Source organism: Rhinichthys klamathensis, unplaced genomic scaffold (assembly GCF_029890125.1).
Source record: "Rhinichthys klamathensis goyatoka isolate OS25496 unplaced genomic scaffold, OSU_Roscu_1.1 h1tg000695l_1, whole genome shotgun sequence".
Taxonomy (NCBI): domain Eukaryota; kingdom Metazoa; phylum Chordata; class Actinopteri; order Cypriniformes; family Leuciscidae; genus Rhinichthys; species Rhinichthys klamathensis.
The window spans coordinates 579,693-640,344 of record NW_026607121.1 but is presented as its reverse complement, the minus strand read 5'-3'; the positions used below and the strand labels follow the sequence as shown (position 1 = coordinate 640,344).

The following is a 60,652-nucleotide window of genomic DNA, read 5'->3' as shown; positions in this document are numbered from 1 at the left end:
AAAATTACCTAATAAGTTTGTTGTCTTACACACAATGTAATATTAATTTAAATGGTGACAACTGTTATGGGTGTACCTTGATGCAGCGCAGGAGATGCAGATAACTTAGTAAAAAACGCTGTCTGCTCAGCAGTAATTTTATAATTAATGCTGTCACGTAAAACAATTCAGCTTCACAGGTTAAATTAGATGAATTGCTCATTACAACATTGAAATAAAAATGTAAAGCCTACAAATACTAGAAATTGTTAAATAATGGAAATAATTTAATCATATAACTAACAGTACACATTTCATTTATCAATTATAACTTATGTCGTTTTGGTTGCTTGGCTGTTTCTTATAAAGGTCCAAAAATTCTTCAAGTTTTTCGTCAGGTGTGTGATATTCTTTTTTAATATGAGCTGCATCCCAATTCAGAGGCTGCATCCTTCGAAGGTTCCTTGCCACCGTCGCCTCTGTCGCCTTTTGATTTTGGCTTGCTTAGTTGGGGACACTTAATATTTAACAATATTATTGAACTGCCTGCATTGACAACATACATGAGATTACGTACTGTTTTCTCCAGAGCGGCTATATAAATGAACTAAATTAAGAACCTTTTTATAACAAAAATTAACCAGCACTAAACTTACTTAAGCTGGACTATGACATTATTTTCTTCTAGATCTGCTGTACAGCAGAAACAAACTTTATTGCATTATTTTCCCGTTATCACTGTAAAGCTGCTTTGAAACAATCTGTATTGTAAAAAGTGCTATATAAGTAAAGGTGACTTGACTTGACTTTGACACCGCAGGTTCATTAATTAACATTAGTTAACGTCAGTAGTAAACATAAACTAATAATGAACAATACTTCTACAATATTTATTCATCTTAAAGTTCATATTAATTTCAACATTTACCAATACATTATTAAAATCAAATGTAGCCTATTTGTTCACATTAGTTAATGCACTGTGAACTAACATGAACAAACAATGAATGACTGTATTTTTATTAACTAACATTAACAAAGATTAATAAATACTGTAACAAATGTTTTGTTTATTGTTAGTTCATGTTAGTTAATACAGTAACTAATGTTAACTAATGAACTTAATAGTAAAGTGTTACCGACACACCTTCGAAGGCCACGTGTCGGATAACAAGCGCTGTTAAATGGAACGGTCTAGCCTATGGATGATTGTTCTTGTCGCCAAGCAACTGTGACACGTTTGTACTGGACTTTTTTGAAAGTTATATTAAACTGTCTGAAAACAAAACAGGGTTCACAACCTGTGTAAATAGTTCACCACGATCCATTTCTGTATATAATAAAGAGCATATAATCACATCTTAGTAAGATATATAAGTCAACATTTGAACCGCTTTAAAGTTTTTATTTTATTTTTACATTTCATAACAAAGGACGCATTTGGAGACCACATTTTTGAAGGAGCCTTCAAATTAGGACAGCTGTCGCTCAGCGGTGACGCAATCGGCCTTTGAAAGCAGCCTTTGAAGGATGCAGCCTCTGAATTCGGACGCAGCAGTAATGTCATTAAGTTGCTGTATTGCCGCCAGCCAATAGCTGCATTGCTGATTATGGTTTCTAGTATCGATATATCTGCCCTTTCCAATGATCACAAGAACACGTAGGAATCTCAGACAACTAAATCCTAATACAAAGCACATGAAAGAAATATGATTCCTAATCTTTTTATTTGTACATCTGTTAATTACATTTTGTATACATAACCCCCCCAAAAAATATAAAATAAAATAAAGAATGAAAGGTCATCTACAATCTCTTATTTGTTTAAGGATGCTACCATTTTTTCATTTATTTACAGTATACACCACCTAATATTCTGAAATAAAATCTAAAATGCAGTAAAATGAAGAAAAAAAGAGTAGGCTAATATCAAATAAAATACTACATACACATTTTCTACTAATGAAATTATTTTAAACCGTGTACGATATGATACACACTGCTCTCTAAAGATAGTTGAAGTAAATATACGATAAACCATAAGTTTTTTCCGAATGAGCACACTTTTGGACTAAAAGCCCAGAGGGATGTAAATATAATAAAACACAGAAAGACGCCTGCAGTTACAGGACAATGTAACATTTCCCGTTTCAGGACTACCAAAATAATTGCGACTTTGTACAGTTGCCAAATCTTCAAGATAACAGAGGCGGAGGTGGGTTAACAGGTTGGTGGTATTGCCTTTGCGCTCACTGTTGATCGGCAAGTCCTGCAGACTGGTGATTAAAGAGTCATTTTCGCGGAATCCCAAAAACTTCCACACTGGGAGTTAGTTTAGTTGGGATATTGAGCTACACTGGTGAGCTAAGCGGCAGTAACAGATGCGCGCTGTGTCTGCTTGTGTTTTATGACAGGTGGCAATCAGTGTTATCCCATAATTTACTCACCCTCAAGCCATCCTAGGTGTATTTGACTTTCTGCTTTCAGCCAAACATAATCTGAGTTATATTAAAAAATATCCTGGCTCTTCCAAGCTTTATAATGGGAGTGAATGGTACGCTAGAATTTGAAGGCAAAAAAGCGCATCCATCCATCATAAAAGTAATACATATGGCTCCAGGGGGTTTATAGGTTTTTGTCCATACATCCATATTTATAATCTATAATCACTGGCTTCCGGTAGCGGTCATACGCGAGTCTAGTTCCAGCGGAAGAGTGAACTCTGACCCGACGCATGACATATTGACGAACATGGAAGCGCAGAGGATAGAGCAAAACAAAACCCTGTCACAAATTAAAAGTCTAAAATGAGAGTTTTTAAAGAGAAATGTTGGAGGATTTCGATATAAGAGAAGAGGAGTTTGAGTTTGTTGCCCAGCCCTATTTGTTTAAACCGTGAGAGGCGTCTACTCTCACCTAAGCTTACACTACTATTACACATTCACAGAAACTAATACTCATTTAATGAGATATATTTAATAATGAGTACCACTGTGCATGGAAAATATGTGGAAACATCCAATCAAAAACATAATTTAAATGTCATATGTGGTCTACTTTTTGCACGGGATCTGCATTAGCAGACCCTGTGTCTGTCTTTAAGGGATCTGGTTTCTCTGGGTTCAGTGAGAAAGGCACACATGACTCTGGCTGGGGCCCTTCAGCTGACAGGTATCAGATTCAACCGCTCTTTCTTCGGCAGGAATATCAGAGGATCAAGGAGAGAGGGTGTTCGATGGGAGCAAGACGAAAGAGAGAGAGAGAAAGTGCAGGCATGAGTTTGGTGGGTGGTAATAAGGGCTCTTAAATTGAGTGAACGCATCAGACATTTTTCCATTACGTCGCTTACTCATTTGGTGTCAGACTCTAACCCCCAGCCACACAAATCTCTGCTTAAATAAAAAACCACCTCAAGATATAAGTGGTATAGTCCACAACTTAGGAGCACCTGTTGCCTGGGGAGGATTCTTTTCATGTGACATGGGAATGAGTTGGTGGGGAGGGGCTTATAGGCAGAGTTTGTGACCCCTTAGGCATGTGTTCCAAAATAGTAAGGGATCTATGAGCTAAGAAAAGCTGAACAATAGAGAGTCAGCCCAGTTAACCATTCTTGGCCAATATTGTTGGGGTTTAAACCATCAAGGTGGGCATCTGGACTCTCTTGACCCATATAATCATGTGGTGGAAACTGACCTAAAGAAGTGAATCTTTGAAATTCTCAAACCAAATGCTCAAATTAATACTTGAATTACCCATAAGCAAGGATACATGGAATGTCCTACAGTTTATCCATGATTAAACTTTACAGTGATTAGTCTCAATTCTGCACAAAATGTAGTGATCTACATCTCTCTCTCTCTCAAATTTCATGTGGGACATGCTAATGTAGCCTACACCTTGCTCTTTTTTTCCAATGACACATAAGGTCAAGACAATTTGTACAGTGACAAACCAACCTTGTAGGACTGAAGCTAATGGAAACAGCCTAGTCAGTGTAGCTACTCTTCACATAGATCTAAACCCCTCCCCTCTGGCCCAAACTTCTAAAAACATGGGGGTGGAGAGTGTGTGAGCATGTATTCTGTGCCCTCTTCTTCAAATCTCACAGAGGAAATTATAGACACTGGAGAAACACACAAGCCTTGATCCAAATTTAGGACTTTTTTTGTATAGTTCTTGTCTCTCTGTGTGTGTGTGTGTGTGTGTGTGTGTGTGTGTTTTAAAGGACAAATTAAATTTACAGATCAGTTCTTTGGAATAATACTGCTTGGAAAGGACTGTGAGACAGGACCAAAACTTTGAGTCTCGCACACTCAGAGTCATGCCGGCTGGGTTTCAACAGTTGGGAGGGGAGGTAATGACAATTACGATTATGCATATAAGATAATGTGAGCTACCATACAGTGCGATAATGATTAGTTTGGATCTTTAAAATATAAACATTTTAAACAATTTTATATTTAATTTTTATTTGATTTAAATACCTAAAATAATACATTATGAGAATGTGCCCATGTACTGATTTAATATTACACTCACACTCAGACATGAAGCCTTCCGTTGGTTTTGATAAGATTGTCATTGGATATTGCGATCCAGTGAGAGTGTGAGATAGTAATAAAGTCAACATTGCAGTTAGATGTAGTGTGTAAATGGTCACATGTTTCAAGGTCAAATCTGTGTTTTAAAATGGCTCAGAGATACTCAGTTAAAGCATTTCTGTCTCACAGTGGACCTTAAATGATAAAGTGTAACTAACACTTTAATACTTCTTTATCTTAGTGCTTGTTGATGCCATGCTTTGTGATATGCTGACAGTAATCACAACACTCTAATGCCACTATTGCCAACCTATTATGCCAGCATCTCTGATTTTAATGTTTTGTTAAAGAAGTATTCTCCTAAACTGAAAATGAAATGCTTCTGTCCAAGCGTTCAGACATACTGCCTCTCTTGACATTTGACGTTTCCGTGTATCATTACAAAACACAACATAGCCAAACCTCAACACAGATTGGTCATGCCAGGGAGAAAACACACAAAACAAGTTAGTGCAAAAATGTTAATATTATATCATATAGTTTAATTTAAACATTTTTTACATACACTCACCGGCCACTTTATTAGGTACCCCATGCTAGTAACGGGTTGGACCCCCTTTTGCCTTCAGAACTGCCTCAATTCTTCGTGGCATAGATTCAACAAGGTGCTGGAAGCATTCCTCAGGGAGTTTGGTCCATATTGACATGATGGCATCACACAGTTGCCGCAGATTTGTCGGCTGCACATCCATGATGCGAATCTCCCGTTCCACCACATCCCAAAGATGCTCTATTGGGTTGAGATCTGGTGACTGTGGAGGCCATTTTAGTACAGTGAACTCATTGTCATGTTCAAGAAACCAATTTGAAATGATTAGAGCTTTGTGACATGGTGGAAGTAGCCATCAGAGGATGGGTACATGGTGGCCATAAAGGGATGGACATGGTCAGAAACAATGCTCAGGTAGGCCGTGGCATTTAAACGATGCCCAATTGGCACTAAGGGGCCTAAAGTGTGCCAGGAAAACATCCCCCACACCATTACACCACCACCACCAGCCTGCACAGTGGTAACAAGGCATGATGGTTCCATGTTCTCATTCTGTTTACGCCAAATTCTGACTCTAACATCTGAATGTCTCAACAGAAATCGAGACTCATCAGACCAGGCAACATTTTTTCAGTCTTCAACTGTTCAATTTTGGTGAGCTCTTGCAAATTGTAGCCTCTTTTTCCTATTTGTAGTGGAGATGAGTGGTACCCGGTGGAGTCTTCTGCTGTTGTAGCCCATCCGCCTCAAGGTTGTGCGTGTTGTGGCTTCACAAATGCTTTGCTGCATACCTCGGTTGTAACGAGTGGTTATTTCAGTCACTGTTGCCCTTCTATCAGCTCGAACCAGTCTGGCCATTCTCCTCTGACCTCTAGCATCAACAAGGCATTTCCGCCCACAGAACTGCCGCTCACTGGATGTTTTTTCTTTTTCGGACCATTCTCTGTAAACCCTAGAGATGGTTGTGCGTGAAAATCCCAGTAGATTAGCAGTTTCTGAAATACTCAGACCAGCCCTTCTGGCACCAACAATCATGCCACGTTCAAAGTCACTCAAATCACCTTTCTTCCCCATACTGATGCTCGGTTTGAACTGCAGGAGATTGTCTTGACCATGTCTACATGCCTAAATGCACTGAGTTGCCGCCATGTGATTGGCTGCTTAGAAATTAAGTGTTAACGAGCAGTTGGACAGGTGTACCTAATAAAGTGGCCGGTGAGTGTAATTGTGTCATATACCATGAAAATGAATATTTGAGCAACAAATGTTTTTAATTTAAAGGTTCTCTAAGCGATCCTGGGTGACGTCACTTCTTGTTGACGTTCGAACTATTTTCAAACAAAACGGAGGCTAGCTAGACCCTCCCTCCTCCTCATCTGCACACTAACCCCCCAAACCACACCCCCAAACCCTTCTTGTCGGTCATTGGCTGGAACAGTTTGTTATGTTTCGTGGAGCGGGTCGCCGCAGTTTGTTTTTGTTGCTGTTTGTGGAGCCTGGGCTGTCTACAGAGACCGCGTTTCTTTACAGTGTGTTCAGGGGACAGGCAGCCAGCGAATAGAGAGGAGATGTTTGCTGTATGTGACAAAAAATGTTTTGGCCTAAAAAACGCGTGACATCGCTTAGAGCACCTTTAATTTATATTGAATATAATTTATTTACATTTGTATATGGTATGACGAGTTATCAGAATGCAACTAAATTAAAGTAATTAAAGTTCCCATTCAGTCAGTCACGTTCGACATTACGTCGGACTGACGTCATTTCTTGCCTGGAAGCCCAATCACCTCCAAGTGGTAACAAAACAAGCCAATGAGATTTGCATGCCAAGTCAGACCTACTCGGACATACGGGTATAAATAGGACCGGCATTACTCACTTCATTCATATTTTGCTTCGGAGCCGAGCGGCTGTGAAACAACGATCGCTCTTTCCATTCACCTGACAGCTCACGTTCCCGGGAGAATGGAAACTCCAGGCGGTCCAGTTGATTTGGAGCCAATTCGGGGATGCACAGGTAGACCTGTTTGCCTCCCAGGAGTCCACCCACTGCCAGTTGTTCTATTCCCTGAATGACGGGAACCTTAGGCACTGAGGCACTGATATGTGTTGACCCCAGTGAGCCTTCTCGGACAGACACTGTGCATGGTCAGGGTGGACGAGGAGCAGGTCTTGTTAGTTGCGCCGTACTGGCCCAACCAGACCTGGTTCCCAGAATTGATGCTCCTCGCGACAGCCCCTCCCTCCATGTGTGGTCTCTGGACGAGGCGTGGAGGACTTAAGTGTCCTACCGCCAGCGGTAGTTGACACTATCACTTCAGCTAAAACCCCCTCTACGAGGCGTGCTTATGCTTTAAAGTTGAGTTTGTTCGGCTCTGTGCTTTCCTTCCTTCAAGATGGTTTGGAGCGGAGGCTTTCCCCCTATACCTTGAAGGTGTTGCTATTGCAGCACATCATGAGCTCCTACTTGCTCTTCAGGTGAGTTCCCCACTCGGCAAACCCAGAATCGAGTTCCTACAGCATCTTTCGGCAGTCACACAGGTGTCTTACGCCAGGCCCAATACTGTGCATGGCCGGCCGGTCAGCCCTTGTACTGGGCTAGATGCCCATATGACGTGATTCCCTGTTCGGTAATCCCATATGTGGATTGTCCATGATACGGTTTTCCCCTCTGCTCTGCCCTGTCCCTAGATAGGTAGGACCTACTTCACAGATCTTCCATATGAAGTACTGCCCCACAGGTCAGTCCATATGTGAAACCTCCACACGTTACTTTCCTTCAGGCAGGGTATGGTCCCTGTAGCATTCCCCTTCTTTGGGACTGGGCACGCTTCCTCAGGTATGGAGGACTTCCCTTGGGCTTACTTGGGGCGCTGGGTAGGTTACGACATTTGTGAGAGCAGTTGCCAATAGGGGCACGTGGCAGCTTGCCAGCATCTTGTAACACAGTTCAGTGCCTATGGCGCTTTCCATAGGGACCCCATGACGTCAGTCCGACGTAACATCGAACATGACTGACTGAATGGAATCGTCTAGGTTACTGATGTAACCCCTGTTCCCTGAAGGAGGGTACGGAGACGTTACGCAAACGGAGACGTTTGGTATGTCATACCAAATCTAATGAGACCTAAAGAGCATCCAATATTTTGTGATTTTGGGGCAAACCGATCAGAAGCTATAAGCAAAAATAGTGAATGATGAAAATCATATCTCCGGACCAGTAGGTGGCGGTGTGCTGAAACGCTGCACGTTGCCTCAGGTCATGCTTGCGATGACATGTACCAAAATTTGCCTCATGCTAAAGCATTGCATTTTGATGTGCTCTTTGTTGAATTTCTTTGTGTGTTATTCTAGAACAGTTTGGTTTATCAAAAAGCTTTTGATAACTTTTTGCCAGCACGGTCTGCAGATGATCTGAGCCAACTTTGCTAGGTTGAATCGTCTTGAGCAAAGGAATCATAGAAAAAAAAATATTTTCTGTTTAGGCCTTATGATTCAAAAGTTATTAGCATAAACATGGTAACAAATTTGGACAGTTGGTGACACTATAGGTAAATGACTCCAAATTTGCTGTGCTTAAAGTTCAGACTGTCCTCTATCTGTGTGCCAAATTTCATAACATTCTTGCAAGCGGTTCTATGGGCTGCCATAGACTAAAGAGCAGAAGAAGAAAAATATTAACAGAGACAATAGGTGCCTACGCACATTCAGTGATTGGCCACTAATAATGCATATTAATGCCAGTAAGTGTTACACAATGAATACAGCATTTGTTTAGGGAAATGTGTTATACACTCCTGTACACTTATGTCAGCAGATATAAACAAGAGAGGAGTCAGCCAGACTTCTGTCAGTCAGTGAAAAGACAGGTGTGTGGCCCATTCTGCTAATGCCAGATGAACCACAAAGACATGGGAACAGACTGAACCATTTTACCTAAAACACGTGACAGACAGAACAGATCAAATCAGTATAGGGCTTAATTTTAAAGCAGTAATCCTTAATTAAATATGAAGGTATTTGTGTAATCAGATAGATATCTGGTTTTCCACCTCTCCAATGTTGAACATATTGCTGTGAAGACATTCTATGACATAATGGTTTCGTTATGTACAGGTTGAGGCAATCATACCATGTCCTTGATAGCCATGCAGGCAATAAGATATAAATTTATATCTCTCACGTAGTTATCTATAATATTTTTTAAATATGAATTTAGATTTTATCCCAATATATTAATATAGAATTGCAATATTTAACAATATAGAAAACAAATATTTAAATTTAGAGTGAAGATGACAGTAATGCTGTAATACCTTCCTTTGATGTTTGTAAATTTACTGTGATTATAAACATTGTGTGTTTTGGTTTCCTGCAGAGAATAACTGGAACCCTCGCACTGTCAGTGTTCACCGCTGTACTGGGCTCCTTTCAGTTTGGCTATAACATTGGAGTCATCAACGCTCCACAGAAGGTAATATTGCATCCATTTGAAAATCAGTTACTCATACATAGTTTATACATATTAACGCCGTATTGTTAAAACTTAAACTTGAAACGGCAGGATAATAATGATGTCCAAAGAATTACATTCATAAAGAGTGACTAATGCCGCGTTCCAGGCAACCTGTAACCCGTGTTTTTCCAACCTTATACCCGTGAAAGTGCACTGGAACGGCAGTCAAACCCGTGACTTCCCACCCGTGAACTCGTACTAGATCGCTGTACTCCCAGTAACCAGCTCTGACGTCACATAGCCCGCGAAACCATACAAAACAGCAATGGTTTGATTACATCTAGCTACCACAATTCCTTGCGCTCAGGTAGTTTGGCGTGACTGGCTTGGAACGCGAAAGTAGTGAGTCGTAGTTTGAAGTCGTGATTTACATGCTCAAAAAACTGCCTGGAACGCAGCATTAGTACAGTCCACAGCTATATCTTAGCTATATTAGGGTAGAGTGGGGGAAAATGCCCCCCTGGGGTAAAATGCCCCCCACCCGTTTTCCCCAAAATAACCACTAGAATGAATCAAGATACATTTTTACTATTGCTATGCACTACGTTGACAACGGGGATATACAAATCTCCATGGAGAAGCTGACACCAGCGACGTATTTGAAGAGAAGGGGATTACATGGAAAATGCTATAATGTTCAGATATTAGTAAACAAGTGTTTAATAGAATATTGTTCACAGTGATATCACAGTAATGTATGATAGATGAATAGTGAAGTCTGTAGTTTGAGAGCATATGTTATTTATAAGGAATATAATTATATTTTTAAAAATAAAAAATTTATAAAAAAAACATAGCTTGTGGGGTAAAACGCCCCCTATGCTGAGGGGTAAAACGCCCCCCAATGGGCATAGTTTCTCTTTATCATAATTACTATAGTAACATATTTCTGTTTATCAAAGTCTTTATTTTACACTTTAATGCAGAATAACTAGGCGATAAAATCAAAATATTTTAACAAAACATGATAAAATTACCTCAAGTGAGCATTAGCTAGCTAGCTTGGCGGATGCAATGATGGAAGGTGGTTAGGTGACCCAATGATAAAATATAGTGACTTTTAGAGCATTTATTGAATATATTTCACTTTAAATATACTAATTTATGTTTAATATTTATTTAGGGTTTTCTGTTTTTCTTGATGATAGTGGTGAACAAATACTACATCAATTATCAACCCCATATAGGCCTAGTGTAGAAATCAAAATATTAAAATGTTAGAAATTTGGCTATTTTGTACATTCCTGAAATAAATATTAATAGGTATATATACATGTTGTTGCATTACTTGCCTTTTACTTTTAGAGATTAAAAACTATGTGTATTTTGCTGTTGATCTATGAAGCAAACTGGTTGGTAAGAAAGGGGGCGTTTTACCCCACCTTGGGGGGCGTTTTACCCCACCGCTGGGGCAAAACGCCCCCTTTGTACAAAAATATTTTCAGTCAAAAAATATATATAATTATGCAGGTTGAGCAATTTTAATATTTAGTAATATTCTCCTGCCATAGTCACTCAAAACTGGGATGGCAATTCTAGTCACATTTATGTTTTGTTTCACAGTAATGTCACATTTTCCTTAAGGGGGGCGTTTTCCCCCACTCTACCCTATATTACATATTACAATATTCAGCAATTGTTATTTCAAGTGCATCTCACTCTCATTTTTTCCCCCACAAAATACAATACATAAATTATTTTTGATTTAGCTGTAAAATAAGAAAAATAATCATATTTGTTACCATGACAACTAAAGAGTGGCGGGGAAACTGAACAAAGGAGAACATGTCACTGAGAAAACCAAACTAAAATTGCAACTAAAACTGCAGTTTACTGAAACAGAATACGAAAACAAACCAAACTACAGAATAACATAAACTTGAGTACTAGAACATGACTTGAATTGAACAAACTTGACTTGACTACAAACAAACAAAGCAATATATATACAGTATATTATGTGTATATAATATACACACATATATATAATATACATATATATATATATATATATATATATATATATATATATATATACATATATGCAAAAACTAATGACTAACAAGATACACCTATAAATAATCAAGACGATAAAGGAACTACGTGACTGGGCTGTTAGGGAAATGAAGCGTGTGTGTGTGTGTGCGTGCTTACCTGGTATTCCCTACGTTATGGGGACCATATGATCCCAATGAGGAAAATAAATGAGGTATATAAATCATACTAAATTAAGTGTTTTGAAAATCTAAAAATGAAAGTTTTCTGTGATGGTAAGTTTAGGGGTAGGGTTAGAGGGATAAAATATACAGTTTGTACAGAATACAAATCATTATTTCTATGGGAAGTTCACCAGTGTGTGTGTGTGTGTGTGTGTTGAATTTCTCCCTCTGATAAATGAATCCATTAAAGTGTGGCAATAAATGCCAGTATATAATTTAATTTACTATCATGATGTAATAGAAGAATAATGTACACATATATGACTAGCAGAGTTGCATATGGCAAGTATTTTGACTGAAATTATGTGTATTCTTCATTTTACTTTTATGACTCGTAAAGTATGTTCTGGGGTTCTAACATTCCAACACACAAAGCGTTTCGCTCATGTGATTGGACAGAAAGTGAGGCTTTGTTTGTCATTGATCACGTGACCCTGTGAAACCAATACACGCCTTGGTAAGGGACTTCACTCACTGGAGATTGTGCTGCGTGCTCAATACATTCCTCGAAGCTTCAGTGTCATATCTAACATTATAGGGCCTGTACCATGATGGGTTCCATAAACTCAGGGTTACAGGGTTAGTTTCGAGTTGACAAAATACCAAACCAATCCAATCAGGCTTTGTTGGTACCATAATGTTGATCATCAACTTTCTTTTTCAAGGCTTTGACCCTGAGTTCATAAATAACCATGAAGTGCGTGCAAATGTAAGTGTGACATCAGTAGCGTACAGCCAATCACATACCTTGAAACATGCAAAACTGTGATTCACTTCTCGCAAGAGAGTCAGCGCAATTTTAATTCTCTATTCTATCGAAGATCGAAGAGATTGAAGAATATAAGGTACATAAATGCATTTGCACAGCAAGAAGAAAATATCTTGCTATATCAGTGCAAGTGAAAGTTGTGAAGTTAGTTTATACAGTTGATGATAATATACAGAGACTTGAACATGCAAGCTCATGTAGGGATTTTTAAAGCTTTATGTATTGATTCTAAAGCCTTTTTATGTTACATGTGATCTGTAAATATTTCTATACATTAAACCTAATTGTGTTATATTAATTGTTAAACTAAGACATCTAATGTGTAATGGATTCTCTAGTGAAAAATAAATATACCAAAATGTATTTGAAATAAATTTATTTTATGCTAGGTATATTACAGATACATTTACAACCATTGCAAGTATACTTTAGATAAATATCTTGCATTTAAAGATTGATATCATACAGAGATCATACTATCCTTACTAATTGTGATATTAAAACACATTTTAGGCATAATATTAAGAAATGTGCATTTTGCAATAAAGAAGTACTCCATATAAAGTTTAATTATAATATTAATATCAGTAAGTCTCAAGCGATGTCAGTAAATATATTAATTGAATTAGTAGTATACTTAGTATGAAATAAATGTACTTATTTTGGAATTGTTTTTTTCACTAGGGTTAAGAGTATAAAGATTATATAAATAATATAAAAATCAAATAATTATAATAAATAATCATTGCTAAAAGATCTGTTACTATATAGTGACCTTGAATTTGGAGCAAAAGAAACTGGGGGAGTGATTTTATCGCGTCAGGCATGTCAGTTTGCTCACAGCTGATTGGTCCAGTTTCAGTTTGCCCGGGAGCAGGTTAGCTGTGGAGTGTAAGTTACTATGGCAACGAACACTGCCAAAAGCTGAGCCACTTTCATGGTGACTGAAACCTAGGGTTTGGCACAAACTAAACTGAAACATATCTGTCTATACCTAAACTGGCTTTATGGTATAGGCCCCAGATCAAATGAGGGGAACAGGAAATCACATGACACAATAACATGAAACATGACTATGAGAAACTTCACAATAAAAACCATGAAAAGAACAACATTATTTGAGGGGAAGTCCCCTCGGTTGAAATTGTGTTAGTACGATCCATTTTGTGCTCCGTCACACATTTTTGTGTTGATTTTTCTGTTTGTTTTGGATTGTTGTCCTGATGGAAGATCCAACCACGACCCATTATAAGATTTCTAGCAGAAGCCTCAGGGTTCGATTTTAGGTCCAATTTTGTTTTTATTGTATATTAGCCCTCTTAGTGAAATAATTCGTAATTTTAATAATGTGTCCTATCACTTTTATGCTGATGATATTCAGCTGTATTGCTCTTTCAAGGAGTCAGAGTTAGGTAAATTAACCGATTTATTAGAATGCCTGTCGTGCATTAAGACCTGGTTATATAATAATTATTTGCAACTGAATACAAAAAAGACTGAAACGTTGATTATTGCTCCAGAACAAAAACTACCCCAAATTAAACAACACCTCTGTTCCTTGGACGCGTCCGTCCAGATGAGTCTAAGGAACCTGGGTGTTTTGTTCGACCAATCGATGTCTCTGGATGCTCATTCTAGACAGAGGGTCAGAAATTGTTTCTTTCATTTGAGAAATATCTCTAAACTGAGATCAATACTACCTAAAGCTACCATGGAATTGATCATTCACGCTTTTGTCTCTTCACGGCTAGATTATTGTAATTCTCTTTTTTAATAGCCAGGCTATTAACAGGAACCAACAGAACGGCACACATTACTCCCATCTTATTTAATCTCCACTGGCTTCCAGTAAAATATAGAATTGAGTTTAAAATTTTAGTCTTCATTTTTAAAGCACTACATGGACAGTCCCCCCAATATATCGCTGACATGCTGACCTCTTATTCTTCCGGCCGCACTCTTCGTTCTTCAGGTCAAAACCTCCTGATGGTCCCCAAAACACGCCTTAAAACTCGGGGAGACCGCTCATTTCATGCAGTCGCTACCAAATTGTGGAATGCCCTGCCCTCATCATTGCGTGTGGCCGATTCTGTTGATTCTTTTAAAAAAGAGCTAAAGACAGTACTATTCAGACAAGCTTTCAGTTGACTGAGCTATTATGTTTGTATGTTTTCTGTATGATGTGTCTAAATTGTTAATATTTGTTAAACTTGCTATGTAAAGCACTTTGTGATTTTATCTGTGATAGGTGCTATATAAATAAAGTTTACTTACTTACTAGGTTTTGATTTTCTATCTGTTGATATTTGTTGATGTTTGATAGAATCCACAATGCCATGTATCTGAACAAGATGTCCAGGACCTCCTGCAGAAAAAGCTCTTTTTTTTAATTTCATCTGACCACAGAACCCTGTGCCGTTTGAAGTTCCAGTCGTCTCTGACAACTGAATTTGCTGGAGTTTGTTTTTGGATGAGCGAGGAGGATTTTTCTTGAAATTCTCCATCTGTGATCCTGGCCAGTCAAACTCTCCTCCTCACCGTGCATTAAGACAATATTAGACACACGTCCTCTTCCTGGCAGATTCGTAACATCTTTAGTTGATTGGAACTTCTTAATTATTGCCCTGATGGTCAAAATGGAGATTTTCAATTCTTTAGCTTTTTTTTTACAGCCACTTTCTATTTTGTGATGCTCAACAATCTTTTGATGCACATCAGAACTAGACTCTGTGGTTTTACTCATTGTGATGGATGATTAAGGGAATTTGGCCTTTGTGTTTCCTCATATTTAAACTCCTGTGAAACAAGAAACAACCCCCCCCCCCCACTACTTTCAATTATTTTACTTCAATGAAAGGTTCGATTTTTGCCATTTTCTTAATGAAAGATCAAAAGGATAAACAATGCAGATTTATTTTTTATACCCATTTTTGATCATATTTACCATGTGTGCCATTAATTCTGACCACAACTGTATCTATTAAGAAAGATATGTGTCATCAGGGTGAAAAGGGATGCACATACAAAACATAAAATGCTTTAACATCGAAATTTTAATATGAAATGGGACTATTTTCACTCTTGAAGAAGAGCATAGATTTTTTTTCCTGAGAGTACTAATGTCTCATCATGTCATTCTCCTCTTGTCTTCTCTCTTTTCTTCATGCCTCTGACTTCAGATCATTGAGCAGGACTATAACTCAACATGGACGGAAAGGTACTCAGAACCAATCCCTCCACAAACACTGACATCTCTGTGGTCACTCTCTGTGGCCATCTTCTCCATTGGGGGCATGGTGTCCTCCTTCTCCGTGGGAATCATCTCAGAGTTTTTTGGCAGGTAAGTCAGCTCTATATCTGTATTATCCTTATATTATATATATATAATAACTCAATATAACAAATAATGTTTGGACTAAAGAATAAAATCTACAAAAACACACTCATTACTTAAATATTGTGGACTGCAGCATTACAGTAATTACAAATAAAAATGTCACCATAAGTCAATACATAAATATTTCAATTTGTGCTAATGTCTGATAAATTCAAATAAATAGTAGTAGTATTTTTACCAAGGATAGTTTTGAGAATGATTTGAGAATTTGAGTGTTGAAATATCCTGTTCACATAGCAGCTTACAATAGCGTCTCATATATTGTCTATATGAACGTGTAACGGGATCTATCAACTGTAATAAGTAATAAGTAAATAAAACTAAATTCTTATCACATTTAAAACAAAAGTTGAGGCGCAAGTTCATGAGTCACACGCGGACCACAAAACTCACAGAGACAGCTCTTGTGGAAGACAGTGACTGGATCTAAAACATTCAGATGACACGCCGATTATATCCACACCTTTGTAAATTACCGAACCCACGTTCAGCAAAGAGTGGCTCTCTCGCTCTATATGAAAACTAGTTGCCCAGTCCGGTTCCGTTCACACAGGGCTTTCCAGAACATGCGGTTGTGAGTCTTGAAAATGTATGGGTGTGAGTTATGTTAGTAGAATGCTGTTGTCACCATTGTAAACACCGCAGAAAAGAAAGAGGGAGTAAAGAAACCAGAAGCCTGAGCCAATGCGAAGCTGGAATAGTTTAAAATCCCCCTATAAGTCAATAATTTTATCCCTTAAAACACATATTTGATCACCAAAATGACATATTTAAATGATTTTTCCTGTGAAAAAAAATCATGCTTTAAAATACCCTTGCCTACACCCTTGCTTCATTTAGTATACGCGGATCCATGAATGTGCTAATTATGCTAATTAACTCATTAACGCCAGCTCAGAGATTTATAAGTCAACTTACTGACGTAAACGCTGCACAATGTTGCTTGACAATGTCCTTTTGCTTGACTATGTATCAAACAGCTAATAATGTTTTGCTACTGTTACACAAACCATGTTCCCGTTCGCATCTCAGAGTCAGGCAGCTGCTTTCTAAAAATCATCAGAAACATAAGTGGAGAAAGGCATATAGTTCATCATAACATCCTAATATACATCATACACCTGCTATATTGCTAAATCTACCCGATTTTTCATAACAGAAAAATATACCAGCTAGTTCGCTGTTAATGATATGCTAAAGTCCGCCGGCACATTGGCGTGAATGGTTAAAAGGTAGTTTGTGACGTCAGAAACACAAGCGATTTCAAACCGCGTTTTGGTTCACCGCAGTTTTAAAGAGAAAATACTCAGCAATGGTGCAGATGACTTATGAATTTGCACATGGTTTGTCTTAAAGCACATTTAAAACACCACATAAACACACAAACAATATTAAAAACTTGATTTTCACCACAGGGGGACTTTTAGAAAGGACTGGTCCAAGTTTATTTGAGTTCTTGTTTAAGTACTCTTACCAGGGGCATCACTAGGATTTTCATTTTAGGGGGGCTAAGCCCCCAATATGATTTTTTTTTAAAAAAAAATAAAAAAATGTAACACTTTAGTTTAGGATCTAAAGATCACTATTAACCATTTTCATTACGATGCAAAGGCACGGTTTTATAATAACTGTGGTCCCTAATGTGAGGTAGGGCAAATAAGGGGGTTCGGGGTCTCCCCGAGAAAATATTGATTTCTCTGATCTACATATGTGCATTTTAAGACATTCTGAAGGCCAAAAAACTTGGATAGTGGGCAGCTGATTATTTTTCTCTCCTCATCAGCATCACACTCTTTTTCTCTTTGTTTTTATCTTGCCCTGTCTCTTCCCCTCCTAAAGCTGAGCTTTGACTGATATAGGCTTTTCATTTTTGTCTGTCAGTGAAGAAAGTAAACATAGGGTCAATTGATAGGTTGATTTTGCCTATGAATCATTTTCTCAGACGCGTTTATTTACAGAAAGCTACTAAAGGTAATTAAGTTTATTAAATGCATTCACAATATGTAGGCTACACATTTATTATTGATCTTATGCCTAATACAGGGCCGTAGACAGGGCTTTATAATCACAGAGGTCCTAAATTTGAGCTTGGTAGGGGGTTCAAATTTTTTATTTCTCTGATGTGCATTTCAAGACGTTTGAAGACCAAAAAAGGATAAGAAATAGCTTTAAAACCATGTCAGTGGGCAGTAGATTATTTGTCAATGCCTGCTCTCTTCTCATCTCCATCACTCTTTCTTTTTTTCTCAGTCTCTTCGTCCCTTTCTCTTCCCCTCCTAAAGCTGAGCTTTTTTCATTTACTAAAGGCTACAATTTGTATTATATCCTCAATATGTACACATTCATTATTAATCTTGTGCCTAACATGATGAAAACGGCTTTGTTAATGTTTCTTGTAAACTAATTATTACATTACATGAGTCACGTTACAGCCTATTTTCAGTTAAAAATGGCGAAATTAGACAAAACTATATTAGTTTGCCTGATTATTTTTTGTCATTCGTTTAACATTTATGACCTAAAAAAAGTAAAATATGAAATGTTAAGTTTAGCTACTTACATCTTATCTCGCACTTGACCGTACGCGTCGAGTCACACTGTTAAAATTCGCGCTCAGCAGCGTCTGTGAACATAAAGCCTGCCTACTTTGATTTGATTGGTCATCTCAAATATTCTGACATTGACGAGCAGTGACAGACAAATGAGGCTCAGATGAACACACACATGAACACACACACCCTGTCCTCTGTTTCTGACGTGCTCTCTGTCGGCGCCGCTGTGGATTGAAGATGAAGAACGCGCTGAATCTGATTATAACAAGACTGAAGCGAACACGAATTTGTGTAGCCTACATTAATCTCACATTTTTAGGGGGGCTAGGCAGAAGTTTAGGGGGGCTGAAGCCCCCCTAAAAAGGGCCTAGTGACGCCCCTGACTCTTACTAAAAAGCAACCTTGTTGAAGGGCACAGTTGTGATACGAGCATTCCGATCTCAAGTTACATGTTACAACAGCTGTCTTGGTGATGGTGATTTTGACTGGGGTGCATGTGGCACACCTGTTCTACAATGTAATAGAGAATATAATGTCAAGTCAAGTCATCCTCATTTATATAGCCTAGCGCTTTTAACAATGTAGATTGTTTCAAAGCAGCTTTACAGAGATACACTTGATATAATTTAAGGTAACAGAGATTGGTTTGGTTTTATAGCGGTTCCTGAATAATGTTATTTTCCAGCTAAAGTTAGGTTTGATTGATTCACTTCCGTTGAAATGATAATTTGTTATTAAATTAGGGGCCGCTAAGCTACTTGTCTTGCCTATAAGTTTTGATACAGAATTTTATTTTATTCTACAACTTCGGGGTTGGTACGTGAACCCTAATTTCCACAACGCTTTATCTGTAGAGTGGAATAGGGATCCTCCATAGGGAGAGGCTAGTTGGCACTTCAGCACTGCGTTGTCATCTAGGTCCAGGCGAAGGTCCTTCGTCAGATCTGGAAACGGCCTGGATCCGGCAGGCTGCGGGAATACCTCAGGATAAACAAAGACACTAAAATTAGCGTAGATGCCATTCTTCTTATGATGTAACGAGTATCAGGATTTAAGGGAAGTGTTCCCAGTTCCGGCTGACCTAACCTCTTTAACCTCCGGCTGCAAGCCTAACATTGAATTATAGAAGTCGATAATGTATTGTCAGCAGAAGGAGTGTGATAAAAAATGTGAATCAATATGTGGAGAAAAATAGTGGGATTTCTGTTCTGTTTTAGGAAATAACTTAGAAATGTCAAAATCTAAATGTCTCAGTTGTATTACATAAAAATATTATTTTATGTTCCTTGTTTATTATGCTAGGAGGAAAGCAATGCTTATCAATAATGTCCTTGCATTTATTGGTGGAGGCCTGATGGGGATGTCCAAGATCAGCCGGTCATTTGAAATGATGATTTTGGGACGCTTTACCATTGGGACATATTGTGGTAAGTTTTACTCTTTTTCTTACACCTTGCTAAGAAGGTATCTAAGGTATATGAACTAAAAGTACATTAAAACAGTTTATTTTCATTACAGTAGGCTAAATGTTTCATCTTAAAGGGTCATGAAACCCCAAAATAATTTTTTTGAGATGTGAACAGATATGTACAGACTGCACATCGTTGAAAACACTAAAGGTACTCATTAAGTTTATTCAGTGAAAATTGGTTATTTTTGCATTTCAAATAGTCTTGCAGCAGCTGAAATTATTAATTTGACTGAATTTCTGTGTAATTCAGTAAACAATAAATTACAATGAACTCACCCCATAATATAAGATGGTGAGCACCGTGTATTATTAAACTCACTCAAACTTATTAATGATTACCAGTCTCCCTGACTGGTAATCATTAATAACACTGGATGGGTTAAGTCAATCCCTTAATACTTAACATTATCAATAAATAACAATAATTGTACTTGTAAGAAATCCAATTCAAGATATCTCTAAAGATGTTTTGACTAGTCTAATTGCTGCGTTCATGCCATGTCGTAATTACGGTAAGTAAAGCTTTGTATATGATAAGCCGTTTTAGCATTAAATGCTCCTGGCTCTACTAGTCGTCGTAATTAAGTTTTGATTAGTCAAAATTCCAATTCCAGATATCTATTTTGTAATTTTGACTCGTCATAATTGGAATTAAGATATCTACGATGTGATTATGATGACGTCATAGATATCTTTAATTGATGCGTAACATACGCACAGACAGGGCCAAAAATCAACTCGCCAAATGCCAGTAAAAATCAGTGTTGGCGTATATATGAAACGGTGTCAATCTTTTGTCGGTGCCAAAGTTGAAGGTAATATTTTTATTAATTCTAGAAATGCAATGTTGTAAAAACATGAACTTGAAAAAAACGTGAACGACGCTTGGGACAGTTGACAGGCCAGCGCTACATCGTCACGAAAGTTTAAGCCTTGCTAATTGAAATATTCAAGTGCAAGAAGTTGTGAAAGGGAACTCAATTTGTTAGAAACTGTGTGGAAAGTTTTCTGTGCGCAAACATCCGAAGCGCGCCCAGAAATCCACATCTCATACAGCGTGAAAAATCACTCACTGATCTTGACTGAAAAAACTTTTGTAACTTTAATAAGGATTAATATATGATTAATTAATACAGTGAAGACTATGCAGTCATTTATTTTATTACATTCTGCACCTGAAAATCATGAATTTTGTCATAACAGCCCAAAGTCTCATAACTGGTAAAAAATATTTATGGCCAGAAAATGTTCTTAAGTCACCAGCCATTGGCAGGTGTGGCAAAAAGTTAGTTTTTGGCCCTGCGCACAGGTAATTAGAGATATCTCTAATTCTATTTCTACTAGTCAAAATTATATTTTAAGATATCTGCATTGTACCTAGTCGGATCTGTTTTTGTGTGCCATGAAACTGAATTTACTCAGCTCCTCCCCATTTTAATTGTATCACGTTTCAGATATATAAAGTAATTTTGTTAATTCTAGATATTAAAATTCTTCCCGCTCACAAAGCTAAATGCATATATCTCCAAAGAAAGGTCTTCCTTGTTAAAAAACTAATTGAGATATCCATAATTAAATTGCAGATATCTTTAATTGAGATTTGACTAGGAAAAAATCCAATTCAAGATATCTACAATTGTAATTTGACTAGTGTTGTAATGTCAGTCTGTGTTCCCCTGTCATTTCTTGTTTTAGCAGTTCCCCATTATGTCTATTAGTCTTCCCAGGTGTCCCCGGTTAACCACGCCCCCTTGTTATCTTGTTCAGCTCGTTTGCCCTTGTATTTAAGCCCTGTGTTTCAGTCCAGTCTTTGTGAGTTCTAGTATTGTTACTGTTAATGTTGGATGCCCTGTTCCTGTTCTGAGTCTGAGTCTGAGTCTTTGTGAAGTTTTCAGTTTATTTAATAAAGTGTACTGCATGTGGATCCTGCTTTCTCCCTGCTTCAACCACCATCGTAACAACTAGAAATACATTACTTTCTATTTTCAATTGTCAGTATTTTGGATATATTTAAAGATGATGAATTACATATATATTAAATTTGAATTATGACAAGTCAAACACCAGTTAGAGATATTTCAAATTATAATTATTACTAGTGGTAATTCAATAAGAGATATCTCTAATTTAATTATTTCTAGTGAAATTGTCATTTGAGATATATTTAATTAGAATTATGCCTTATACAAAATCAATTTAGATATCTTTAATTACAATTTCTTCTAGTAAAAACTTTAAAACTCTAGATATCAGAAAATATTTTTCAATGGAAGTCAATTGGAGAATATGACTAGTCAAAATAGCACTGTAGAAATCTCGAATACATTTTATGACTAGTCTTAATCACATTGTAGATATCTTAAATCCAATTAACAACAAGTCAAAATTGCAGCATAGATATCTGGAATTGGAATTTTGACTAGTCAAAACTAAATTACAACTAGGGGTATTTTAAGGGTTAGTTCACCCAAAAAATTAAACGTTTACTCACCCTCGAGCTAGCCATCCTAGGTGAAAATGACTCCATTTTCTTTTAGCCAAACACAATCTGAGTTATATTTAAAAATATCCTGGCTCTTCCAAGCTTTAAAATGGGAGTGAATGGTACCCTATAGATATTGATGCCCAAAAAAGAACATCCATCCATCATAAAAGTACTCCATACAGCTCCAGGGCAGTCAGTTCTTAACCTTTTTTACTCCAAGGCCCCCCTCCTCTTTGAATCAATACTGCAAACATACTTTGCAAAAATATCACTGCACACATTCTTTACAACTTAAAAATACTTACTTTGCTCAGTCATACAATAATTAAACAAATAAGCACAAATCAACCTGCCATAACAAACAAGACCACTATACAGAATTATTAAACACACCAAAAATACAAATTAAAAATAAAAACATTCTGAATGTGTGGAAACTCACCAATCTGAAGGCAGGTCGATGTCATCAGTGGACAGTTCCTCTGTCAGAACAAGCAAGTGCCTATGTTTGGAGCGTCAGATGCCCACGGATCCTCACAAACTTCTCCAAAACACGCTTCTTCGGCGAGCATAAAACACTTACAGACAGTACATTCATTTTGACAACTATGTGAATATATTGACCTGTGTTAATGTAGAAATACATCGTTATAGCGATAAGTGAGCCGAGAGTGCACATACACGTTTTTTTTCTACATCAATATCTGACTCGCGCATTCCCAATGTTCAACTCCTGTATGTCACTGTAATCGTCTTTACCTTCATTTCAATCGTCATCCATCAAAACTTTATTAGCGACACTGGTTTCTTTATCCAACTGAGAAATGTTGTAATTATAGACCTATCAGTATTCTTCCAGCTTTGTCTAAAGTTTTAGAGAAGATTGTTTCAGAACAACTCATGCACCACCTTGAGACAAACCAATATCTGAGTCCTCCACAATTTGGATTCAGGAACAACCATTCCACAGAATCTGCAATCTGTCTATTAACTGAAAATATCAAACAATCACTTGACCAGGGAAATGTAGCTGGTGCTGTATTCCTAGATTTAAAAAAAGCATTCGATACAGTAAATCACAACATATTAATTTCAAAATTAGCCAAGTTCATTTATCCAAAAAATCATTGTCCTGGTTTGAATCATATCTAAAGGGCCGTGAACAGTGTGTTATGATTAATAGTGTGAGATCCACTTTTCTTAAAATTAAAACAGGCATTCCTCAGGGCACGGTCTTGGGACCCATACTCTTCAGTTTATATATTAATGACTTGCCGGATGTAGTATGTCCAGATATAGGTCTACTGATGTATGCAGATGACACAGTGGTGTATGCATCTGCTGATACCTGTATTTCTGTGGCTGACAAACTTAATGCTAATTTAGAAAGAATATCATCTTGGCTGGCCTCATCTCGTTTAACTTTAAATATCAAAAAAACAAACTCTGTCTGCTTTTCTTTTCAAAAACTACCCCCAACACAACTCTTGAACATAAAAATTAATGGTGAAATTATTGAACAAGTACCTGAAGTGAAGTATCTCGGAATAAATATAGATTATCAGTTGAATTTTAAAAGTCATATCAAGAAAATTTGTAAAACCATTAGGGCCAATTTGAGCTGTTTTATGTTGATAAGAAACTGTCTGACTCTTGACTGTGCTTTTACTTTTTTTTATTCTATGATTCTTTCACATATATCTTATGGCTTAACCACATGGTCTCAAGCTCATCAGTCATCAGTCAAAACTATAGAGTGTCTTTACAACAGAGCCTTGAAAGTTTTGGATAAGAAGAGAATAAGGTACCATCACTGCCAAATTCAAAGTAAATATAAGATTTTAAGTTTTGTTAATTGTATTTCTCTGCATCTGGTTAAACTGGTCTTCAAATGTTTAAATGATGCTGCTCCACTACCGCTTTGCAAAATAATAACAAGACAGCAAAGTACTAGACCGACCAGATCTGCTTTTAAAGTTAAAGGCAGGGTAGGTAAAAATCCCCAAAAACACTTTTTTACCAAATTTGTTTAAACTGTCTTTATATATCAATGCATAATTAAAATGTAAGTAATCTGGAAAAGAAATTATAAAAATCGAGTGTCTGTAGTCCTCTCAGGACTGCAATAAACACAGCTCATTATTCCATTCGGGGCGAAAGAAAATATTGGCTGGGGCGACTGTCACTCTCCCTCGCTACCATGGATACCACCTCTGCTGATACAGGAGCAGCCCAAATGCGCGCACCCGTTTGAAGAGGCACGGAAGCTAGTAATAACAATTACGGCAGACAAAGAACAGTCAAAATTCTCAGTACCTGCATATACAGGCAGCAAAGTCAAACAAGCTAAAAAAAGGAAGACAGTATTTGAAAAGGCTATGAACAAAAATTCTTTGGATAAATCAAGAAATCATACGAGAGTCAATATCGGCGTGGCTTTCCAGCGGTGGCGACAACTGAGGGATCTCAAGGGGCTGAAAATCGCGCGTTCATGTGTTTTGGGGGCGTGGCTTTGGAAGGAGCCGAGAAGGGAGGGGGTGGGAGTTAATGGAATAATGAGCTGTGTTTATTGCAGTCCTGAGAGGACTACAGACACTCGATTTTTATAATTTCTTTTCCAGATTACTTACATTTTAATTATGCATTGATATATAAAGACAGTTTAAACAAATTTGGAAAAAAGTATTTTTGGGGATTTTTACCTACCCTGCCTTTAACTGTAACATCCCTTTCTGTAGAACATCATTTGCTCAGGCTGCTGTTTCAGTGAAAGGGGCAAAATTATGGAATTCTCTGCCAGATCATCTGAAATGTATCCCGACATTAGACATCTTCAAAAAACAAAACAAATTGTGGTTAATTCAGGAACAGTGTTGTTCTCATATTTAGTCTTTTTGACTGCCCTTTCTGCATACTATTTTTTTTTTTTTAATCCTACTTTATTATTTTCCATTGTACTACATTTTTATCTTTGTATTACATTTAACCAAAAAAGCTCTTCTAGGGACAAGTGTTGTAAATTAGCTATAGCTACATATAGCTACACAAAACATTATGATACATGCATCAGATTACTGTCAAAGTGCATCTATGTTATTTGTATCTGTCCCTATCTAAATAAACTTAAATAATAAAATGTAGTTCATGAAGCGGTTGGGTGTTGGGTGTCACACAATCTTTATTTCACACAGCGCGATGAGAAATGGCTTGGGCTGCTCAGAAACAATCACAGAATACGTACGTGAGAGGTGGTGCTTTGTTATTTTTGTATGTAAGGTATTAATAATAAAATGAATTAATTATATTATATTTAAATACATTTAAAGTTATCTCGCGGCCCCCCTGGAGGATCACTGAGGCCCCCTAGTTGGCCGCGGTCCACCCCTTTTTAACTGTTGCTCCAGGGGGTTAAAAAAGGCTTTCTGAAGCAAAGTAATGCGTTTTTTTGTAAGAAAAATATCCACATTTATAACTTTATAAACTATGATCACTGGCTTCCGGTAACGGCCGTATGCGAGCCTAGTTCCGGCTGAAGAGTGACCTCTGACCCCCTAAGCAAACGTACACACTTTTCCTTGTGTCAGAGAGTTGGAGTACTGCAGGTATATTTGGAAATCTAAGCAATTCTTGCCGCTCGCCATTCTTAAGTAAAGGATTTGGACGTTTTTTGACTGGTACTCTTTTAAATGTTATTACCTAGGTGGCGTTTAAAAGGTGGAGATCTGAAACCATTCAGCTCTGCACAATTTCAAAAACATATGCGATTTACAGATTTTACATCTGAAAGAGAGGTGTACCTGCGTTTTTTGGCCGTTCGTTCTCTGAATCACACGTACACACATTTGAGAAATGACCGCAATATCAAATATCAAATTTTTCTTCATAAGGGTTGGCATCAGGATTGGTGCCAATGTATGTGGGTGAGATTGCCCCTACCAGTCTAAGAGGAGCTCTGGGCACCCTGCACCAGCTGGCCATCGTCACAGGCATTCTTATCGCCCAGGTACAGTAAACTTAAGTTCTTAAGTTCAATCATTCTGTTTTTTCCCCTTGATATTAATTTTCAATTTTCTTTTGAGCTCATAACTACTGTGACTGGTCTCCAGTCCTTTATTATTTCATTTTCAATATTTTTTATTTTTCACTCATTTCTCATTATCAATGTCATGATCTTCTCTTCAGATCTTAGGGCTGGAGTCTCTGTTGGGCAATGAGCAGCTGTGGCCGGTTTTGCTGGGTGTTACAGTTCTACCTACAATCCTGCAGATGACGCTGTTGCCTTTCTGTCCGGAGAGCCCGCGCTTCCTCTATATCATCCGCTGCCAAGAGCACCATGCAAAAAGCGGTGAGGAGTCATGGGTCATTTCTACAGTTTGGTGCATTAATGTCCCCATAAAACAATACTGCATATTTTACATAAAATGTTAATCAACTTTCATACCATATGGTTTTTCCTGCATAAATGTACCCCAATTAATAAATATGAATACCAAACAAACTTTATTATAATTTAAGAATTTTTAAATGGTAAACTAAATACACTCTAACCAATGAGCACTTCAGCTTATTTCCTCTCTTCTTCAGCTTTGCGGCGTCTGACTGGCCGTCTGGAGGTCAGTGATGACTTGGCTGAGATGAAGGAGGAAAAGAGGAGGATGGACATGGAGAGGAAAGTGTCCATTCCTGAGCTCTTCCGCTCTCCTCTGTACCGGCAGCCCATTATCATCTCTATCATGCTGCAGCTCTCTCAGCAGCTGTCAGGAGTTAATGCTGTGAGTGCTGCAGTTGTCAAGTCACTTTATTTATAGCACTTTTTACTATACAAATTGTTTCAAAGCAGCTTTACAGTGATAACAGGAAAATAATGCTACAAAGTTTCTTTCTGCTGTACAGCAAATCTAGAAGAAAATAGTGTCATAGTAGGCTACCTTTGCCCCATTACCTGAATTATTTTTTTTAAATTACTTAATGTAAATGTAACTGACCCTTCGTAATATGGTGGCGCAAAAAAATAAAGTGTTGAGCTAAACGATTGATGTTTAAATGTAATCATTTATCACCATTAAGGGAAAAGAAGACTTTTAATACATTTTCATTTATGGCAGTAAAGATGTTTGTTTTTTTTAGAACAGTAAACCGAAACAAACTGAATTTGTGTGCGAGATGTTTTTGAACCAATTCTCACAATTGCTCTTGCATTCCACTGCTCAGATCTTCTATTATTCTACTGACATCTTCAAGAAGGCTGGGGTGGAGAGTCCGGTTTATGCCACCATAGGTGCTGGAGTTGTCAATTGTGCTTTCACTATAGTCTCGGTATGTTATAATTTGTTTTTTAATAATTAATATATACTATTAAATTTAAAAAAAATCAAACAATATGAACCACATTATTAGCATAAACCAAGCCAAAGTACAAATACATGTTTATCATGTGATGCCGATTACTGACGTCGCTCATTGTCTATTGCTCACTTGTTCAATCTACAGGTCTTCCTGGTCGAGCGGATGGGTCGCCGGACACTCCACATGCTTGGACTTGCTGGAATGTGTATCTGTGCCATCATCATGACAATTGCCCTCACATTACTGGTCAGCCCAAAATACTTATCAGGAAAAGGATGGCAAAATATATGGCAAATATATATTTTTTTAACTTCGTAGATTTCCCTTTTAACTATTTGCATAAAAATAGTTTAAAAATGGAAAAAGTACTCTTAATTTAGAGAAAATCACTTGACAAAGTCAGAAGGCTGGTTGTAAAATGCTCAAATACATTTGTTTAGCATTTTTCCTTGTCAGTGAATCCTATTAAAATTATCATCACTTTTTAATGTCGGGTCCCAACTTGAATCTTTAAAATGTGGAAAATGACAAAGTATGAACTGTTGTTTTGTAACATATAGACAGATAAGAAGGTATAACTGTAAAAAACAACTCTCTGCTTTAGCAAAGGTGATGGATCATTAACTATTTTTTTCTTTGTTCATTGACAGGAGACTGTGCCATCAATGAGCTACATTAGCATGATGGCCATTTTTGGTTTTGTGGCCTTCTTTGAGGTAGGGCCAGGTCCGATCCCTTGGTTCTTTGTGGCTGAACTCTTCTCGCAAGGTCCCAGACCAGCAGCCATGGCAGTAGCTGGCTGCTCCAACTGGACTGCCAACTTCATCATTGGCATGGGCTTCCCGTATGTTGCTGTAAGTGCAGAGGAAACATTGTTTTATTCTGGATTTCAATATTCCAATATATCAAATGTGTCTTAAATCTATCAAACTCAATCTCTCCTTACCACAGAACCTATGTGGTCCATACGTTTTCCTGATCTTCGCTGTGCTCCTTCTTTTCTTTCTGGTCTTCACATTCTTCCGAGTTCCTGAGACACGAGGCAAGACTTTTGACCAAATCTCAGCCACCTTCCATGGTCATCCACAAAACATGATGGACATGGACCTAGACATGGATCAAGGGAAACACAGTACAGAGCTAGACTATCTAGGATCTGATGGGACAGAGAACTGAAGCCTGAGAACGAGAGAGATTGTGGATGGGGGCCAGAATCACCACAATTTACCATTCTTTGTGGCTTGGAGAGGAAAATGCATACCAAAAAGACATTACTCAGAAGAGACTATGTGGTCTTTGGAAATTAAGTATTATAAAGAAGGATGTTGGACTTAGGGAGAAAGTGCAATGTTGTATGAAAAGGAGCAAGACTTGAGATTTGGAACTCTGCACTTTAACTGCACAAAGGTTTCCATACACCACAAAGCCAGCTATGCTTTTGCATACAACTAGTAGCTCATAGACTGTTCTTTTCATTTTAGTGTTATATTAGGATAATGGACCCTTTTCACATTTCCGGGGTTTTGAGAAGCGGAAGTCTTCATAGTTGGGTAAACTTGTATATCAGTGAATGGGAGACAACAGCAAATATAATTTTGTATTTCTATCTGCTCTAATAGCAAAGGCAAAAACATCTGTGACAGCATTTTCATAACTTTCCAAAAGAGGGAAAAATATACAGAGATTGATTACAGCAGTCAGAAGAGAATAAGATGTGAAAATAGCTGCCACTCCCTCGCAGCAGCGTTGATTATTTTTTTGTCATTTACTGTCAACCAAGATAATATAACAGAAAGTATAGCATTATGTGTATTCAATAAAATAATCTTTACTAGATTTGCGATGTTGATAACTGCAGAAACGCATCATTACAGTCTGTGAAAAGGGTCCTTGAAACATTCTAATACTGATTAGTAACAAACTGTCAAATACTTTCAAAGTTTTTGCATAAAGCAAAAATTTTACCAGTAGATATTTAATGCTTTTATCATACATTATCCTCAACACACATTAGAGAAACTAGTTATGTCAAACCTTCAATATTTTAATGACAGAATCAAACATCAAAACATGCACATTTTGTAATTTCAGACATGTATAACTTCATAGGAAGTATATAGGAAATTGTTTGTGCTTAATATATAGAGAACACTTCTTATTCACTATATTATATATAAAAAAAAAGTTTCACTGAGAAATTAAATGTAAGATGTGTGCCGTTTGATGAGTGAAAAAAAGCTGACCTATATTCCTTATATGTTCACTTATATTGTTACTATATGCCACATTCTGAGGTGTAATTAACTTATTTATATGATGGAATAAAACATGTTTTTGTTCTGACAAACCAACTGTACATTTACAAGCACAGGAAGTGTGACCAGCTTTTCAACAAGGTTTGGCCCAACAGAACATGGATAAATGGATTAAGTAAGCTTGTGTCTGTCAAGTATGACCTACTCAAAAAAAAAAAAAAAGAAAAAAAAAGAAGAGTCAGGAGGAAAGTCAGCAAATAATTTATTTACTTTACTGGCATTGCACAAAATCCCCACCAAAGTAAAGTACATACCAAAATAAAAGAAAAAGGGACAATTTTTAAACCAAATTGAATTTTGATTGGATGCATGTTTTCCCCTTTTATCAAGTTACAAGTAAGAGAAGAGTCTGTGCTCATCACACTGGATGGCATTTCCTCTCTTTGATGAACTTAAAGTAGCCGAACTGGTCACATTTTCTCTACTGCTCATCACCCATAGTACAGAACAAAACTATTAAGGGGAAATATAATGGGCTTTTAGAGCAGGTTTTTTTTTTTTGCTATTTACTTTTAAATGGCCAAGTATGCATCAACCCAACCCTCCCTTCCCCACCAGCTCCTGCCTTTCCATCCATCCCTCTTTCGCTCTCCCTGACAGATGAAGGGTCCAGACCACAAGCAGTGGATCAGTTTGGGGGAGGGACAATGACGTAGAAGCGAGGGGCAAGATGTTTGACGAGACAGGCGAGGTTCAACCCCACAAACTAACCCATCTTGGAACCTATGCAGTGACACAAGAACAACAAAATGTGAGGCCTGAAAGAAAAACCCTAACCCAAGGGCAACAAAGGACAGTGGAAGATAACAGTTATAGTAAACATTCAGACATATGCTGAACTTGCATATAAAACGGTGCAAAGCTAAAATTAAACGAATGTGTACGAATTCTTAAGCGTTTATCGCAACATTTCATCTCTTTCTCATCAAACAACTAGACTAACGAATGGCTTTACACAAACCGTACTTCACCTAGACAGGGATTTCTTCTGTCACTGTATAGACCAGGTCATGGTTCAAGCATGCCAGAGAAATAGGCTATTATAGGCGTTTATTTCAGAAATATGAACGTACCTTGCATCTGCCTCCATACATTAACCATTAGCCTACTACTTTGGCACACCACCCCTTTTATTTAACTGACCAACTGTCAAAAACCATGTAGTTAAGCTGCACAATGCACTGGACAGCACGGAGTAGTGTTGTGAATGCACAACAGTTCTGACTTTGGTAGTGGAAACGCTTTTGAAGCTTAGATGGCAGAGAAAATAAAACGCAAGTTTTCTGTGACATCAATTGATCATCAATATTAATAAAAATCTCAGCTAAAACAAAAAGCTGTGACTGCTGCATATTTACATTTAAATCAATATTGGTTTGCACTTCACTACAATGTAGGTGCATTTACCTGCTTAGTTCAATTAAGTTAGGGGGGTAAATAAACTGAACTAGGACAATACTCACCTTGAATCTGTTCCAAAGCCTAATTACCTTCTTGAAGAAATAAAAATGTGCTGCTTACGCTTGCCCATTTAAAAATGGCAGAGAACGGTGACTTTCATTAACTTTTACAGATGCAAACGTGTCAAAATAATCTGATGCAAGTCGTGTTCTAAAGGTAGTGTTTGGTGAGAAACAAACCGAAAATGTAAACAAGCGAAAATCATAGCGTTGCAATCCTGTGTACATCTATGCGAGTGCACAGCAGTTTGTGCATTCTGTTGTGCTCTGGTTGTCAGACAGTCAGAATAACAGTGAGAACAATAACTTGCATGAACGTCAGGACAAATAATGTAGGCCTATAATATACCCATTTCAATGCATTTTATTTTTTGTATTAGTATTTAAATAGATTGGGCTTACAATTTAATCATTTATTTCTTTATTCATTTTATTTATGATTTTTTTGCCACACCCAATTGACGAAACAATTTATTGTTGAATTTGTGTTGTGGCATTTATTAGTCTGGTTGTTTGATGAGAAAGATGAAATGTAGTTGCAATAAATACTTTAAGAATTCATCCAACTGAAGCAGTGGATGAATATTATTCTGTTGCACGTAACTAAGGAAACACTGATGACGACACGGTTTGATCTTTGGTAAACCCAACAGCGGAAAGGTGCATTTCATTCCTGCCCACATATAGAGATCGAATATTCAAGCAGTTTATTAATTTTCTACATCTGAATATAAAAATATTTCAGCTTGATTTTTAGTTAAATCAAAAAAGGAATGAACGAATGATACACGGATTGTCTTTGCAAATTAAAACCAATTAACTTCTCAACTTTTTAAAAATGCAAGAAAAACCTGAAATAAGCATTTTAGAATATGAAGTGGCTGCTGCTTAATTTTGCAAGCTGACAACATTTTATGCATTTTAACAGCAGTTGTAGTTTGATGGCCGAAACGCTTTACCACCTTTAAAATCAGTTTAGCTCTGGAAGTCCCACCTCTTGCCAGGGTCACATGACTTCCTCCAGGTCACAGAAATCATTCTGAGGGCTTGGAAGCTGTAGGGACAGGTGCCTACAAAGAGAAAAAAACAGGTGTTAGAGCACATCTATGGCATTTGTATATGCATGTCTTTAGTTGTTTGCTTTTTTACCACTCACCTCATTTTTAGGGGACGTTTCAGAAGAGGATTTGACATTAGCAGGCTTGGAGTCCCGAGCTGGGGACTCAGGTTTTTCAGGTTCGTCTCCATCCTAAACAATGACAAGCCAGATATTTATACAACCTAGCTGAACACAGTTGTGGGACAGAGCTATATTAGGCTAAGATGCCTTGTTTTAAAGTCAAAATATTTTTGACTAATATATATCAGATTATTTGCATGTCCAGAGAAAATAGCCCCGTTTCAGAATTGTGGCAGCTAACGTTAATATAACTCAAGTCAGGCAGCGAGGACAAAGCTAATATTGTCAAGTTCAACTAAATCACTTCAGTCGTGCGTTTTTCTGGAAACCACTTACTTTAGAGGTACCGGATTCAGATTTCCTCTGTCTGCGCCGACTGAACTGTCTGCAGGGTTTCCGGGACTGCTCATCTGTCTGCTCCCCATTGGTCTGGTCCTCTTTAGGGGGTGACTCTTGCTCTTCTGCAGGGGCTACCGTCTGTTGAGCCTCTCCAGGGGGTGGCCGGGGCTGGAACGGCCTAGGCATCACAGAAGAGAATTTTGCATTTGCATAAAATACAATAAACAAGCACAGGCTCTCTTGCATGTTTAAGGCAATGAAATTGAAGACCTCTGAAGGAATCATGCAAATTAATAGTCAAGTCACCTTTATTTATATATTATTTATATAGCACTTCACAGTAACAAACAGGAAAATAACATTCAATGATGCAAACTTCATCAAATATGAGAAATTCTGCTGAAAGTCAGTTCAGTGGGTAAAGTTCATCAATAATGAAAATAGTTCAATTCAGCTATAAGCAGCTCTACAAAAGACAATGTCATTATTCAGCTGGAGTCAGTTCAGTGTTGATTTAATTCCGTTACCAAAAAGCAAAAATTTACCAGAACACATTTAGAAATGGTGATTAGAGCTGGTCAAACAGGCATTATAAATTAAATAAAATAAATAAAATTGTATTCAAGAGTAAATATTTCTCAAGACTTTTTCCAGCCTTAAATACACTTCAAAATTTAGGGCATTTTAATATTTGACCCTACTCCTTATTTCCATTCAAATGACCACCACTGTGACTTTGACTCAAGAAAACACTGTCCATTTCCAGTCTCTAATCAGAGCCCGGATGTATAAAACTTCCCAGAAATGCTCTTAAGAATCGAGTCTTAAGCTTTGACTTAAGTGTCAGAATGCTTAGTAAAAAGTAGGACTTGTCTAAGAGTAAGAGACGTTTATAAAGAAGCTAATAGCAACTTTCAGTAAAGTCTAAGACTAATTCTTAAGTGTTAACTGAAGTGGCACTTAAGTGTTGTGAACTAAGGACAACAATGATGTCAACCCAAAATGGCCACCCTCAACCTCTGAATCAGCCAATAGTGAGGCTGGAAGGGTGAAGTCACAGCAGCATGACACCATTTCATGCAATTATAATAAAATCAATTTATTAAGACACTGGAACTTTAATATATATATATATTTTAAATTGCTTTGCACGAATTAGTATTAATGCTGTGGAATCCTTTTTTATTGATGCATGTCTAATTTACAGTTTGAGCAATGATGTGAACAGGAGTTCCATCAGCGCCTCCAACAAACTCCAGGGAAGCTTGCAATCCTCAAAAGTGGCTTGCTTTTGCCACATGGTTTGAAGATCAGTTGGAAAGTCAATGAACTGCCATACAGTAGAGGCCAAAAAGTGTTGGAAAATTTACATCTTCACCCTTTATCCAAATATTATTAAAAATGTGTTAAAGATTGTACGCTTATTGAGTAGTTGTGCTTGGAGTTAATTGTTATATTTGTGAAAAAGCAATGAAACATCCCAAATCATGCAAAGAAATTATGAACGCCTGCTAAAATAAGAGAGAATCAGTGACATTAACGGATTATGTTGTCAATGTATTCTTTTTGCTGTGAGCTTTTTTGTTTTTCTAAAACCTGTAGCTGTAGTTGACCTTTTGACAAATAATTTTGTCAGAAAAATACCTTCACTAAGTTTAGGGTTTTGTTCTTCCTTCATGTTTTAAAATAAAAATGTATAATTGAGATATATATATATATATAAACTCATATTTTGATGGTTTAAGCGAACTTGTCCAGAGGTTTTTGGTTTTAATGACCTTACATCACTTTTGGCCACAACTGTATGTTTGGTGTGGTTAGTGCCACATCAGTGCCATTTCAGACCCTGCTTACTGTGGACTGATAGGCCCAAGTCATCACCAATGCACTGTTGCATTTTTCCAGTAGCCAAAAAAAGTCAGTATTACTTTCATTACTGCTGTCAGAGCATTGACTTGTTGAGTGGGAGACGTTATTAGAAGTATACATTTCTTACAACGTCAGTTACAAAAAGAATACCTTTACGATCAAGCCTGTATTGATTTATCAACTCCCTGTCATCATATAACTAATGCATTATTTGTTGGAAAGTGTGCAGTCTCTTCCTCTACGCTGCAATCTTGTTACTCCAAGGTTAGGATACCTCTCCAGCACTCTTAAATAATTTAGGAGCTGAGACCAATTCTTAACACATGAGCCTTTACGAATTGGACTTAGAATATTGACACGCAGACTAAAATTTGACTCTAAGAATGAATTTTACTCTGAGCAGCTTTATACATACGGCCCCAAGTATGATACGGCCCCAAGAGGTGATATGAACCTTCGAAATCGAGGTCTGAACCTGCGAGGTGGCGGCCTCTGCTGGGCACCATCTACTTCCTCATTCTTCTCGGCTGTTTCTCCCTAGAGCGGAGACAGAAAACTGCAAAACTCACTGACCAGTTGTGTGCAGTAATAAACAAAATGACCTAAAGTTTAAAGGCTTAATATGTTGAATATTGAACACAATCTAGCTCATGTACTCTATGAAATGTCACCAGGGCCTATAAAATTCACTATCAATGTTTAAAAAATACAGTTAATCTAAGGTAGGGCAGACCTTCAGATAAAAAGCATTCAAATGACTTCACCTCGCCTTGTGGTGGAACAGGTCTCTTGCGTGGACGCTGGCGCCGAGGACGTGGCCGAGGGGCTCCTTTCTCTTCGCTACCCTCTCCCTCAGTTGTGGGATCAGTTGGAGCATCCCCAGCTTCTCCAGCTTTCTCCTCTCCTTCAGCAGGACGTGCATTGCGAGGGTAAAAGCGCCTACGAAATCTGCGTTTATTGGGGGCGTATCGGCTGCCTTTGACTGGTACACCCCCTGGACCGGTCACATTCGCTGCCTCTGAGCCCTAAAGCAAATGCTTAGTTTTAGAGTGAAAAATTGAGCAATAAAACTCACTATATCCCTATAACAATATTTTGATTGATGCAGAACCACTTACTTTAGCTGCTTCGACAACGTCAAACTCGACAACCTCACCATCCCCCACGCTTCTAAGGAACTTTCTTGGGTTATTCTTTTTTATTGCTGTCTGCTCAAAGGGAAAAGGCACATCCTTAGCATAAAATTTATTTTCAATCAGTGATGGATGGGTGAAGTTGTCAAGTCAAACCATTTCAAAATTAATGTTGATATCTTAGGAGCACTTGAAATCCAGGATTTCTGTATAGGTGATGCATATTGGTATGTTTTCTTTTTTGTAAATGTCATTTAAACTTACTAGGCAAGAATGTCATGTTTGCATTTAACATCTTAGCCATTCATCTGTTCAGAAGACAGACTAGTGGCATTACTCCACCAAAAAATATATAAAATTAACTTTAAAGGTTGCAATGCATTTATAAAGTAAACATTACCTGATGAACAAATACATCTTCTTTAGTATCATTTCTGTGGAACAAAAAGGGAATTAAATTTTAAACAGACTAAGACAACATATTTGATATTGTGAAGAAAAAGAAAAAACAACAACCTGATAATTCAAATGCTTGCTATACAATTATACATAGAGGGGGTCCAGAAACCTGAGATCACTTTGAAATCTGGGCTTTCATTCTTTAAACCTGGAAATAACGTTTTAGAATTTAAAATAAATGTCAAATGCCTGCACTAGTGGTCTCAGACGTTTGGACCCCACCGTATTTGATCCAGCAGACTGTGTATTTGTGCATACAGTTAATCTGACCAGTGAGGAGTCCTTTCAGCATTATGAACCTACCTATTGATAAAGCCATATCCATTGCGCACATTGAACCATTTCACAGTTCCTTGCACACCTGTTGCTGCAACAGATCATAAAAATAATGCATCACCATCTATTTAGTTATTTTGAGTGGTTGGTGTGTTCTGACAGGATTCGTATGCTCAAGCAAAGCCCGGTAAACAGACTCATTGGAACACTGTGGGCAACGTGTGAGAATTATTAACTATAAACTTTGAAACCTTTCAACCACTTAATTCGTCCAGACACTGGTCAGACATAAAGGGAGACGAAAACACGAGTTTTTGGCTCGATGAGTTCTCACTAGATCTAGGCGAAACATTGTAAAGTATGGCTAATAATGTAAAGCTTTTACCTAACGACATGCAACACACCTGCAGTTAAATCCCTCCCACATAAAGCACATGGTAACAGCGCGCAGAAATGTAAGTCAACGCACTTTCACTGTGTAAACAGCCAAACGCTGAACCTGCTTCAAATATGACCAACTTTAGATCATACCAGACATACTACAATTTCTCTTTGTGTAGTTACAGAAACAGAATATTAAATCCCAACGACTAACGAGAGGATCAGACCGCCCAGTGAAGAGTAACTCGGGAGTCCCAAAGAGGAACCATGTGCTAAAAAGTATCGACATTTATCGATAGTATTCATGCAAATTCGCAAGTGTGAAATAAACTATTTCCGTAGGCTACGCCTCAAAAATAAAACAATTTTATGAAAAACGATAGCCTACTGTCGAAAGTTCAAGCAAAACACAAGCTCAGAATAAACAGCTGATCAATATGAAAAGCTAATTTTTCTGAATTCTAAAGCCTGTCAGTCGCGTCTCATTCCATAAACATGACGTGTTCATTATTACGATTTGTAATGTGTATTAAATAAATGTATTATTGTCGCCAAAGCCACTGAACCCCTACCGATGACTTTTCTCTCGGGCTGAGGTTGCTCAGACGCCTCTGTGTCGCTCATCTTCTCTCTCTGGATTTAACCCCCTCCCTCCAACTCACCAAACTTTGAGCTACTTGAGCGGCCACCTCAAACTTTTTATCCCGATTCTCTGTCAGAAAGGACTCAGCCTGGATTTAATTGGTCTTCAAGCGACCAATCCGCGAGTTCTATCTTCATTCTCGCGTGATTAATTGGGAGTCAGCGCTAGCGCTTATGTCTCGCGGATAGACTGTAAAAACATAGGTCTCGCGCGAAAACCAACGTGTTCCTCTGACACTTTATTACGATTTTTGAAAGAATTATTGATAACAACATGCTAATGTTTTCTATACGATTGTGTCATAAATCAAAATGTCATAATCCAGCTTCAGTCAGTCTGTATAATGCCTCCTCTTCTGTCACACCTGTAAGAGGAAGCACAACACTTCTAAACTTATGTTCTTGCACAGCCTATATTCAGTAAAATATTCAAATTTATAAATATAGGCTATCTATCTATCTATCTATCTATCTATCTATCTATCTATCTATCTATCTATCTATCTATCTATCTATCAAAAAATTAATATTGTGTAATGGTGACATGAAATACCAGTTTCTCTAGAAGATTAAGTGCAGCTGTGTGTTGATAGAAAATCAGACAAATCTCAAATAGCCTATAGCCTGGTGATTTGATGAGATATCATAGTTTAATATCATTGTGCCTGGTTATGGCCCCCCCCCCCCCCCCCCCCCCCCCCCCCCCCCCCCCCCCCCCCCCCCCCATTAGGCCTTGCACAAGCCATTCTACACATAGGTCACAAGATTCAAGTTTCACTCGACTATTTTTATCTAAATGACTTGCCAAGACTGTGTGAGTGCCATGCATTTGGTCATATTCTTCCGACACCTTATAATTTTATTGGACAATCGTTATTTTATTCACTAGTTTTATTCTCTGGTTTCTGAATAGGATTTTAAATAAACAACAACAACTGTAAAACCCTGGTTGCAACCATGTTAAAAGATATGAAAAATTAAGAATAAAGAGTATCTATCCTTACTCATGTGTTTGCATCATGAACGAGAGAAATCCAGACTAAAGTCACACGCAGACATACAACATTTTAACTATGTAGTAAACAAAAGATGTGAAGATAAATATTTGTGTAGATCTTTATTTTTTATATTTAGAGTTACTAGTCTCTCCTGACTGACTCTTCAGTCGCACTCTGCACCCTCACCAGTGTTGCCTTATCATTCTGGCAATAGACATTCTGATCTCACCTTTCACCAGTAAAAAATAAGTATAATCAGATTAAGGCGATTAATTATGTAGAGAGGCATATTTGACTGCTCTGAGAGGTTGGTCATACTTTATTGTGATATATAAACCAAGGTCTTGCTGGACAGTATATGACCCAATTAAGCCCTACTGGTACTGCACAATCTGACTGCAAATCTGAGATCTTTCCCAAAATATTGAACTACTGAACCCAGAGAACCACACGTCACGGCAGTTTCAAGACAGCTGCATTAGGCCAACTGTCTCAGACCGGAAGTTAAGGTGGAGATAGCCTCATTAAGGTTAGTGCATTTGCTAGGGATGGATGGAGCTTATAGTTGTTGTAGTGAAGTAAGGGTTATGGATGGGGACGGGTTAGATGATTGTCAGGTCTGCTCTGTCTCGCGTAGCCAGACCTTACTGACTCACAGTTCGTTTTGTTCAGCCTCATGTTTAGGGATGTGTAATGTCAATGTCCCTACAATAACAGATTGGCATGTAAAACTCTTGTACGTATTTTAAAGAGTCTATGCCGCAAACTTCACATAATTTGAAAATCCAGCATTTAGTTGATCCTGATAAGCGCTCATTGCCACAGTTGTAAACCCGACAGCTTTCTTCCTCCATGAGGAGGTTTGGCATCACAGCAGGTTTGTTTCAGGTGGACCGTTAGAATTCCTGTTGAAAATCTTGTAGAATTTAACCAATCAGATGACGACTTCGAAACTCCTGAAGTGTTTCCAATTTTGTGTGCCATATCTGCATCAGACGTTCAGCCAACGGTTCGTGGGTGCATGTGTGACGTTTGAGGCTGAGACAGCTCTGCCCTATAACTTCCGTTGTGAGACTGCCTGCCTGCCGTGGCTGTCCTGTCACATGGCGCTGAGGCATTGCACTTAGACATATATCCATCTTGCATCATTGCCTATTAAAAGTGTCGGTGTATTCTGAATTTAGTTTTTGAAAGAAGAGAGAGAGAGAGGGAGGGGGGGAGAGAGAGAGAGAGGGAGGGGGGGAGAGAGAGAGGGAGGGGGGATAGAGAGAGAGGGGGGAGAGAGAGAGAGAGGGAGGGAGGGAGAGAGAGAGAGGGAGGGAGAGAGAGAGGGAGGGAGGGAGAGAGAGAGAGGGAGGGAGAGAGAGAGAGAGAGGGAGGGAGAGGGAGGGAGAGAGGGAGGAGAGGGAGGGAGAGAGGGAGGGAGGGAGAGAGGGAGGGAGGGAGAGAGGGAGGGAGAGAGGGAGGGAGGGAGAGAGGGAGGGAGGGAGAGAGAGAGGGAGGGAGGGAGGGAGGGAGAGAGGGAGGGAGGGAGAGAGGGAGGGAGGGAGGGAGAGGGAGGGAGGGAGAGGGAGGGAGAGAGGGAGAGGGAGAGGGAGGGAGGGAGAGGGAGGGAGAGAGGGAGAGAGGGAGGGAGGGAGGGAGAGGGAGGGAGAGAGAGAGAGAGGGAGGGAGAGAGAGAGAGAGGGAGGGAGGGAGGGAGAGAGAGAGAGAGGGAGGGAGGGAGAGAGAGAGAGAGAGAGAGGGAGGGAGGGAGAGAGAGAGGGAGGGAGAGGGAGAGAGAGGGAGAGGGAGGGAGAGGGAGAGAGAGGGAGAGAGAGGGAGAGAGAGGGAGAGGGAGGGAGAGGGAGGGAGAGGGAGGGATAGGGAGAGGGAGGGATAGATAGAGAGAGGGATAGATAGAGGGAGGGATAGATAGAGGGAGGTTTAGATAGAGAGAGGGAGGGATAGAGAGTGTGTGTTTAGGATTCACGCATTGGGTCAGCCAACTAAACGTGTTGCTCAAACTGAGAGAGGGAATACGAAACGCTTGTAATGACAGCAGCGTCAAGATAGCTGAATTGCGCGAGTAAACAAGAGGCTTCGCGCAGCTGATAGCAACAAATCAGGCAGACAGATCCGAAAGAGACACGGAAAAAGGATCTAGTTTGGGTTGGCCCGAAAGCGTGGACAAGGCTGTAAACCAGGTAAGTATAGATGCTTAATCAATTCAAACAACGGGCGTGATCCCGCGTAGCAACAACCTCCTCCTCGAGATAACCCTTCATCTGTTTCACGCGTTTGACAGTCACCTAAAACAAAGCAAACAATTAGCTTAAGATACAGCATCTATTGTAACGTTAAATTGCTAAGTGTCCGCAAGACATGTGCACTTATTCTTTTGAGCGAGTAATTTAGAATGACAACAACATATTTTCCTTCGGCGTTGGATGCACAAACTAAACTGAATTTGACGCGGAAAGTTTCACCGCGGCACGAAGACAAAGATGGTAAAAAAACTTAATCATAACTCAAAGAAGCATGAGTCCACAGCGCCTCGTATCGTAACGTTATATTAGCTCAACCTTACAGCACAGGAAACCTCCTGTTAGCCGCACAGGGTTTCGTTTCGCATTAAAGTTAGTCTGTGGATCTGGTTCACGAGCTGTCATGTGCAGTATAACGGTGAGATGCGTGCACCTGCTCGGCCGTGATGAGCGCGGCTGCTCGGCGGGCCTCTGGTTCTGATCAGTGCGCAGTGGCGGATCCAGCAGGCCTCAGATAGCAGCAAGCTCACTGCGGCTGGAGGACACGCGTGTCCTTATGAAAGCGGCCCAACTTTCATTGTTCAAACACATACGGCTCTTATTCACTGTAAAATATGTTACAATGCAAGTGTGCGATAGCGCGCGAGTTGCGTGGATTACGTCCGCTACTTGTGCAACTGACTAGACTTATGAAGCGCATCGATTATTCATATTATGTTAGCTGTTTGAAAATTAAAATAGGATGTTTTCGCATTTTGTATGTGGAGTGAAATGGATTTATGTATCGATATGGCCAGTCGTGGGATATGGGGCTGCATATCTTGCAGCATGACTTGACGTTTGGGCCCCTCCCACGTGAATACTTGCAGGACAACATTGTACAGTGAAGTTACTCAAATGTTGTGTTTTGTAGTTAGCCGTTAATGACAATTGTCACAGTGTTGACGGGTATTATGTATATAATTACATATTTACAATAGTTACATATCATTAGTTCAGTTAACAGGTGCCATATGTTCTTGTTCCCGCATGTAGCTTGCTTCTGCAAACCCAGTGATCCATGAGACTACAATCAATTCGCTCTGTGCACGAGAAAAATGCTAACTTCCGGCTTGAGGGTGGAAATTGGGTACTTCGTTTCCGGTTGCCGTCTTGTTTACATCAGTGGACCGGCGTTAAGTTAGTTTAATCGTTCGCAATGGACCTAAAACATAAAAAAAACCGATTCACTTTTCAAAGGGCAGTCGGTGGTAATACCACAATTCCTCAAATAAAAGCTGGGGCCTTTATTTACCTAAACTGCAGAAGGTAACAGGCTTTTATTAGAGGCAGGCGCTTTATTTAAAAAAAATCTAAATCAAATTTCCGTCTGGGTTCCATGCTCCTCAAGACAATTTCGTTTTCATTAAAGTTGTTGAAAAGACCGTTACACTAGCAGCACTAAATTATATGTGTGTTACATCTATTGTCTACTACCATCTATTGGCTGTACGTTACGATGAACTTGAATGCATATTAGGGGATGTTTACACCTGGCCACTTCATGTGTTTTCTCAGATCGGAAAGCTCTCTGATTTATCAAAACAATTCTACTTAAATCTGCTCACAAATGCGTTTTCGCAAAACGGATATAAATCTTCAATTCCCACGCTATATGCGGATTTAATGGAGTGGACGTCACCGAAAGCAACAAAAATGAGCTGCATTTGATAGATCAGCTCATTTCTAAATCAAAAGACCGCAATAAGCGAGAGCGGCAACAAGCCTGGTAAGATCATTTCGTTTCTTTACTTTTAATGATGAGGAGAATTGTCTGCGACTTACTTTCACTTTAATTTGCAATAGTTTGCACGTTGGCTTTATGGATAGATGCTCGGCTGCCGTGATGCGTGTTGCAGTAGCGTTGTCACATCTTGCTATAACATTACATAGCCTATAACACGCTCTCACACTTATTTTTTAGCGTTTTTGGGAGGAGTAAAATTTAGATACGTGGTTTCAACAATCAGATGCATTTGATTTACACTTGTGCAGTTTCGTCTGGAATCTCGTCTCAGATCTCCTCCTGAAGAAGTGGTTTGAGCGATCGGATTTAAATTGTCTCGAATGTGCTTCGGATGGCATTTATACATGGTCTTTTCACGATCAGATCACAGAACACGCATGAAGTGGACAGGTGTAACATCTCTTCAATGAAAGTCATTTAGGAGATTATCCACACTAATTTCCCCCCGGCCTTTATTTGTCCGCGTTGATCACGCACCCGGCCATTATCAGAGGCCCGGCGTTTATTTGAATACCGGTTTTTATTTGAGGAATTACGGTAACCAGGCGCTGCTGCATTGTGAAAAGTAAACAATGTTTAACGTTACTTCTACGTCGTCCATCAGGCTACCGGAAACTAGACACCCCCTATCGGTTTCGCAGCCGGAAGTAGCATATGCTAACGTGCACATAGTCTATTAATTTAATTGAGATTTTCGTTTCTTTAAAGATAATTAATAATTAAAAAATAAAGATAATGCATCATATTGTAAATAATTCTCCCTCATACCCAATTTGGGTTTAAGCCAGTTATTTAAATCTTTTGCAGTAGTGTGTCAGTAGGAAACATCAGCTTACATTTTCAAACATTCCTTTTGCCATAAATTGTAATAATCCAGTGAGATTTTTCTATGCACAAGGAGTCTAACAACAGCCAGTATGATCTGATCTCACCATCATCGAGTCCATCTGGGATTGCATGAAGAAACAGGAAAAACTGAGACAGACTAAATCCAGAAGAACTGTGGCAACGTCTCCAAGACGCTTGAAAGGATTAGTTCACTTCAGAATTAAAATGTACTGATAATTTACTCACCCCCCTGTCATCCAAGATGTTAATGTCTTTCTTTCTTCAGTTGAAAAGAAATTAAGGTTTTTGAGGAAAACATTCCAGGATTTTCCTCCATATAGTGGACTTCAACGGGAACCAATGGGTTGAAGGTCCAAATTGCAGTTTCAATGCAGCTTCAAAAGGGCTCTACACGATCCCAGCCAAGAAATAAGGGTCATTTTCTAAAAAAAAAAAAAAAAAAAATCACACCACAAATGCTCGTCTTGCATGAGCTCTGTGATGCGCCACGGAACAGTCACGTGTGTTCCGGTTCAAAAAGGTAGGGTAGGGCGAAAAACTTACAATCGTGCAATATCCTTGGTTTTCCTTTTTTAATTTTTTTGTAAAGGGCATTTGCACATTCGCTTTGTAAACACTGGATTGGTACTTACGCCTACCTTTCCAACTTGATTACATAATGCGTGGTGCATCGCAGAGCTAGTGCAAGATGAGCATTTGTAGTTAAAGTATATAAATGTTTTTATTTATTTTTTAGAAAATGACCGATCGTTTCGGTGGATAAGACCCTTATTCCTTGGCTGGGATCGTGTAGAGCCCTTTGAAGCTGCATTGAAACTGCAATTTGGACCTTCAACCCATTCGTTTCCTTTAAAGTCCACTATATGGAGAAAAATCCTGGAATGTTTTCCTCAAAAACCTTAATTTCTTTTCGACTGAAGAACAAAAGACATAAACATCTTGGATGACAGGGGGGTGAGTAAATTATCAGGAAATTGTAATTCTGAAGTGAACTAATCCTAACTCCTAATCATAACTAACTCCAAAGTTACTGGTGAAAAGTTTTAGGCACTTGTGTAAAAATGCTGTAAAGTGACGATGCTTTCAAAAATAATGTCATAAGTAGATTTTATTCATCAATTAACTTCTATTAACTAAATCAAATCAATATTTGATGTGGCCACCCTTAGCGTTTAAAACAATCTTCTGGATTTTCCTTTTCTATATGTAATCCCAGATGGATTCGATGATGGTGAGATCAGATCTCCGTATGGAGTGTACTGGCTGTTGTCAGATTCCTTGTGCTTACAAAGATCTCATTAAATAAGTACAATTGATGGCAAAAGAAATGTTTGGAAATGTAAGCTGATATTTCCTACTGACACACTACAGCAAAAGATATAAATAACTGACTTTAAAACCAATTTTTGTGTGTGAAAATACTAACGTGTCTAAGTCTTTTGCACAGTACTGTGTATTTTTTAATTACTGAGTGTTTACTTGTCTTTAATAATGCGTGAAATTTATATTAGTTAGGCTTTTTGTTTTGTTTTTGCTATGGTATTTTTAAACCATAGTCAAAAGTGTTTAAGTTTTCTTTAGCCTATTGATTTTTGTTCATGGTATTCAGCTACAATAAAATGTTTTGCAATAAGACTTATATAGCATTCACATTTAAGTTCTTTTTTTTTTACCGTACTGGAATCGAAATTAGGAATTGATAAGAATTGGAAACTTTAAAATTTAAACGATACCCAACCTTTCCTAAAAAGATATTTGGCTATTATGGCCCCAAGTGATGTCAGCGGAAAAAAAGGAAATTTGTTTCAGGGGACGAACAAGGTCATTTTGATTAAAGATTTTTTATATTGGTCTGTTTGGGGTTTAATTCAAGAATAGGAAGATAGGTCTTGCCTTTTGTACCAAACCACTTTTCATTAGCGTGTTTCTCAGATGTAACAAATCATCATTCTTTAAGTTGACTTATGCTGACTTAATATTAACTAATGTAATTCTGGCTCATTAATCTTTAGAAAAGACATGGCGGATGCTGACTTGGACTTCACAACAGGCGATGCAGGTGCCTCTGCTACCTACCCCATGCAGTGCTCTGCCCTGCGCAAAAATGGTTTTGTGGTTTTAAAGGCTCGACCATGCAAGATTGTGGAGATGTCCACATCTAAGACCGGTAAACATGGACACGCCAAGGTGAGTAATGGTTATGTGACAAAGCATACAAATTGTAGATGGTTCAAAACTTAGTAAGACTAATGCACATCATTTTCATTTACTTACTTCAAATGCAATAACATTGATTTTATTTGAAGGGTATATCACAAAAAATAAAATAAAATTAGCAGTCATAGTGTTAACTGCCCAGATTGTGTGCGGATGAGTGTTTGTTTTGCACAATGGAGTTCCAGAAGTCCCTTTATACGAGTCTTTATTAATAAGGTGCAGGTGAAAGGGAGGCCATTCATTCACATAATGTGTGGGTATGAAATGTAGTTAGATGACTTTGTGCATAGTGGTGAAGTAACCCCCACCCGTAACTTTATTTTGTTCAAAGGTTCACATGGTGGGCATTGACATCTTCTCTGGCAAAAAGTATGAGGATATCTGTCCCTCAACCCACAATATGGATGTCCCTAACATCAAAAGAATGGACTACCAGGTATGTGACTAGCAATATTAGGGTGTATTCACACCAGGAAAGTCCACTAGTTCATACAATGTTTGTTGTGGTTCGCTTTCACACTGTCCTGTTTGCAAGTGAACCAAAATTTGTAAACAAAACCACACGTGTGCTAAGGTCATCCATTCATTGGACAGAAATTCTCAAGCAGGGAAAAGCAGGAAGTGCAAAAACAGGATAATCATGGAGATCTTTCGTAGTGCAATTTTTATTCATTTGGTGTTATCAGCTACTAATGCAATGTGAAGAAACTTATGAGTACAATGTCATTGTAACAAAGTATGTTGACGACTGCCGCATACACATAAACAAAACATAAGTAACATAAAAGTCCAGGGGCCTGTACCATGAAGCTGGTTTAGATGGCTAGCCAGGTATGTTTCAGTTTAGTTTGCGCCAACCCTGGGTTTTAGGCACCATGAAAGTGGTTTGGCTTTTAGCAGTGTTCATCGCCATAGTAACTTATGCTCCACGGCTAACCTGGTCCGGGGCAGGTAAGAGGTTGCAAACCGAACTTGGACCAATCAGCTGTGAGCAAAGTGACACATGTCTGATGCGATAAAGTCACTCCACCCGTTTCTACTTCAAATTAAATGTCACTCATAGCAAATGATTTTTAAAGACAAAATCGTCTGGCTTTTAGTAATTCTTATTTATATATATAAAATATATAAAGGTAATATAAATACGCTTTAGAATCAATAGATGAAGCTATAAAATGACTACATGTGAGCTTAAATGTTAAATTCTCTCTATAACTATCAACTGTATAAACTAACTTCACAACTTTTACTTGCACTGATATAGCAAGACTTTTTCTTTTAGTTGTCCTCTTTCATAGACAGCTATTTTCTTCTTGCTGTGTAAATGTGTTTAAATTCTTAATATTTTTCAATCTCGTAATATGCTGCAGAAAGCGAGAAATGAATCGCAGTTTCACTCTTTCTCCGCATGTGATTGGCTGTTCGTTACTGATGTCACACCTAAACTCAGGATCAAAGCCTGAGTTGACAAAGAAAGTTGATGATCAGCATCATGGTACCAACAAAGCCTGGTTGGATTGTTTTGGTTTTGTCAACTCGAAACTAATCCTGTAACCCGGAGTTTGTTCAACTACCATCATGGTACAGGCCCCAGGCCTGGTCCTCTCATGTCCTTCACTGTCGTCGCTCTCTTCCTTTTATGCTTCCGTAGCTCCTCCGTGAGATTACGTTATCTCACGGCCCTCAGCCTCGTCCTGCTTGCCACAGTCATCTATACGATGTTGTAATTAGGATTTTGCGAAGACGAAGATGTGCTCTTATGTGTGCCGTACCAGAGTTCATTTGGAACCGGACCGAGACCACCTCTTCAGCTGGGTCTCGGTACGGTTGTTTGGTCCGCACCCGAGTTTGACCAAACAACCGTACCCAGACCCAGCTGAAGAGGTGGTCTCGGTCCACCCGAGTGCGATTGTTGTATTCACACCTGCCCCAAAGATCCGCACCAAGGGGGGAAACGAACTTGAGTTTGATTCAATCGAACCAAAAAAAAACAGCCCTTAGACACAGTTGTACTGTAGAAGTAAATAATAGTGTTTCACAAATGTCTGTTTTTCTTCTTTTTAGCTTATTGGCATACAGGATGGCTACCTGTCTCTGCTCCAGGACAGCGGTGAGGTCAGAGAAGACCTGAAAATGCCAGAGGGAGACCTTGGCAAAGAGATAGAAAGCAAGTTCGATGCTGGTGAGGAAATCCTGGTAAGTGTTGTTAAAGCAGTCACCCTTCAAATGTCACTGAGCATATTTGAATGTTAATAGTTTACAGTGGAAACTCTTCATGTTTCTTTCTAGATCACTGTCCTGTCTGCTATGAACGAGGAGGCTGCAGTAGCCATCAAAGCCATGGCTAAATAAAACACAGCAGGTATATGGAGCTCTTGCTGCTGTGTGCACATGCTCACCAGATAACTAGGCCTGGAGCGACTGTGCCTCACCAGTGTGCTTGCAGCAAAGCACTTATTTAAATGTTTACCTTAACTGGAAACTATAAAACAAACCATCAAACCTTTACACGCATGAATAAGAAAACGGTGAAGAAGAGAAAAGAGTCTTTAAAAGGAATTTAATCAAAAGACTGAATGTCTCCAAATGATTGATGTCTGAATCAATCTGATGACTTTCCTGATGTACATTAAGTTCTTGTTTCATATTTCTACCAGTCACTGAATGCAGGATAATTATTCTGTAGTGGTTAGGTTTTAGAAATGGACTGATTTTATAATATTTTTTTATCCTTGTCCAAAATTAGATGTGATCTGTGTCCAGAAATTGACCCAGGAAGTTCAATAATGTATTTAAAAAGGTTTGACTGAAAAAGCTTTCTTTACATATAATACTTTGCTGTTTGCATACTGGCAAATGCACTTTTGATTAACACCGAGATGTAGTACTACTGCAGTGTTCGATGTGTCTGCTATGTGAAAGCAATGACTGAGATGTAAATAGAATTTCATGTTTTTGGAATTTCATTTTGTATTTTACACTACCAGCTAAAATTTTGTCTGATGTGTAACCAAACATGCTGTATTGTAAAATAGCTTTTTAAGAAGAATCAAAAACAACTATTATGTGTTATCACCCATATCTACTGTTCCTAAGTTATTGGAGTGATAAAGTGTTTGTGTAGCGTTTCATTGTGCTCTTTGACTTTGGACTTCAAAATGAACTGACAAGATATCCAAGCATGTATTTCAGACTCTGTTCTGTAATGGAGAGCACATTTACTTTCGTAGACACTCCATCTGCATTTAACTTGAACCTTTTTTGAACAGTTTCGTCTTCTACATACTTTTGTGGATATGGACTTAACTTTATGGTGTTTTACCCTCCTCCTCCTCCATGTTTTTCTACTTCATTGTTTATTTTACTTTTACCACTCTCTTTCCTCACTCTTGCTTGTACTACTCTCTTCCTTTCTCTCAGGGGTTGACAAGATGCACCGGACCCGGATAGGAGAGAATTAGACCTCAGCAATGCTATCTTCCCTCCTTTTTCATTCTTTCTTTATTTCTCCCTCTCTGTACTTTATAGCCCATCTGTAGGTTAAAAACTAGGAAATAAATTTAATATTCAAAATGTTCCAAACAAAATTAAATTCTTGTGAAACAAGAGAAATGGAATTCATGGAGAGTGGACTAAAGCACCATTGTGATGTATGGCTGGTGTGGGACATTCTCTTCTTTTTTTTTTTTGAAGAAAGCACCTCATAATCTGTCTCCAGTAGTGAGTGTGTCCTTGTTGATTTTGACACTTTTTATTAAAAAGATAACTGCCCCAAATATGTTCTTTGTTATCTTAAATGTAAGTAGCAAATAGCTACAAGAGGTCTGTTATGTGGTTCATTTTATTTATGAGCAATTAAGAGTGCAGAGGGGAAGTAAAAAACATTCAAGTGCAGAATCTCCTGTGAAGGACAGATACAAAGGCAATATGTGTAATAGGATGCAGTTTTGTATCTCAGGACCAAGTGTTCTGCTTAACTTCCCTTTTATCTTCTGGTAGTTTAAAGCAAAAGACCATTAAGCAGGGAGTGACAATATCACAAAGGCTGGTGAATGGATGGATGCAGAAAGACTTCAGATCACTTTTAGCACCACCCCCAACCCCCTCCATAAACAAAAACTGGGAATGAGACTATCACAGAGGAAGACAACAATACCATTTATCAAGATTTCTGTGAGGTGGAAGGAGGTGCCATAAGCCTTAGATCTCTTCTTGAAATAAACTTCTGCCTGTAATGTACTCAGTCTTGGCCTATAATGGTTTGCCTAATGCTTGCTGTTCTCACTTGACAGACAGACCAAATCCTTTCTTAAGTTTGAGGGTTGGATGAAATTGAACAAATGTTAATTGTCCCCATTAAAATCAATCCTATGTAGGCCAGATTTGACTCATGTACATTACACTTGAGTACGAGTATAGTTTTTGTTTTGCAAGACAAGACATTTTAAAATGGAAATAAACAAAAATGTATTCTAGCAAGACAACCCAGTCAATATTAAAAAGAGCACATATAAATGTCTTTATTTCCATTTGTGATGTATTTTGGCTCCTTTGTAATATATTGATCTCAATTGGCATGGCTGCTGCTGGCAAACTCCAAGAAAAAGACATTAAATAAAACGACTCCCAGTTATTTGAGAAAGTACTCATGTAATGTAGGACATTTCTTACAGCTATTAAACTGCATTACTAACACTTCAAACTTACTATAAAGTTAAAATACAGACAAGTCTTGCTAAATTTCAGGGGGGGGAAAGTTTACAAGTGTCTTGCAGGGAAAGCGCAGCTTATTCAACCTTTGGGTCTTTATTTTCAATCTTTCTGGACGTCAATCCTCTGACGTTAGGGTGTACTCACACTAGGCACGGTTGCCATGAACCGGGCCCGAGTACGATTGTCCCCCCTCCCCACTCCCCCTCTGGCCTGCACTCACATAGGGTTTCAGCATTCGTGCCGGAGCACGCTTACGTCATTATGGTGCGTGCGACGGTTTCGGGATAAACAAGAAGAGCGGCGCTCTCTGAACAGAATTAGTCCATCGCTCTGTTTTCTTTGTGGATAATTTTGTGTCGTTTGGTCCACGGTGGTCCACAGCCCGTTGTTAAACAGATGCGTCGCCTTAGTGACGCGAACATTTTCACGTAATCGTGCTGCTCGTATGAGGAGGTTTGCAAGGTACCAGCTGAAGTGCAGCAAGGACTTTGCAGCTTTGATTACGGACTGTGTTGGTTTTGGAGCGTTGCAAAACCATGACATCACGCGTCCTGTTCCGTGCTCCAGCACGGTTAGCGCTCACACTGCATGCGAACCGCGCCCGAGTCCAACTGAACCGTGCTCTGGCCCACCTCTTCCAAGCGGGCCAGGGCCGGCTAATCGAGCCGCGCCCGGGCACGGTTCGGAGCACTCACACTAGTCAAACAAACCGCGCTTTGGTGGTCAAACGCACTCGGGCACGGTTCAAACTGGCTAGTGTGAGTACACCCAAAGACCCACTCCGATGAAAATAATGTTTTTCTAGGTGTTAACATGTTCTTGTGGCATTTTTCTGATGTTAGAGGACATATCTTGAGAAAAATCAGCTCAAAGTTGTATTTCTGAGTATTTCTACATTCAAATGGCTGTGAATCAGTAGCAGACGCTAAAATGCCGGCTAAAATAGACTGGAGTTGTGACGTAGTAACTCCACTGGGCGTCTCCACACGCGACGTCTTGGAGTGAAATAATGATCGGTGATAACTTTGATTAACTTCGGATAATAATAATTAATGTGTATATAATACTGTTGCCCCACCGGTATTGGGGATGTAAGCTAGCGGGAGAGACAGAGCTCTCAGCAACGGGCAGGGGGAGGGTCGTCTCCGTGCCAACGGCTCCGCCCACAACGCAGAGGCGAATTGCTAATGAGCTACTGCCGCTCTGCTGAAGCGAAGTCCCAGAAAACGGCACAGGTTTTGTGATTTTGGCTAAAAATGGCATAATCATAATTTAAAGACCACTGGGAATGTTTAAAAATAGCTCAAAATATGATCGGAGTGGGACTTGCACTTGCACAAGGACTTGCACACCTTGCACTTTTAACATCATAATAACTTAGCCAAAATCAACAAACCATGACAAATCATTTCATAGATTCATAGCGAGTAAAACATTTCTTAATATCAATAATGTTTATGATTTAACTATATTTGCTGCATGGGACATTTATTACAATGTTAAAAAAGCAAATTCAAATTGACTGGGTTTTCAAAAGAGTTTTCTGTATCCTGGCACCTTGTCATGGTCATACTTTTAGTAGTTAATGTGGTTTTCCATGGTGGAAGAATCTCTGTCCAGCCTGAGCGTGAGGGACGAAGGCGAGACGTGATGCTGGCTGAGATGAACTCTGGAATGGAGCCTGAAACATAAATTAAATTAAAAGCTGCAAAGAGACTGTCATGCATAAAAAGAAAAATGTTTATTCTCACCAAATATACCAATATTTTAAATTAAACAAGAACATCTTTTAATATTGAGGAAAGAAGAGGTGTGGATTGAAGGTCCAAGTGACAGGGTAGTGATTAAATGGTAAAACAAATAAATGGTTAATCAATGGTTTAAAAATAGCAACTTACAATGTACAAACGCTCACATCTTTGACTATGCGTTGCATCAATTTCAATTACAACTGTGCTGTTTTCCCCCTTGTTTTTTTTTTACAATCATGTCTGTTATTTTGTCTCATATCTGTATAAATCTAGTACACTGTTGCTCAAAAGCATGTGGTGAATGTTCGAAAAATGATTGATAATCAAAACAACTGACAGTTATTTTAAAAAGAAGATTCTTAAACACCTGTGATAAAGAATCCATGTTGATGACCTTTTAATCTAATGACAGGCATTTAGAGGGCTTTAATGCAGGTTAGTGAGCTCACCTTTGCAGTAGAGATCTGGACACCCATGGATGGAGTGGACATCAGACCAGCTGCACTCACATGTAAACCCTGTGAATGCATGGGTCTAAGAGCAGCCTAACAATGACAACACACACACAAAATAATAATTATTTATTATAAGCACGTGTATAAACAATACATTTTCTCATGGAAGACAAAGCTCATAACTTCCAAATATTTTCCAAATGAGTCTCAGGAAGTACTTACAGAGTCAGTAAAGCCAGACTGCTGATTAGCATGTTCAAGCTGTTTCTGAAGGGGGATACTAGCACTAGGGATGAATCCTGTGAAGATCGATGGAGGAATGATGGACCAAAACAAAAAAGTTTGTTTATCCTTGGTGTAATATTTCCGTTGACACATTAATGAAGGAACTTTATCTTGTTGAGATAAAACAGCATAATTCTAATCTGCATGCATATCTCTAGCCGAAAGAGAGAAGAATAGCTAATGTAAAGTGAAGCACAATTTTTTTTTTTTTAAGAAAGAGCCACATTAAGATCAGACCAATGAATGTTATGTAAAAAGAGATCACGTGAGGTGGCTTCTTTACCTGGCTGGGCAGTGAAATGGCTGTGGACAGCATAACCCTGAGGCTGGTGGGACAGGAATGGCATGCTCTGGAAAGGTGTGCCTACATACAAAGAAAATGTGAAGGGAGGGCAATTCACCAAATCCAATTCTCTATAAGTGCACAGATAAAATCTAAATAAGCTATATAAAAAAATAAGAATACTCCGGGGAATTCAGCGACGTGTTTCACCTTTTTATAAATCACGCCTGGCGAGCATGTTCTACACGTTTCTCAAGTGCAGTTTCTAAGAAATCATTCTAATGTTATAAAAAGTTCTGCAAGTTGAACTGATTAAACTGTTTCACCTGAGAAGATGAAAATACATTTTCTATAAAGAAAAACCAAGACAATTAGAAATCTAATGTTAGAATAAAGGCTCGTACACACCGGGACGAATATCGGCGCGCGTTATTCGCCAGCGTTTTTCAACGCGTTTTTTGTGTTCACACCCAACCATTTTTCGCTGACGATGAGCCGAGTGAACATGCAAATTCATTCCCTGACATTAGATGGCGCCCATTTGCTCTGCAATACCACTCCATAACAGTTCTCTTTTATCAAGATTTTTGTAGTCGCTGTCGCGTTTGTCATGTAGTTCTTTATGTTCCGACACCAACGAGACCAGCAGCTCTACATTCATCTTGCCTTTCATCTCCCTCGTCTTATTTCTTCCCGGCAGTGTAGACGCTATCTTCTTCGCCGTTACATATGTGTGCTCGGCAAGACCGTTTTGTGTTTGAGCGCCCCCAAGTAGTGTTTTACTGTAACTTCAGAAGCTCCAGACACGTGAGCAAAAGCGCCAATCTCATTGGTCGGATAGTTTTTGACGCGGCGCATCAAACTAAAAAAACCAACCCGAGGTGTTTTTAAAAAAATGGCGCTTTTACGCCTGCCGTTTTTCGCGTCGGTGTGCACACTCACATTGGCGCCCTTTGTTTAGTCACGAGGCGTTAAACGTCGGCCCGGTGTGAACAGGCCTTAACGCTGCATCATCTGAAGACTGTGATTGACTAATGTAAAAAAAAAATCTCAACAATCAGGATTTATTGTTACTAGGGGTGTGACGAGACGCTTATCTCACGAGACGAGACTAGACACGAGATTGGGCTCACGAGAACGAGACGAGACGAGATTTTTGCACAATTTTTCAGAAATCCTCAATGACAAAATTCATGGCTGGAAAAATAGTATGCAGGTGCATTTTTCAATGTTTTAACTAATAATCTTCTAATACATGTCATTTCAGGTCTACTTTATGAGTATGAATTATCAAATGCATTGAAAGAAAACAATATTCAAGCACTGTAAAAGGTTTTTATTGACTGGCTTTTCTCCTGTATAATTTCACATTAGTCTCTTCAGACCGTACTGTACATTTAAGAGCTTTCAGAACTTCTGATTGAGGCTGTGTGTGACCTCCTAACTGAACTCCTTTTAACACACATTTAACAGAGAAATAAAAACCGTATAAATAACAAAAATAAATAACTGTTTTCTCTTAGTCTTATTAAGTGCAAACAATAAGTGCGAGTGCAACCATAATCAAAGTTAGCACACAGACTCTTTATAATTGTTGTGAAATTGCGGTTTTATTTTGCACCGGCAGTTATAGGGTTAATGCGGGTGAGTTCGGAAAAGGCCGAGAGAAACGAGGCTGTTTGTCTCTACAGTTGTTCTTGCGTTCCGATTATAAGTTCAGAAACGGAGCCTCCCTTGTCTGTTGTCCTTTGTACGCTACAGTGCTCTCTCAATATTCGCAGTGCCAACAGAGACCAGAGCCGCAAATAAACAGTCCAGAGATGGGTATTGGGAGACGGATTATTTTATGTATGCAGCCTAATTTGTGCGCAATGCACATCAGGGAGCTTGTGTTTTACTTTCACTTACAAATTCGTGACCGCGCGTATAGGGAGCAGCGGTGCTGAGCGCGCATTCTAAATGATAAGACATTTACCAGACGTTTAGTCTGTTGCGCAACGAATCCTCCGCCATCATCACGCGATCAGTGAACTGTGATTCGTGCTGCACTGATTGCAACGGCAACTCGTGCTGGATGAGCAGAGCAGACTTTTGCATTAGTTTATAATGGTTTTTATTTTTTTATAAAAACAACAAAACGATAGTTTAGGCGAATGTGAGTGTAGCGGTGGAATATTAATGGGGATATCGCGAGACAGCTTTTTTACTCGACGAGAAATCTCGTCATATTTAGTCTCGCGAGATCTCGTGGCACGAGATCTCGTCACACCCCTAATTGTTACCTCTGATCTGGGTGGTGCCAGCAAAGCTGATGGGCACAGAAGTAGCATGCCCATAAGAGGTGTGGTGCTGGGCCTGGGTGACTGCAAATGGCTCATGGACTGCAGCGCTACCTGAGAACTGCCCATGCTCAGAGGAACCAGTGAGGAAACCTGGCTGACTGGAGAATTGATGGCCCTAGAAAAGACAACAATTTATGGATAAATGTGTGCCATATATGACCTATAAAACGGTCATTCCAGCAAAAAAAGAAAAAAGTTTCAGTATTTTAAAGATGCTATTGTTACTGAAAAATGTAATAGTAGCTAGAACACCTCACTGATTATGACAACACAATTCTCAATATTTTTTTGTGACAAAAAGTGAAGCATAACTTTGTCTTTTTTGACATTACGGTTTTTAAAAACAACACACAGTGTTACATGATCTTCAGATTTATTTACTTACAGGCATCAGAGGTGTCTGAAACAACTGTTTACTGCGCTCCCCTAACAAACCACCGGCTCTATTGTGACCCACTGGACTTCCTTAAACACACAAAATACCATTTTAAGCACAGGATAGCAGTATGGTCTACTTAAGAGAACAAAACTGTTTTGTTGCTCTAATGTCAACTATTATTTCCTTCAAAATAATCCAAGGTCAATAAGATTTAGCAACCTTTCAATACACCACCTTGTATGTTGAGTAGATGCTGTCCTGAGTGCAGAGGTAAGCTGGACTGATAACTGGATGAAGGCAGTGATGTAATATCACTGAAAATAAATTAACAAATCCATATACACTTGATAATTAATTACACTGTAATACATCTAGAAAATATAAACTCAGCAAAAAAAGAAACATTCAAATAGCAAATGTCTTAACGTGTAAAATATGTGTAGGAACATAAAAAGATTCAACAATTGAGACAAACTGAACAGGTTTCACCGATATTTAATATAAAGAAACGGAATAATGAGTCCCTGAACAAAGGGGAGGGTCAAATCAAAAAGTACAAGTACATGATTGAGATAACAAGGAACACGACAGCTAAACAACTGTCAGTCATTTTTCAATATACAAAAAAAAAAAAAAAAAAAATCACTCACCTTTGCTCCTTTCTGCGACGCCTTTCCTCCTCATGAAGGACTTTTTTAAGCTGTAAGAAGAGCTGATGTTTCTCCTCTTGCAAAACCTGCAATTTCTCACCCATTTTTTGAACCTAATAAACAATAAAAAAAATGTTTATTAAGGTTTTAATAACGGGAATGAGCAAATAAATGGGGAACATCACATCACACTTCAGTGCTCCTGCAGGTTTTTTCGTTTGAAGGGCTTGAAACGAATTTGCTAGTGTTGCTGTACACACCTGTTCTTTAGTCTCTTCCAAAGACATTCGCTCCTCTATTTCTTTAGTTCGTTTCCTCTCCTCCTCTTCTTTCATTTTCTGTTCCATCATCTTATCGACTTCTTCCTCCTCTACAGTATGAAAAAATGTATATACAAACCATCTTTTTAGACATAATTAATAATGACCTGAATCTGTTACCATGTATGTGTAATAAGGACCAATATTCTGTTGTGCTGTTCAAAACAATTTAAACATGGTGTTTTCTTTTTTGCTCTAAACTGGAAACACACATGTACCTTGTCTTTTTCTCTCTCTCTCTTTCATGATATGCTTATGCAGGGCTCTGGCCATCGCATTGGACAGTTTTGGTCTCTCCAGTAAAGCAGGCATCGTGACAGGCAGTGGAGGAGCCAGCTGAAGACACACACTTCTTACTATATAAACGTTTAATTTTTGTATTATGTAACATACAGGGCGCTTCATCGAAAACTATGACAAACAGCAAACGTGTCTCTCTATTGAATTATAAACTTACCTTCGTATTGCCACACGTTTTCCGCAATGTTTTCCTTTGTGTTCTTCAGAAATCTCTCAGCACTAGAGAAAAAAATACACTAAATAGTATTTATGAGCGCTGTGATTCGTGTTAAACCCAGAGTTAAACAGCTAGCCTATTTTGTTTTCTTCTTCTTCTAGGGTTTATTGGCAAACAACGAACTGGTGCATTACCGCCACCAAATGGTATGGAGTGTGGGCCAGAATGTCTACTATACTATATACATTGTTAAAAAAAAAAAAAAAAAAAAAATCTGTATCATCTCACTTAAATTAGTTTATCTAAGATATTGAAACAATAACTTATAACACATATATTTTAACTATTTTCTCAGATATTTTTACTATTCAGTTCCGGTTTAAAATGCCACATAACGCGTGCTCCTCTTCCGGTTCAGTGTTTTTATTTTATTTTGTATTATCAACAAAGTTTGTACAAACACTTGTGTATACATTGACATACAACATAGATATAACAAAGACTTTCACCGGTTCAGTGTTTGAACGCTGCACTCATCGCGTGGAAAAGCCATTAAAATTAATACTGCTGCAAATCTTACTTTGATACTCCATATCATCAAAATACCGTTAATATTATAAACAGTGACAAATCACATAACATTTTAGACGTATTTCTTTTCTTTCTTTTACTTATTTTTGTAAACATTAATTCAGCCTAAACATTGCTGAGTAAACAAAGAACGGAATAATAATATTGCAAAAATAAATTAAAAGGTCATTCTAGCGATAAGCTATGATAAAGAAAAGCACAAGTCAAGGTTTTACTTATCTATTGACAGGTCCTGATATTTTTTTTCTTCCATATAACAATGAGGTAATTATAATTTGTATATTTGCATTTGTGGATGAAAAATTTGCGAAATTCACAATCATTAAAATTTGTTATTGTAGAGAAGGATTCACAAACGTGTAAAAAAAAAAAACCATGTGTGAAGTGTTTTGTTCTTTTACTATCTACTATGATTTTGACCTAAATAAATTTATACCAAAGTGTTTTGTTTTAAAATAAATCATACCAATAACATGGACGAGTTTAAGTACGAACCCCTTTTCTGCATTACATATTTTATGTAAATTACCATTACTGCTTCAAAAATTATTGCAATTTAATACATTGGAATCAAGTTTGGTGCCTGCCGCAAAATAGTTAACGTAAAACAGATATAGTTTTAAAATGTATACGTTAAATTCGTCGTTATAGCTGTCAAGATCGAAATAAAGGTGTGTAACGTTATGGGATGATTATAGTATCAAAATGATTAACACGTGCAAGCACACTTATCAATGAACTTGATACATGTTGCAGAAATGTTTTATCCATGCCTTTCAACTTGCATGAGCAAAATTCAAAATTGAATGAATGTGAAGCAATTTGTACAAATAGAGACATTTTTGTGAATACAAATGTTTTCCTTTGTATTAGTGTATCATAATTTGCACATGCAACACAGAAGACGTGCATGTGTGGATCAGGTGACGCGCGTGCATTCATTGACTCGATTCATTGAGTCGATCCTATTTGATTCATTTGGATTTTGAGACTTTCATTTCGCGGGTTTCGCCTTGCACGATCCACACACAGCTGTCTGAGAAAAGCTGCTACCACTAGATGGCAGTATTCTGCAAAAACAGACAACGGCAGCATAATCAAGCGTTCTTCCGCATTTAAGACGCTTAATGAGAGTGATATTGAAGCACCAAATTTAGTACACAATAATATAGGCCTACCCTATTAATAAAGCATACTTTATAGAGGCAAACATTACGTCAGATTATGAACAACACCCATAGAAAACCATTATAAAACGCTTAACGTGCAATCGCGCGTTGCATGTTCAGTAAGGTGCACTGGCTACTGAGTTTAAATATCACCGTCTTACTGCATTGACGTTAAGCTTTTTCTTTATAATATGCTCTATGGGAGGAAAACTATATAGCCTACAGACAAGAGACTACATGAACGCAATGTACGGCGTTTCAAGTTAATAACATTTTCCTTCCCGAGCCTGTTAAAAAGAAAAAGCTTAACATGAAATAAAAATTCTGCAGTTGCGTTTAACTTTGCATGTGAATGGGAGAGCAACCGGTCCGAGAGTGCAGTGAAGTTTGATATTCGCCTCATTTTATAAAGGGACCATCTGCAAACTCCACTCACAGTCAAAAAAATATAAACGTCCAGTCATTCATTCAAATGAACATATTTCCAAGGTTATATTATAACCTTGGAAGTCTAGTGGGCAGACTGACTTAGCCTACTGTTACTGTACTATGTCCAGCCAATATCTCGATTGAACAGTAGCCTACAATTTTTTAATTTACTGTAAATTGTTTTTCTATTCATGTTCCAAAGGTTGTAGTACGTTCCTAGTGACAAGTCAGGTGAAATTTTACATTATTCACTTGTAGTAAGTCACCAAAAACCCGTTTGGTTAATAACAGTAATTTTTTTATAAAATAATAATTGTTTACTAAATAGGCTACATGAAGGGAGTTATTGGGGCAATTTCACCTGTAGTAAGCCAGTCTAGTCACTGAACATACTACAACCATTTTGAACATGAAAAAACCCTTTTGGTGAATTACAGTATTTTTCTGCAGAATACAGGCTACATGAAGGGAAGTATTGTCCAAATTTTACTTGTAAGTCAGTCTTACAGAAACCTTCTACGAGCTTTGGAATTTGAAAATGTCTGTTATTAAATTTTAAAAGTAATTTGAATTAAAACAAATTATACGTTTTAACCACTGATCTATATAGAATGACATTATAGATCAGTGGTTTTAACGCGGTTAGTGGAATTGGCAGACGTTCCCTTGTGCATCATGAGCTGTGGTTAGCGCGTCAAAGCATTCTCGTGTAGAAATATGCAGCTACAGGCCCGCTACGCCAGTTGATTTTCAATTAATATTTCATGTCGATATACAATGGTTGCATATTGTTAAAACTCATCGTGCTATAGTAAGACTATAGCCTATGGCTTAAGGGTCAAGGGAAAACAAA

The 60,652-nt window shown here is 38.3% G+C and overlaps 4 protein-coding genes across 5 annotated transcripts; 2 read left to right on the top strand and 2 right to left on the bottom strand.

The window, feature by feature from the left end:
* The first annotated feature begins 4,170 nt into the window (after positions 1–4,170).
* Positions 4,171–30,172, top strand: LOC130076854 (solute carrier family 2, facilitated glucose transporter member 4-like). The gene is made up of 11 exons (XM_056242126.1): positions 4,171–4,333; positions 9,449–9,544; positions 15,754–15,914; positions 19,826–19,950; positions 26,367–26,482; positions 26,662–26,824; positions 27,064–27,251; positions 27,691–27,795; positions 27,970–28,071; positions 28,476–28,679; positions 28,777–30,172. Exons 1-11 carry the CDS (start codon positions 4,301–4,303, stop codon positions 28,999–29,001), a joined length of 1,518 nt encoding a protein of 505 aa, XP_056098101.1. The 5' UTR covers positions 4,171–4,300; the 3' UTR covers positions 29,002–30,172.
* A 157-nt stretch (positions 30,173–30,329) lies between these two features.
* LOC130076857 (Y-box-binding protein 2-A-like) lies at positions 30,330–37,940 on the bottom strand. 2 transcript variants are annotated; one of them, XR_008805693.1, is made up of 10 exons: positions 37,810–37,940; positions 36,884–36,947; positions 36,522–36,555; positions 36,107–36,196; positions 35,753–36,013; positions 35,443–35,525; positions 33,117–33,297; positions 32,757–32,849; positions 32,563–32,670; positions 30,330–30,863 (listed from the first exon to the last, which is right to left on the bottom strand). XR_008805693.1 is itself a non-coding variant. In XM_056242131.1 (10 exons), the coding sequence occupies exons 1-9, from the start codon at positions 37,859–37,861 to the stop codon at positions 32,635–32,637; spliced, it is 894 nt and encodes a 297-aa protein (XP_056098106.1). In that variant the 5' UTR covers positions 37,862–37,940; the 3' UTR covers positions 30,330–30,863; positions 32,595–32,634. The 2 variants fall into 2 exon arrangements, 1 of the variants encoding a protein (XP_056098106.1); XM_056242131.1 differs by having other exon boundaries at positions 32,595–32,670.
* Positions 37,941–40,810: 2,870 nt separating this feature from the next.
* LOC130076850 (eukaryotic translation initiation factor 5A-1) lies at positions 40,811–49,550 on the top strand. Its single transcript, XM_056242122.1, has 6 exons — positions 40,811–41,063; positions 45,771–45,945; positions 46,307–46,411; positions 48,040–48,171; positions 48,265–48,337; positions 49,396–49,550. Exons 2-5 carry the CDS (start codon positions 45,778–45,780, stop codon positions 48,325–48,327), a joined length of 468 nt encoding a protein of 155 aa, XP_056098097.1. The 5' UTR covers positions 40,811–41,063; positions 45,771–45,777; the 3' UTR covers positions 48,328–48,337; positions 49,396–49,550.
* Positions 49,551–52,076: 2,526 nt separating this feature from the next.
* On the bottom strand, positions 52,077–57,629 carry LOC130076853 (G protein pathway suppressor 2-like). The gene is made up of 11 exons (XM_056242125.1): positions 57,611–57,629; positions 57,372–57,489; positions 57,094–57,203; positions 56,834–56,946; positions 56,418–56,497; positions 56,190–56,269; positions 55,745–55,919; positions 53,463–53,543; positions 53,117–53,193; positions 52,889–52,984; positions 52,077–52,369 (listed from the first exon to the last, which is right to left on the bottom strand). Exons 2-11 carry the CDS (start codon positions 57,463–57,465, stop codon positions 52,271–52,273), a joined length of 1,005 nt encoding a protein of 334 aa, XP_056098100.1. The 5' UTR covers positions 57,466–57,489; positions 57,611–57,629; the 3' UTR covers positions 52,077–52,270.
* Positions 57,630–60,652: the final 3,023 nt, after the last annotated feature.

Excerpts from the sequence above, each read along its gene's own strand:
- LOC130076854 (XM_056242126.1), top strand. The coding sequence starts at position 4,301 with ATGCCGGCTGGGTTTCAACAGTTGGGAGGGGAG. Across the intron at positions 4,334-9,448 it reads TTCAACAGTTGGGAGGGGAG|AGAATAACTGGAACCCTCGC; the intron begins GTAATGACAATT and ends GGTTTCCTGCAG. Across the intron at positions 19,951-26,366 it reads TACCATTGGGACATATTGTG|GGTTGGCATCAGGATTGGTG; the intron begins GTAAGTTTTACT and ends TTTCTTCATAAG.
- LOC130076857 (XM_056242131.1), bottom strand. The coding sequence starts at position 37,861 with ATGAGCGACACAGAGGCGTCTGAGCAACCTCAGCCCGAGAGAAAAGTC. Across the intron at positions 33,298-35,442 it reads TTCAGACCTCGATTTCGAAG|GCCGTTCCAGCCCCGGCCAC; the intron begins GTTCATATCACC and ends TGTGATGCCTAG. Across the intron at positions 32,671-32,756 it reads AAACGTCCCCTAAAAATGAG|GCACCTGTCCCTACAGCTTC; the intron begins GTGAGTGGTAAA and ends TTCTCTTTGTAG.
- LOC130076850 (XM_056242122.1), top strand. The coding sequence starts at position 45,778 with ATGGCGGATGCTGACTTGGACTTCACAACAGGCGATGCAGGTGCCTCT. Across the intron at positions 45,946-46,306 it reads GTAAACATGGACACGCCAAG|GTTCACATGGTGGGCATTGA; the intron begins GTGAGTAATGGT and ends TTTTGTTCAAAG. Across the intron at positions 46,412-48,039 it reads TCAAAAGAATGGACTACCAG|CTTATTGGCATACAGGATGG; the intron begins GTATGTGACTAG and ends TCTTCTTTTTAG.
- LOC130076853 (XM_056242125.1), bottom strand. The coding sequence starts at position 57,465 with ATGCCTGCTTTACTGGAGAGACCAAAACTGTCCAATGCGATGGCCAGA. Across the intron at positions 53,544-55,744 it reads TGGCACCACCCAGATCAGAG|GCACACCTTTCCAGAGCATG; the intron begins GTAACAATTAGG and ends CTTTGTATGTAG. Across the intron at positions 52,370-52,888 it reads TCCAGATCTCTACTGCAAAG|GCTCCATTCCAGAGTTCATC; the intron begins GTGAGCTCACTA and ends TTTATGTTTCAG.